Source organism: Rana temporaria, chromosome 11 (assembly GCF_905171775.1).
Source record: "Rana temporaria chromosome 11, aRanTem1.1, whole genome shotgun sequence".
Taxonomy (NCBI): domain Eukaryota; kingdom Metazoa; phylum Chordata; class Amphibia; order Anura; family Ranidae; genus Rana; species Rana temporaria.
In genome coordinates this window covers 101,515,160-101,587,248 of record NC_053499.1, presented here as the reverse complement: position 1 = coordinate 101,587,248, position 72,089 = coordinate 101,515,160, and the positions used below count along the sequence as shown (strand labels likewise).

Sequence of the window (72,089 nt, the reverse complement as noted above, 5' to 3'; positions counted from 1 at the left end):
CCTTGCCTGGTGGCTGTGGGGGTCTGTGGGCGGGGGGCTTAAAGAAATCTGGAAGCCTCTTTAACAAAGGGGACCCCCAGATTCCGGCCCCCAATGTGAATTGGTAGCGTAATTTTACGTTATTGTAATTGGTACCCCTACCATTTTACAAAGAAAGTGTAAAAAAAAAAAAAGAAAAAAAACCACACAGACACACAGTTGGGAAAGTCCTTTATTAAAAAAAACATTCCAGCGATGTAATCCAGTCTGACCAGCATTGTTCCCTATGTCCCGCGGTGATCCCATGTCCAGCGCTGCAGTCTCCTCCAGTCTCCACTCCACACGAAACTCCCATGATGTACGAGGGGGAGGGGTCACCATCACATCATAGGGTAAGCCCCAGCTTTCTCCGCTTGCCAGGGAATAGCCAATGACGTAGGCAGGACCCCGCCTACGTCATTGGCTATTCCTTGGCAAGCGAGGAAAGCCGGGGCTTACCCTATAATCTGACCATGACCCCGCCCCCTCGTACATTAGACCCCGCCTACGTCATTGGCTATTCCCCGGCAAGCGGGGAAACCCGGGCTTTCCCAGTGACGTAAGGGTGACCCCGCTCCCCTCTGATGTAATGCAGGTTTTCCGTTGCATCAGAGGGGGGGAGGGTCACCCGCACGTCACTGGGAATGCCTGGGTTTCCCCGCTTGCGGGGGAATAGCCAATGACGTAGACGTTGGTCTGACGTACAAGGGGGTGGGGTCACCTGTCAGATCAAAGGGTAAGCCCGGCTTTCCCCGCTTGCCGGGGAATAGCCAAGGATGTAGGCGGTCTCCTGCCTACGTCATTGGCTATTCCCCGGCAAGTGGGGAAAGCTAGGGCTTACCCTATGATGTGATGGGTGACCCCGCCCCCTCATACTTAATGGGGGTTTCGTGTGGAGTGGAGACTGGAGGAGACTGCAGACTACATCGGATCACCGCGGGACATAGAGAACAACGCTGGACAGACTGGATTACATCGCTGGAATGTTTTTTTTTAAATAAAGGACTTTCCCAACTGTGTCTGTGTGTTTTTTTTACAATTCTTACACTTTCTTTGGGAAATGGTAGGGGTACAATGTACCGGTTACCAATTCACATGGGGGGGCAGAATCTGGGGGTCCCGTTTGTTAAAGGGGGCTTCCAGATTCCAATAAGCCCCCCTGCCCGCAGACCCCCACAACCACAGGGCAAGGGTTGTGGGGATGAGGCCCTTGTCCCATTAGCATGGGGACATTCTCCCCATGTTGAGGGCATGTGGCCTGGTACGGTTCAGGAGGGGGGAGGCGCTCTCTCTTCCCCCCTCTTTTACTGTGGCCTGCCAGGTTGCATGCTCGGATAAGGGTCTGGTATGGATATATGGGGGGGAACCCACGGCATTTTTTTTATTTTGATGCGGGGTTCCCCTTAATATCCATACCAGACCTGAAGGGCCTGATATGGAATTTGGGGGTAATTTAAAGTAATTTAAATTTAAAACGACTGCATCTATTAATGAATTGTCGGTCCGGCAATACAGATAAAAGTAATTTCAAAAAACGGCCGTTGACTTTTTTTCCTTCAGAAATGACAGGGACATTGTGCAGGGACAATTCTAAACACGGGACACATGCACTGTTTTACAGGAATACTACACACACACACCCCAGGTACGAAATTTAAAGGAATATTTCACTTTTATTGTTACACTTTAAGCATTATTAAAATCACTGTTCCCGAAAAAACAGCAGTTTTTAAAACTTTTTTTTGCATTGATACATGTCCCCTGGGTCAAGACCCAGGTCCCCAAACACTTGTTAGGACAATAACTTGCATATAAGCCTTTAAAATTAGCACTTTAGATTTCTCCCATGAACTTTTACAGGGTGTTCCGCGGCTTTTTCGAATTTGCTGCGAACAACTCAAATTGTTCGCTGTTCGGCGAACAGGCAATGTTCGAGTCGAACATGAGTTCCACTTGAACTCGAAGCTCATCCTTATTTAATACCTTTGTTTAATATGTCCCTAAAGCATTCCCATTTCTTTTCTGTGTTCAATGATTCCAGAATTTGGTCCCAATTAATGTCATGTAGCAATGATCATAGCTCAGGCATATTGACTCATTTGAAATTTTGTGTTTTTGTACTACCCATATGTAACGGTCACCACCGTTTACGACATTCCCATTCCATCGCCCACGTCAGCTTATCCGACACTCCACAATCCGACAGGCATTGATCCATCCCATTTCCCAGAATAACCGAGACAACACAAGCTCTGGTCTCTGGTTTCAAAATGTATGAACTCCTTTAATGGTATCTTAGCTGTCTTATATACAGTACAAGCATGTTTCAGTTAATCACAGGGACAAAGGAACTCTCCACCCACACATCACACATTGGGGCTTCAATCACATTCTTGGGCTAATTACTAATCATCCCTCAGACGTCCCGTCTCCGCATTAGAGGGGTTAATTACTACAGCATGACAAGTTCCCCTCGCCTGTTACACAAAACGAATTCCTTTACTAAACATAATTGACATGCTAATTCCCTACCCCTGAAAGAAGACATCTGACCTTTCCAACTTAGTTTATTATCTTACAATGGAATGTCTAGGAGCAGCCCCAATTAACATCTCAAAAGCATGTGTACTCACATTGAATGAAATCACTCCACTGACCTGGTGGGGTCAGAATAACCACTTGTAATATCTCAAGATATCCTGCAATATGAATTATCAGTTATCAGTCCCATCTCATGTAATTTATAATTAATATTTCTCAGTCACCCTATGCCCAAAAGGGGTACAGGATGACCCTAGACCCAAGAGTCATTAGTAACGCTGGCACAGGAGTACCCCTCATCCTTCAAAAGTCTTAGGGTGTCATGGGTCATTCTGTTACACCATATGCCTCCTTTTCCTGTGAGCTGTCCTATGATCGCTAGTTCCCAAGTTGTTGCGTATTTCCACATCTGAGCTCAGACTTGGATCATTCATAATTAATAGATCTAACAGGGCATTCTTTCTAGTTGGGGAATCCACCATTTGGGACATGAAGTTATCCTGTAAAACATGAAGTTATGAACCTTTAGTGAGTGAGCTGTTCCCTCTGCCCAGTCAATATCTGGATAATTGAAGTCCCCGGTGTAATATTGGGGGTGTTTAGCTCAAGTGGGATATGCGATTTTAAGCGATTCACGCCAGTCTGGAACTATGTTTAAGGGCTTGTTGGCCCACTTTTATTGAAAAGGCAAAAATAAACAAAATCCAAACATAGGTTTCCCACGCAGGGGGTTTTCACTGTCCACACAGAACTGTACCTTCAGCCTCCTGGCTTATACGTGCCAAAGAAAATACCGAGCCACCTTGCTCTTGTCAGCAGTAGCACAACTGCTCAGGCTCCAGCATGGAGCTCTCCTGACTCCTGTCAGCAACCTTAGACTCAGGTCTCTGGGGTTTCACAGTGCACACCTGCACTATCCAGCTCTCTAGCTACTTCACAGTGCACACCTGCACTCTCAGGGTTCTCCCTTGCAAGCCTGGACTCCTCGGGAGGGTGGAGCCCAGAATGCTGGTCCTGAGTCTCCTATCAGGCCCAAAAACACCTGCACAATCAGTGTGCTGATCAGCTCTAAAGCCTGAACCCAGGACTGGGGATTTTATTAACAATTGAGGAAACTGGAATGCCAGTTTCCTCTGTAAACTGCAAGCTCCCTGGAGCCCCTCAACCAGTCCAGTTGAAAACCCTGGGTCACCACACCCCTGGGGTACCACACTACTACATATCTCCCCCCTTGTTTTGACCCCGAAGGGGGCGGAACACCAGCACACGTCATCAGGGTTGGGACACCTCTGTGCCGGCTGTCAGCCGCGTAGGCCCAACCCTTTTTCCGGGTGCGCTTCCAAAAGTAATGCCTTTCTATTTCTCTTAGACCTACCCTAGCCACCTTATCAGTAAGGAGTTTACTACTCTTGGCACCTTTTTGCACCCCAGGCTGATTTCTGAGCTTTGAGGGTCCGATACCATTAAGATTACCAAGGGCTCCCTCAATTTCCGATAGACCACCCCTTTTCCCTTTATTTAATTTGGAAGGGATCATATTTTTACACACTTGTTTAGTAATAAGCGGGGGCTCTTTTATTGGGGTGACACTGGTCCCTCTCTGAGCTCTATGTACGGGCACCCCCTTACTGTCCAAACTTGGCGTCACTTGTTTCCCCATGTACACTGCATGCTTCATTCTGTCAGTTCCATCACCAACACCCTCATAAGACTGCAGCCTCATCCTAGTCTCCCTCTGAAGGACATCCTGACTGTCTCGCCACTCTGAGGTTTCTAAGTCAGTTCCAACCATTGTTTACCAGGATCCTTCTCAGATCCTAGAAGTTCCTCAAACCTCAGGAAACCTTCCCCGGAATTACCCTCCTGAACCTGTAGGGAGCCTAATTCTGCTATACCTTTTTCCTCTTCTGTGTCAAACCTACCGTTCCCTGTCTCACTACAATTTTCAGGGTTTTCTACAACCAGATCAACTTGACCAAGACCATCAGGTCTACCATTATTTTTGTTGTCACCCATGGTGACCAAACCATCAAAAATCGCCAACATGCTGCATTTTTCATCATAGTCAGAAATATCAATGCATTTGTCATATTTAATTTCACCCATGTTTGGCAGGGCAGTGTCTGGAGAGGAACTGCACCCAGCGGAGTGGTTATCTATGGCAGCTTCAGTATACGCAAACTCCATTGGCATGAGATCCTCTGCCAGAAACTGTCCTGACCGATGAACATCATCGCATAACACATTTGGACCTTTAACTACAATCACTTCATTTATGGCTGTGCCACCTGGCACTTCCACCAACATCAGCTCATTTGGCACAGCATCATCCATTACCACATTTGAACCTTTGTAGATCACAGACATGACCTCTTCTGTGCGTTCGCCGTTACTTGGCGCTTCCATCTTGTAAGCAACATCATCTGCAGCAGCAAATGCACCATTGCATACAAGTTGCTGGGCAGGTCCTTCATCTGGCACTGCAGAAATCATGTCTGCTCCACTGTTACCAACAGAGACCTTTTCCCACAAAGCCAACACGCTTTTTGCCCAACTGTCCCAGTCTGTTATCTCTGTGCCAACTGAGGGACAGAGTGGCTCAGTAACCGACACACTGCACATGTCACTTTTGTTTAAACCAGACTGTGGCAATACATTTTTAACCAGAGCAGACTGCAATACCACACTCTCGCCTTCTGGTGGCGTTTCATTAAATGCATGAAGACCTTCACACCTGTCATTGCCAGACAGCATTAACACATTTCCATCATGAGTGTTTCCAAACATATTAGTTTTAGCATTTAACATTTCATTATTACTATGTTCAGGTACCGTCTTATCCTTCAGAGTGGCACCATAGCTGTCCCAGGCAACCTCCGGCTCCAAAACGCAGAGCCCCCTGGGGGTTTCTAGGGACACCTCTGTGGCATTCATCACGGTTGCTAGGGGAGATAACACATCTTTAACTGTATTCATAGCAACATTTATATCTCTAGTGAGCTGCACCAGCCCATTAGCAGCTGGGCCATCAACTTTAGCCAACACAATATTGTCAGCTTTACCCATCACATTGTCACATTCAAGTTTACCACTTGCCTCCCCACTGAACAGGGCACTGCAGCAAGGCAAGTCCTTTTCCACACAGACAGTGGATCTCCCATTTGGGGTCATTTCAACTGCAGTGTGCACATTCCCATAGTCATTTTCCATGCATTTACCAGCAACAGTCTTACCGATCACTGTAACAGGGGTTGTCATGTTCATTTGAGTACGTTGTCCATCCTTTATCGCACTTTCACTGGCCCACTCTCCCTGGTGGCCATGGGATGAAATTACAGCAGCCATTTCTGACTCCTTAGCACCCCCTGCAGGCACAACAGAAAACTCCTCCTTGTTGCCTGGGATGATGGCAAATATATTTTCACAGGAAACTGGCTCAGCCTCATTACCTCCAGGTGCACCCCAGAATCTAGGGCAAGACAATATTTCATGCCCCAGCTGGCCACATTCCAGGCATGGTACATTTTTACACATATCTTTAATGGGACGCCTCTCTAAATCTCCACAGTAGCTCCTCCTTCCGGTTGACATTTGATCTCTAGTTGCTAAGGGAGATGGCACTCTTCCAGCTGTACTTTGCTGACTCCCCCAAACGCAGCGACTTTGCGATCTTTGAAACATTGTTGCTTTCAACGTGCCATGATCCTTTGTCGGCAATACGTTTCTCACTTGGTTTGCAGACCCGATATCACCACCGTTGCTACGGGCAACCACATACCTCTCAAACTTCTGATCCACCTTTTGGACACTCCTGGCACTCAAATCAGGTTTTCCAAACATTGTCGCAGGTCTTTGTCGGGCGATGTCACCTTGTCTTGGCGACTGAGACAAAGGGCACTTGGAGACAACATGCCCCCACTCACTGGACCGCAAACAGGGCTCTTGCTTCATAGCCTTAGCAGGGCTTCCCCAACTGCATCCTCTTTCAAACTTAGGACTTTGCACATTAACAACTGGCCTGCTTGTACTAGCGTTACCAGGGGCAACCACATGCACTTCCCCTTTAACTGAAGTTAGTTTAGCAAAAAACTGTCTGCAATACTCTCCGGCAGGCTCAAACCCTTGCATCATCTTTGCAGTCACTCCACCAAACTTTTGCACCGTCCAGGAAAAAAAAATGAAGCACTGTCACTTTAAAGAAAGTTGCTTTTCACTTCTTGCAAGCTTTACTCAGCTGCACACAGATTGTGCGGTCTCAAGCACACAAACACAGTTCATAAAACAGATGAACTTACATTTCCAGGGATCTCCAGTTCTGCCAAGATTCTCCTTTCACAGGTACAGAACCTGCAACATGCAATGCCTTTCGCCTGGCTGCACTTCCGCACACAGCCAACAGTTCCTGACGTGAATTCACTGTGGAGCAAGGACCCGGATACCACCGTCTTGTGCCCGCTGAATCCACCACTTGTAATATTGGGGGTGTTTAGCTCAAGTGGGATATGCGATTTTAAGCGATTCACGCCAGTCCGGAACTATGTATAAGGGCTTGTTGGCCCACTTTTATTGAAAAGGCAAAAATAAACAAAATCCAAACATAGGTTTCCCACGCAGGGGGTTTTCACTGTCCACACAGAACTGTACCTTCAGCCTCCTGGCTTATACGTGCCAAAGAAAATACCGAGCCACCTTGCTCTTGTCAGCAGTAGCACAACTGCTCAGGCTCCAGCATGGAGCTCTCCTGACTCCTGTCAGCAACCTTAGACTCGGGTCTCTGGGGTTTCACAGTGCACACCTGCACTATCCAGCTCTCTAGCTACTTCACAGTGCACACCTGCACTCTCAGGGTTCTCCCTTGCAAGCCTGGACTCCTCGGGAGGGTGGAGCCCAGAATGCTGGTCCTGAGTCTCCTATCAGGCCCACACACACCTGCACAATCAGTGTGCTGATCAGCTCTAAAGCCTGAACCCAGGACTGGGGATTTTATTAACAATTGAGGAAACTGGAATGCCAGTTTCCTCTGTAAACTGCAAGCTCCCTGGAGCCCCTCAACCAGTCCAGTTGAAAACCCTGGGTCACCACACCCCTGGGGTACCACACTACTACACCGGTTATGATTACATTACCCGGTTTTCCTGCCATTTCTAACTGAGATAGTCATTCCAGCTCCTCCTCCTTCTTCATGTTGGGTGGCCTATAGCATCTCCAGATCCACTAGTTTGTTAGCTAGACTCCTAGCATGTGTGTATAATCCTCTTATTGTTGTATGAGTGCATAATGTTTTCCCCCTTTGTTTCTCCTGGCTTTGTTTTTGAATTTGAATTGCCCACTCACTTACTCCGTGATTAGTTGTTATTATTTTCTACAATAAAGATGCCTTTTTCGCGGTGTGAAGCCATCCAGGATATTTTTACTCATCAAACTTGTGCAGAGCCAGCACCTGTCAGCTGCCAGTAGGGCGGGACACTTTCCTGTAAAGGTTCGAAAGCTTTGAGAGCGGCAATCCTTTTCTCTATAGATGGGTTAGACTGTGTGTCAATTTTAAACTGATATTTGATTTGATTTGTAAGTAATGAAATAATTCCTTGTTTGAAATAAGGTATGTGGATTGGAGGGACAGAAAAAAGAAAAACTCTGCGTTCTTTACTAGTCTATGTAGAAAAATAACTTCTTAATCTGTCCACCAGGCAAAATCAGAGAGACCAGCAAAGCTTGGAGGGAAATCTGGCTCCCCTAAAAAGGCTGCTTGTGGAGGAGCTTGGGATGATATTTGTTGTCTTAACTTTTCCATAGCTGTAATGGATACAGGGAGCTGTGACCCAACTCGGGTGCCCCATTGGAAGCTGCCTGCTGTGGGGGCACTGAACAGGAGGGAGGGGCCAGGATCACAGAAGAGGGACCCGAGAAGAAGAGGATCCAGGTTGCTCTGTGCAAATCCACTGCAACAGAGCAGGTAAGTATAACAAAGTTTGTTATTTTTATAGAAGAAAAAAATTGACTTTACAATCACTTTAAAATGTAGCTGTGTAGCTTTCATTTAGCTTGTTCATATGGGTTCATTAGCTGTGCCACTAAACAATTTATTGAACTCTAACTCTTGGCAAATAAACAATGTATTCATTTGTTTACAGTCTGTGTTTAGGCTTTTTGATGAAGATGGTGATGGTCACATCTCGCAGGAAGAATTTCAAGCTGTTCGCAGTAATTTCCCTTACCTCTGTGCGTTCGATGAGATAGATCAAAATCAGTAAGTATAAGCTAATTTTGAGATCTTGAAAATGTCGCTTGTGTTTCATGCAGTTTGAATATGCCACATCTTTTATGTTAATAATATGTTATTCTTATTGTACTGTATACTCGTGGTATTCCGTCTTTAAAAATAAGATCCATAAATAAGGTTGGCATGCAATGAGAATATTTTTAAATGACTAATTTAAGAGGTCAGTGAAGTATAGAAGCCATGGTAAAATAAACTAGTTAACCTTGAAACTAAAATGAAATGAGGGATGAGCCGAACACCCCCCGGTTTGGTTCGCAGCAGAACATGTATTCGAACACATGAACACCGTTAAAGTCTATGGGACACAAACATGAAAAATCAAAAGTGCTAATTTTAAAGGCTAATATGCAAGTTATTGTCATAAAAAGTGTTTGGGAACCTGGGTCCTGCCCCAGGGGACATGTATCAATGCAAAAAAAGTTTTAAAAACTGCAGTTTTTTTGGGAGCAGTGATTTTAATAATGCTTAAAGTGAAACAATAAAAGTGAAATATTCCTTTAACAACTTAAGACCCGGACCAAAATGCAGCTAAAGGACCTTGCCCCTTTTTGCGATTCGGGCACTGCGTCGCTTTAACTGACAATTGCGCGGTCGTGCGACGTGGCTCCCAAACAAAATTGGCGTCCTTTTTTTCCCACAAATAGAGATTTCTTTTGGTGGTATTAGATCACCTCTGCGCTATAAACAAAAATAGAGCGAAAATTTTGAAAAAAATGCAATATTTTTTACTTTTAGCTATAATAAATATCCCCAAAAAATGTATAATTTTTTTTTTTTACACAGTTTAGGCCGATACGTATTCTTCTACCTATTTTTGGTAAAAAAAAAAAAACGCAATAAGCGTTTTATCGGTTGGTTTGCACAAAATTTATAGCGTTTACAAAATAGGGGATAGTTTTATTGCATTTTTATTATTTTTTTTTTTTTACTACTAATGGCGGCGATCAGCGATTTTATTTGTGACTGCGACATTATGGCGGACACTTCGGACAATTTTGACACATTTTTGGGACCATTGTCATTTTCACAGCAAAATTTTTTAAATGCATTGTTTATTGTGAAAATGACAGTTGCAGTTTGGGAGTTAACCACAAGGGGGCGCTGATGGGGTTATGTGTTCCCTGAAGTGTGTTTACAACTGTAGGGGGTGTGGCTGTAGGTGTGACATCATCGATTGTGTCCCCCTATAAAAGGGATGACACGATCGATGCAGCCGCCACAGTGAAGAACGGGGAAGCCGTGTTTACACACGGCTCTCCCCGTTCTTCAGCTCCGGGGACGGATTGCGGGTCTCCGGCGGCGATAGGGTCCGCTGGTCCCGCCCACGACCCAAGGCTTGGTACTAGTACAGGACGTACATGTGCCCAGCCGTGCCATTCTGCCGACGTATATGTGCAGGAGGCGGTCCTTAAGTGGGTAAATTTTGTACCTGGGGGTGCCTATAGTATTCCTGTAAAGTAGCGCATGTTTCCCATGTTTATAACAGTCCCTGCACAAGATGACATTTCTAAAGAAAAAAAGTCATTTAAAATTACTCGAGGCTATAATGAATTGTCGGATCCCGGCAATACAGATAAAAGTCATTGGAAACGCTAAAATTAGCAGCGCTTTACCGGCGTTTGTAGAGCCCTGAATAGTGGCTGAATAAAGGATTAAAAGCGTTGCTGCCAAGGCGTTTTGCAGGCGCTTCCAATTGATTTCAATGGGAAGGGGCACTTTAGGAGCCGTGTATTCACCGCTCCTAAAGCGCTGCAAAGAAGCTGCTTGCAGGACTTTTTTTTACACCCTGCCAGCGCAGCGCCCCAGTGTGAAAGCCCTCAGGCTTTCACATTAGGATTGCAGATGCGGCTTCTTTCAGGTGAAATTTTTAGCGCTAAAGCGCCTGAAAAATGCCCCAGTGTGAACGGGGTCTAACTTACTCTCTGTGATCCGGCTCAGGCCTAGGACATGCTTCCAATCTCAGCTCCATCAGGCCTAACAACTCCTGTTTGGTTGACTGCAGCCACTCCCGGAGCTCCCCATCACCGTCCTATCTCCCATGCATGCGCCTTTCTCCCAGTCAAAATTAACTGCCATCAGCAGGGTCTCGACAAGCCTGCCAGTTGGTCCTTCTGGAATAACTCCCATCGCTAGTGATGAACATTCTGTAGTATTCTGAGAGGAGGCAATTCCAGAGAGGTAGGTGGAAGGTTCTCTGCCACTGAACATTTGTCAATAGCAACAGAGTCTCCCACCTGACATCAGCCTGAGAGGAAGGGGCTTTTTAAAAAAAAATTACTGTGACAAAACAGGAATGCATTCATACAGACTGGGAGGTAGAATGTAAGCTCTGACCCTATCACTGCCTACCTGAGTCTCTGTCCCTCTCTGTCCTCCTCAGTTCAGGACCTCCAAGATTCTGCTTGAAAGTATGAAGGAGACCTGCCCCTGCCCCAGGAAAGGTGCCCTCCAAGCCAAGTTTCAGCCAGTCTATGGCTGGGTCAGTCATATCTGTGGGGGGATCTTTCTCTGGAGTCTGTACACAACATAACTTTGACGTACAGAGCAGCCTCAGCCGTGGAGTCATAAGCAGGCACATCTAGAGGGATCCTGTGATGCCACGCTCCATATAAACTGGGCAGTGTTGTCACGGGTTGTATCCCGTCCTGCTGCTCTGTGTGCAGGGTATGCCAGATCTTCTCTCACCGGGCTATTACTCCCTCTCATTCCTTCGATTTTAGCCTCCCTGCACACACAGCTCCCACAACTTTGCATTAACAGCCAGGACACACTGCAGACTGACAGTCTCCACTGCCAATCTGTGTGGAGCACGGTACATGCAGCCCCGCTCTCCTCCGGCTGTTACTTGTCAGAAGCATTCCTCCTCACATCTCAGCACCTGAATACAGGAGAAGGGTGGAGAATTACTCCGCCGGCCAGGACTAATTGAGGAGCGGGGAGGCATGATGTACATGCGCCCGAAAATTAAGAAAAAGTCCCTTCTTTATGCTCACCTCCTGGGCCCCTATGTTGACCTGATGGGGCCCAGGAAAATGTAATTCCATCCCCCAATAAGCAAGTAGGAAGGAGAGAAAAAACGTATATTGACAGCCGCACTCCAATAAGTCTAAAAAAGACATGCCCTTTATTGGGTAAAAAGAAATGCACTACAAAAAAACAGCTATGACTAAGCATTGAGGTCAGCTGTTTATTTCCCACTGTATGCTGTTTTTTTGTAGTGCATTTCTTTTTACCCAATAAAGGGCACGTCTTTTTTAGACTTTTTGGAGTGCGGCTGTCCATATACGTTTCTTCTTTTTGAATTCTCTGTGCATTGCTGGCACCTGTTGGTTCCTGAGTGGACATTGATTGCCTTAGGAAAGACTGCCGCTCCAGGTGAGTACACCTATCTAGGAAGGAGAGAAGTTTCAGAAAAAAAAAAAGAAAAAGTAATGCTGGTGTCCCTGCTCACTAGCGCCCCCTTATAATGCGCCCATGGCACTAGCCATATCTGCCATACCTTGCATATGCCACTGGATTGGAGGCAGGGGGTGTTAGTGGCAGGGGGTGATTGGAGGCAGGTTGGTGTTGGTGGCACCGCAGAGGGTGGAGGATGGACACAGGGGTTGTTGGTGGTACCGCAGAGGGGGGTGGAGGCAGGGGACAATGGAGGCAGGGTGTGATTGGAGGCGGGGGGCCTGGGGGAGATTGGAGGCAGAGGGAGATTGGAGGCAGGGGCAGATTGTGGCATCGCAGAGGGGGGTGAAGGCAGGGTGTGTTGGTAGCAGAGGGGGATGGGGGCAGGGGGTGATGTGACTAAATAATTTGCCCCTATTATATCGAAAATAACATAAATATGCTTTTTTACCTTAAAGTGGAGTTCCGGACAAAATTACACGTTTTAAATAAAAATACCCCTATAATGCACAAGCTTATTGTATTCTAGTAAAGTTAGTCTGTAAACTAAGGTCCGTTTTCTTAGGTTATTACAGCATTTTGAAAGTTTATAAACTAGCATTAGACCGTGGCCATCTTAAGTGTGGGCATCTGAAGCCAGACTGTATTACTTCCTGGATTTCAGCCTTGCAGATCTCGCACATGCTCAGTGTTGCACAAGGTTTCAGGTCAGGTTTGCATAGTAACGGGAGTGTCAGAGGAAGTTTCCGCCTCTTATCTATGCACAGGGCAGCCACCAGGAATCATGGGGCCCCTTACACAGCTTCAGGCATGGGCCCCCTGGAGCAGAGAACCAGGGGGGGTGCTGTCGCCTGAAACTGAGAAGCAGGGGGGGCTGCTCTGAATTGAGAAGTGGGGGGGGGGGCCTTTACAAGAAAAAAATAAGAAATAAAGAAGTATATATATAAAAATATATATAAAAAAAGGGGGGTAGCCATCCGGTGCCCTGGGGACCTCTGGGCCCTTTAATAAAAAATAAATAAATATATTTTTATAAAAAAAGATTTTACAAAAAAGGGGGATTGCCATCCGGGAACTCTATTTGGATGTTTTTGTTAATTTTTCTTTTTCTCCGGTTTTTCTCCCGGACACAAATGTTATTAAACCGGTTTAGGATAGCCTGTGATAGGATGAACACATGCCTGTCTTTTCCTCTATAACCTGATCTTTCTCTTCTCTTCTCGAATTCACTTCTCTGTTGGTGCATCCCCCTCTCGAGATGGGATACAACTACAATGCCCGGAGCGTTTCGGGCCTGAATCCTCGAAGCTTCAAAACCGTGAGTGCAGACTGCCGAATCACCATGGCTGACAGGCCGCCTGTCAAATACACCATTCTTACACATAATGTGCAGGGTATCAATTCCCCCACTAAGAGAGCGAAGGCCTTCCAGCAATATCACAAGATGGGGGTGGATATTTTGCTCCTACAGGAGACACACTTTTCTAAGATTTCCGCCCCTAGGTATTTAAATGCGAGATACACAACGGTGTATTCATCTAATGGCCCTGATAAGAAACGGGGGGTTGCTATTTGTTTTGCCAAGAAGGTCCCATTCACGCCTACCACTGTACTTAGAGATAAGGAGGGTAGATATGTCATGGTGGTGGGGAAAATTAACGAGAGCGAGGTCACCTTCCTGTCATACTATGCTCCTAATACGGGTCAACTAACTTTCTTTCGCACCATGCTGGAGATCATAATGCCCCATGTGGCGGGCCATGTGATCCTGGGGGGTGATAGCAACACGTCGCTAGATCGGGTTCTTGATAAATCGAACCCTGGGAAAGGGATTTTAAAACATGCCTCTAGACTGAGTGGGGCACTGGCGCGTCTTCTACATAGTTACGATCTGATAGATGTATGGAGGGATGCCCACCCAACTGATAGGGACTTTACACACTACTCTCATGTACACAGGACATATTCGCGCATAGACCATGTGTTTACGTTCTCTCCCCTGCTTTCGTTCATCTCGTCTGCAAAGATACTCCCAATGGCATGGTCGGATCATTCTTCGGTTCAAGTAGTGCTAACTGATCTTTGGGCTAAATCAAGCCCACCGTCGTGGCGTATGAACGAGTCACTGCTTAACGATCCGATCTTTGAGGGAGAAATTGAGCGGGCGATACAAAACTATTTTAGAGAAAATTTGTCTTCAGTCTCCTCCCCGGTGACGCTATGGGCTACGATTCGTGGCACGATTCGTGGCTACGATTCGTGGCACGTTTATACAGCTTGCCACTAAGGTTAAGAGGGAGCGTGAACGCATGATATGTCAACAGGATGAAGAGTTGCGGCGCATCTTGCGCGAGCAGAAATCTAACCCGCACCATTGATGAAGCGCGTACAGCTCTGAATTTGAGTCTTACTACAAAGGCGGAGAAATATCTAAGGTGGTCGCGCCATAGATTTTACTCCTTGGGGGACAAACCAAATAAATTGCTGGCAAGAAAACGAACACCTAGGCCGTTTAATCCCGCTCTCCCTAAATTACGTCTGGGGACTGGCCAAGTCACCCAGAACCCCCACAAAATACTTCAAGAGTTTTCGTCGTTTTTCTCCAAACTATATAAATCTTCGGGTGATTTCAAATCAGAATCAGGCAGAGGCATTTTTGCGAGATATACCCATCCCCAAGTTAACCAAAGACCATGTAGATTTAATGGAGGAAGAATTTACTATAGAGGAAACTGTGGCGGCCATTAAATCCCTGAACCCTTCTAAATCGCCTGGTCCGGATGGGTTTACTGGACACTATTACCGTAAATATACTGAAATCCTAGCGCCGCACCTTTGTGCCTTTTCAATGGGTTGCGAAAAGGGCTCCCTCTCCCGTCACAGGAGAATAGGGCGTTCATACATGTCATCCCTAAGCCTAATAAGGATCATAGTGATTGCACAAACTATCGCCCAATTTCACTGATCAATGTGGATCTTAAATTACTGACAAAAATACTGGCCACTCGTGTGAACTCGTTTCTCGCTCGATATATCCACCCGGACCAGGTGGGGTTTGTACCACACAGACAGGCCCCAGATCAGACTAGGAGAATTATTGACAACATATCCGCGATAAACTCGGGCTGGGATGGCGGTGGATGGAGGGGAGCTCTACTGCTCTCGTTAGACCTGCAAAAAGCGTTTGATTCCCTGTCTTGGGACTATCTTTTTTATATACTAGGAAGATACGGGTTTGGTGCAAGATTCCTGACAACACTCCAAACGATATACAGCGCCCCTATTGCAAACTTGCTGGTCAAGGGCTATAAGTCTCGGGACATTTCTATAAATAGGGGTACCCGACAAGGTTGCCCGTTATCTCCTTTGTTGTTCATCCTGGCTTTGGAGCCCTTGGCGACCAAGATTAGAATACATCCTGATATATTAGGGGTTAGTTGTGGAGGGCGGGAGCACAAATGTGCGCTGTTCGCGGATGACATGTTGATGCTCCTCTCCTCCCCGGTCACCTCATTGCCTACTCTAAACGCGGTACTGGGACATTTTGCGGCATTTACAGGTTTGCGGGTCAATCATTCCAAATCCCAGGCACTTGGCATTTCTCTACAACCCCATGTAGTTTGTGCTCTGCGCGGACAATATTCTTTTAGCTGGCAGGAAGAAGCACTCCCTTATCTGGGTATTTACTTAACTCCCACCCTTACTACGTTGTATCAGAAGAACTATCCCCCATTGTTTCGAAAGTTGCTGGAAGACCTTCAAAGGTGGTCAAACAAACCCCCGTTGTGGTTTGGCAGGCTGTATTCGGTCAAGATGTCCATTTTACCAAAGGTGTTATACCTTTTCAGGACCCTCCCAATAGCCATAGCTGGGGCGGACCTCAAGAGGTTTCAGGCTAAATTACTTGACTACATATGGGACCATAAGAGGCCTAGGGTGAACAGGAAGACACTATACTCTCCTAAATCGTGCGGCGGTTTAGGTATGCCGGACCTTCTAAAATATTTCCATTCAGCTCAACTGGCCCAGTTGATCTGATTTCATACAGGTCGGTCCAGGCCGCTCTGGATGGGGTTGGAGTCCTCTCTGAACCCAGACAGAGAGGTCAGCCACCTTATGTGGCTGAGGGGACGAGATAGACCATCTATGATGTGCCCGTCGTTGTCGTTCTTCCTGGGCCTCTGGGATCGCTTGTCAAAAACTTACAGATTCAAGTCGCCACACACTCACAATCCCTTATTATTTCACTTATTTCAATCCCTTATTTCACAATCCCCTGTTCACCCCGGGTCTCCGTCCCCAGGACTTCTCCTGGTGGACCAATCAGGGTTTATTGAGGATAGCAGATCTGTGCGATCATAAGGGGGCTTTGTCAAAAACGGTTCTGCAGGAGAAATACGGTCTTCCGAACTCTGAATACTTTAGATATGCTCAAATTGCGCATTTTCTAGAGTCTTTAAATCGCACTTCTGATCTTACTACATCTACGGCTATGGAACAACTCTGCAGAACCTTTGACAAACACTCCGGTCACATATCATTGATTTATGGACTGCTGTCTTCCGGTACCCAAAAAATGGCCTATATGACTAAGTGGGAACAGGATATTGGCATGGAACTGGACATGGCGTACTGGAGTAAGCTGGTACAGGGAGCCTCTAAGTCTTATATCAACACCTCTCTAATAGAGGCTAATTACAAAGTATTACTGCGTTGGTATATGGTACCTGCACGTATTGCTAGCTTTGTCCCGGGGGCGTCTCCGCGGTGCTTCAGGGGGTGCAGTGCGGATGGTGCTATGTATCACATTTGGTGGACGTGCCAAAGGGTGAGACGATTTTGGATACGCACTTATAACTTTATCTACTCTCTAACCCAGGTGAATCTTGTTAAGTCGCCTCTACATGCACTGCTGGGACGCCCGGTGGAGGGAACAACAAAACACTTGAGAAAACTGATAGCTTTTATCTTTGTGGCAGCTAGAATAACCATTGCCAAGTCTTGGAGGTCCCCCACTGTCCCATTTTGTCTACTAAAGTCCAAATTGTCTTGGATTATGGTGAACGAGAGGTTGTCAGCCATCCTGAACGACAGAGTAGCGGTTTTTGACAGGGTGCGGGACCCTTGGATCTCTTATCTCACGACGGTACATTGATCTGTGCCAATCAACGGGTTTATTCTATTCTGATACCTCCCTCTGATACCTCCCTCTTGCCGCCGGGGTAGGGATGCACCCCCTTTTTTTTTCTCCTTTCTTCTTCTCTTTTCTTCTTTTCCTTCCTTTTCCTCTTTATCTTTCTTACTTCTCTTTCCTCTCCTTCTTATACATTTATAAGGCTGTTTGCCATGGTTAATATATTGAATCAGCTTTAACTGACTGTTACTTGTTGACCCCATGGGTCTAGATAGTGCCTCAAATGACAGACCCGGGGCAGGGTCTAAGTTATCCGTCCTGATAGATAATTGCAGTAGAAGCACTAAAAGTTGAGTTAATGATCTGCTTTTAACCTGCAAAAATTTGTATCTATGCTAGTCCTCCGAATAGAGGCTATGAATGTTTCCCCCCTCCCCCTCTCCTTTTTTATTTCTGTACACCCTATTTTTTTTGTCTTGAAAAATTTAATAAAAAAACTATTGGAAACGAAATATTAAGTTGAGACTGGTTACATCTCTCTTCACCAACTTCTAAAATATCCCCATGAAACAGTTATTAGATAATATAACTGTAGACCATGACTGGAAAAGGATTCAGTAAACATTGGCCAGTATAGCTGTTAGGCCTCATTTCAAAGATTGCTCCTTGTTTTGTTAATCACATCACGATCTTGAATATTGTGCAAAAACGAGCTGATGTCACAGTCCATTCTGACTTCATCACATCTCTCACCATCTCACTGAAAGTAAAGCTTGGTATGTTTTGGGAGGTCCAATCCACATAAGTCCAGGATTCTCTCATCCCCAGGCTGAAAGTTTTCATTTTTTCTAAAGATGCTTTTACACAAACACCAGCAAATCCTGAAATTCTTCCATCTTCCATCTTTGTAGTAAGAAGAACCATTAATGTATCAGCAGTCCCTTTCAAGGTCAAAAAGGTTTGAATCCGGCAGTAAAAATTCTGTGCTGCAAACTATTTCCTTGCACTTGACACCTTCAATCATTAATCCACCAATCAGAACACTTGGTTCCTTTAACATCAAACCTTCAATATTCTGAATTTTTTGATTGTCAGCAACAATTTGCTTTCATAATGTGCTGTAGGCCGAAAAACCGCTTTGCCTTTAATAGAGCTGTTATTTGTATCATTCAGTCCATAATTCCACCAGAATGGTATACCAACATATATATATTCCCCCATACGATGGTTTAGACATTATCAGCTTGACATCAGTGTTTATCAGATCTTCTGTGCAGACAAATCGGCAGTGGAAATTCTTGCCACGATTTTTTATGAAAGGTAGAAAGGTCTTTTTCATCCATATATGTCACAGCCTTCAGCATATTATAAACAACTGATTCAACATGTTTCAAATCATGACTAGAGTGATGAATTTCACTCACCCCTCTTATAAATTTAGGAAAACCACCCAACCTACTATAATGTATGCTATGCCCAGCCACTGTGCAGCATCACCCCAGAGGTCAAATCTATTGATATCAAAATGCATTATGTCATATGTACAGATGTTATAAGATAATTTTAGGTTTAAATGCTTCGCTCTGGTTTTAAGATTAAGTTCAAGGAATAAAACATGAATAAAACATAATAAGAAAGCAAAATATACCAGGGAAAGGGAGAAAATGAAAAAAAAATAGGGCATTGGGTAAGTCCATTGAAAAAAAATAATAATACAAAAATGAAGAGAAAAAAAAAAGTGAATGTTCAAAAAAAAAGGTCCATTGCTTGATGAATATTGAGACAGTGTCCATGAATTCTTTATAATTTCTTGTATAGTGATATTGTCCATTCCGAGTTTCTCCCCCATTAGCCAGCAATTACCCCTGCTATTCACATGCAAACTCGTATCTCCAGCCATGTACTGTACCTGAAAGACAAAAACTCTCAGACAAAAACTCATTAGCAAGGACCTTAAACAAAGTACTATTTACATGTTTACACTTTAAAGCTAACTCTCCCCCACTGCTACAGAAGTGTAATTTTCATTCAAAAACAGATCTGTACCATTCAATTGTTCTGATAGTGTGTAATATTCTATTTTCATCTCATCATACTCAATCTTCAGATGGTCATATTTCTGTTTTAACTGAGGAAATGGTATCCAGGTCCTTTTCTTATTATGATTTTGGTCAGCTCTGTTTTTCATATTAATATCACCTATGTTTGACCCAGAGTTTCCCCTCTTGTTGTGATCATTAGATATTATCTTCTGATCTTTCTGTTCAGTGTTTGTTCTAAACAATGTGGCTACATCAATTCTGACAGCTTGCTCATTTGACTTTCTCCATAAATGATCTGCTCTCAATAATACGTCTTTTAAATCATGAGGATTCGGGGTAACTAATAAAATATTTTGTTTGATATCTTCATGCAAAGCATCTAAAAACATACTGATATGTATCGAGCCTCCACGCTCAAATGTAAGATTATTACCAACCAACAATTCCATAACAGTATATATCCTGTGCGACAATTCATAGGGAGATTCACTTAGCATCTGTTCGATCTTCCCATGAATCACAACATCGGAACGCACTCCGTACAGAACACATAATAATTCCATTAATATGTCCCTTGTCCTCAGAGGCTGAAGACAGATCTGTTTAATTCTCAGCCAAAGACTATTCCCTAAAGAATGTTGCAAAACTCTTTCTACGTCAGATGGGTTGATATTGTACAAATCTATGACATTCTGCAAGTCACAAAACCATTTTAAAAAACTGTTTAAATCATGGCAGGGAACCATTCCTATTTCTTTAAGATTAGCATCCAGTTCTTTTGGTTTCAAATGCTTCATTACAAGCTGAACTTCACCTGTATTGTTGTTATTATTGTTATAAACCGTGGTGGTCACAGTGGGTGCGCCTGGCAATGAATTATCAGATTTAATATGAGGTTCTGTTTCATTTGATAGAAAGTTTGTGTTTGTATTTTGCTGCAGATTGCTTAATCCAAGATTTGATGCACATCTGCACTCCTGAGATCTCTTCTCTAATTCCATAATTCTTAATTTTAATCTCTCATTTTCCTCTGATAATTCATCACAACGTTTAGATTTCTCAAGCAAAGCTCCACCAATGGTAACTGCATGCAATTTTAAATTTACTGTCTCAGTTTCTGATTGGTTTTGTAACCTCTGACAAACCTTATGGCTATTATCAACTGCACTCTGTAACTGCGCAATTTCCTCAACTTTATCATTCAAAGAACTCTCCATTGTTAACCGCTTCCCGACCGCCGCATGTAGATATACGTCGGCAGAATGGCACGTACAGGTACATTGGCGTACCTGTACGTCCCTGCCTTTCCGCGGGTCGGGGGTCCGATCGGGACATGCTACATGCGGCAGTCGAAATCCCACGGGGAGCGATCGGCGTGGCTATTCGTTTATAGCCGCTCCGTCGCGATCGCTCGCTGGAGCTGAAGAACGGGGAGAGCCTTATGTAAACACGGCTTCCCCGTGCTTCACTGTGGCGGTTGCATCGATCGAGTGATCCCTTTTATAGGGAGACTCGATCAATGATGTCACACCCCCCTACAGTTGTAAACACACACTCCTACACTCCTAACTCCTACAGCGCCCCCTGTGGTTAACTCCCAAACTGCAACTGTCATTTTCACAATAAACAATGCAATTTAAATGCATTTTTTGCTGTGAAAATGACAATTGTCCCAAAAATGTGTCAAAATTGTCCGAAGTGTCCGCCATAATGTCGCAGTCACTAAAAAAAACGCTGATCGCCGCCATTAGTAGTAAAAAAAAAAAATAATAAAAATGCAATAAAACTATCCCCTATTTTGTAAACGCTATAAATTTTACGCAAACCAACCGATAAACTATTATTGCGATTTTTTTTTTTACCAAAAATAGGTAGAAGAATACGTATCGGCCTAAACTGAGGAAAAAAAATGTTATGTATGTTTTTGGGGGATATTTATTATAGCAAAAAGTAAAAAATATTGAATTTTTTTCAAAATTGTCACTCTATATTTGTTTATAGCGCAAAAAATAAAAACCGCAGAGGTGATCAAATACCACCAAAAGAAAGCTCTATTTGTGGGGAAAAAAGGACGCCAATTTTGTTTGGGAGCCACGTCGCACGACCGCGCAATTGTCTGTTAAAGCGACGCAGTGCCGAATTATAAAAACCCCTTGGGTCATTTAGCTGCATATTGGTCCGGTCCTTAAGTGGTTAAACAGAAAGATAACAAGCCCTGCACAATACAATCTTTTCTTTTACTTTCTGAAATTTTGCTATCAAAAACACTTTTCTCTAAAAATTCCTTTATCATAGTCCACGTCTGCTTACATTTTTCTTGAATTTCATAAGGACCGCCATTACGCTTAATTCATTTTAATACCCATCTGTTAACTTTATCAGAGCTGACACTAGCTTCACACTGAGTAAGCATTTTGACTATAGTACTAATAATTTAAAATAAAGGAAATATTTTACTCACCGCATTTGAAGCTCCACCCTGCCAGTTCCGGTCTTCTAGTACACGGCAGTCTTTCTTCAGTTTCCAGTCTCCAGAGAAAAATTCTGGGGTTCCAAACTTGTTTAGTCTTGTATAGACATTAGAGTCACAGCACAGCTCTTGGGTCTCCATCAGACTTCTGTCCAACTCACAGGATTTTTTGTCATCACCGACTTCTGTTACTAAGTCCTAAAAAAAATGCGCTTCTGGTCACTTGAACGGCACCAATGTAGTGATATATAGCCGGATTCATAGAGAGTTACGCCGGCGTATCAGTAGATACGCTGTCGTAACTCTGAATCTACGCCGGCGTTAATTTAAGCGTATTCTGGAAACCAGATACGCTTAAATTAGGCTAAGATACGAGCGGAGTAAGTCTCCTACGCTGTTGTATCTTAAAGTGTAATTTTTAGGCTGGCCGTTAGGTGGCGCTTCCGTTGAGTTTGGCGTAGAATATGTAAATGACTTGATACGTCGATTCACGAACGTACATGCGCCCATCGCAGTAAAGATATGCGGTTTCCGTAAAAGATACGCCGCGTAAAGATAAAGCTGCCCCCTAGGAGGCGTAGTCAATGTTAAGTATGGCCGTCGTTCCGGCGTCGAAATTTGAAAATTTTACGTCGTTTGCGTAAGTCGTCCGAGAATGGGGCTGGACGTAATTTATGTTCACGTCGAAACCAATACGTCCTTGCAGCGTACTTTGGAGCAATGCACACTGGGATATGTACACGGGATATGTAAAAAACGTCAATCACGTCGGGTCACGAGTAATTTACATAAAACACGCCCCCCCACCCTCATTTGAATTAGGTGCGCTTACGCCGGCCCTATTTACGCTATGCCACCGTAAGTTAGGAGGCAAGTGCTTTGTGAATACAGTACTTGCCTCTCTGAATTAAGGCGGCGTAGCGTAAATACGATACGCTGCGCCGCCTTAAAGATACGCGCCCCTACCTGAATCCGGCTAATAGACTAGACTTCCTATCTCTTTATCCATTGCCAAAGTCACTAATTAGTATTAGGGAGCTAACTAGTATCCATCCTTGCATACCAATAACCTCCAATGAGTAATTAGATTACCTGTGGCCTAAGTAATGGTTTGATATGTAAACTAGATTTCCTATCTCTTTATCCATTGACAAAGTCACTAATTAGTATTAGGGAGCTAACTAGTATCCATCCTTGCATACCAATAACCTCCAATAAGTAATTAGATTACCTGTGGCCTAAGTAATGGTTTGATGTGTAAAACAGATTCCTGCTGTCTCTTAGGCCCCGTACACACGACCGAACATGTCTGCTGAAACTGGTCCGCAGACCAGTTTCAGCGGACATGTTCGGTCATCTGTACGTCCGACCGGACAATTTTCCGGCGGATCAGACAGGTTTCCAGCGGACAAATGTTTCTTAGCATGCGTATCGTGTCCGCGCGGATTTCTGTTTGATAATGTGTACAACCATCAGACAGAAATCTCCGAGCGGACATGTCCGATGAAAACGGTCCGGCGCACCGTTTTCATCGGACAGTCCGTCCGTGTGTGTGTACACCTTAATCGACAAGCGTCTTTTGAAGTGTAACATGTAATTACAGGTTACTGAAATCTGGCCTGTATATGCTATACATATATAACTAATATATATATATATATATATATATATATATATATATAAACACCCACCATATTACCACCTATACTACAACAACATGCCTCTCTGCTATAAACAGAACAGCGTGTTTACTACATGCTGTTCTATTATTGTCGGCCGTAGCCGGACCAAGCTACATACAAACTACTGGCAATATCCCCTCAAATAAATAGCAGTGCAACCCAGATCCATGCTACCTCTAAGTCATCCACTACCTGCATCCACGCTGCCAACTTTACTGCTGTTGCTGGGGACACCCTAAGATATCTTCCACCAGGAGATCCTCCATGACAGAATCCTATTGCTGCCACAATACTCTGCTTACTGAAGTACTCTCATCCTCTGCAAACGGATAAGTACCATTACTACGTTACATTTATTGCTCTACAATTACCCGGTTCACATGAAGCTTTACCAAGTACTGTATTTGAATCTGGCTCTAGTTTATACTACCGTGCTGCTTGGGATTACTTATTGTGTCTTCATGTAACAGTTGTGGAATATCTTAAAGGGACATACACTCTTAAACCATTTAAGCTACAGTTGCCTCTCTGAAGTATAAGCTATCTGCATACAGTATTTTCATATGCTACGTGCTTGCCATTTGTTCTTTAAAAGTATACGCCCTCACGGCCTAAAATGCTGAACATGTTCGCTATACCTTTTTTAAAGCTAAGGATTGATGGTATATTATACCTCCTTCCTTAGTAGCTCAATGCATTCCTCTATGTGAGTGATATGATGTAGTGAACCCCCAAACTCTTTTTCTCTGATTGGAGTGACGCCTGGGGTCCGATACTGATAATCACTTTACATAGAGAAGTGCATTGAAATCTTTTCCTTAATATAGTGCTGCTTCACTCACGTTTACCGTATCCTTTTAAGGCTAGGGTTTGAAGGTATGTTGTAATACCTTCACTCTTAGTAGCTCAACGCATTCCTACATAAGACAGAGATGTTGTAGTGAACCCCCAAACTCTTTTTCTCTGATTAGAGCGACGCCTGGGGCCCAATACTGAAATTCACATTGCATAGAGAAGTGCATTGAAATCTTTCTTAAAACCGCAGTTGTGGTTCACTCTCGTTCACCGTAGTTTCTGACAGATGCCTGCAGTTCCAGCCCAGCTCATCTGATGTCTGCTGCTGATATAGATTGAGGGGTCTCAAGGATTCCCCACAAACCCTGAAACTCCAGTGAAAAAATGTGGGCAGGGAGGACTATACCGGTACTTGGTGTATAGGTTCAGAAACCTGAATACTTCATATTAAGTAAATTTAAGAAAATATTTATTTACATATACACATTAGGACAGAAAATAAAAATGACATTACATTAAAACATATACAAAAATACAAACTTGACCACAATCAGGTCACCGGATGTGCAATCCCCCATTTTATACAGACGGGGTAGGGTATCGGTGAACAAATTGGTATCATGAGACCAACAGTCTCTAATCTCAACTAGTTTTGCTTTCGCTTCGTCAGGAGACGGTCTAAAAACATAACATAAACAAACATCAGACATTAAAAACAGCACGTTATTATTTATGTCAGGGGCTTTTTGTGTGAAAAAACACCCCAAGAAAATAAAAAATAATACATAACAAGGGGAATTATGTCACATCATGTCTCCTACCTGCAGGCACAGAGTTCCTTGGCCCCAGAGAGAAAGGGGGGAGGGTTCCCAGTTGGACGGTGAGTGGGTAGGTCACTCGTGGACCAAGACCAAGTCTAATAGAACAGACCTGGATAATAGAGTATGGATAATAAATTGATTGCATATTGGGTGCCGTGAATCTAGTAGGTGCAGGAAACTACTAAAAAGTGCACTGTGCAAAAGGCAGTGATTTGGATCTGTTCAAGAAGGGTTTTCAGTGTCTACCTCATAGGAGAGGCTGGATTGTGATAATATAGAGAGGACCAGATCCACACGGGACCCTGGAAGAAAGACCAAGTGCCAATGCCAAGAAAGAAAAGCAGTTATTGTAATAAACGCCTTAGTGAGGAGGAGAGGAGGGGAAATGGAACAAGAGAGGAAAGAAGGGAAGGAGAAAGGGAGGGAAGGACAGGAAAATGAGCAGGGGAGAAAAGGGAAGGGAAAAAGGGGGGCGGGGAAAAGAAGACAGAATCTAAAGTTGTGTGGAAAGAATAATATCAGGCCCAGCCATTACAACGGGCCAGGTCCGGGTAAGGTCCTCGGAGGAGGAGTGAATGTGTAGACACTGAGGACAGTGAATAGTAAAATGTAGATGAGCAGCACCCAAGAACACACGAAGGAAAAAGGGGGAAGTGAAAAACGTGAATAAAGTCATGAAAATATATATAAATATATAAAGCCAGGGCCAGTAAATATTGATATCCATAGTAAAAGACTATAAGAGCCCACAGTGAGAAAGTGATGAGAAAGAAATGAAAAGTGTATCAAAGTGAAGGGAGTCATTTATCCCAAGTCCCACTAAAAAGGGGGGGGGGGGGCTATAAGACCCCCGACAAATTATTAGTACCTGTGTGCCCAGACGGGCATAAGTTGCTAAAGAGGGTAATGGGTCCCAGGACATAGGAATCCTGTATGCAGCGTATGTGGATGCTTGCAGAGATGGCCACAGAATGAGTGGCCAATGCAGAGGACTGGTAATCAATCAGTCACCAGTCCGAGGGGGTAACCAAAAGACAAGCCTAATGAAAAACAATGATAGGGAGTCAGGCAGTTAACATGAATCCCCAAAGTATGCCATCAGAGTGTAAAGCGCTACTGAGTCCACACCCCATGTACTTACTTTCTATATTTGATAGTAGACTTATGTCCTGGGACCTGGCTCCGGTGCAAATTGCATCGCTGGAGCAGGGTTTAAATAGCTCCTAGTGTGCGTCTCTATCAGGGAGACGCCACGGACGTCTGGACATACCGACGTCAGTGGGGCGGGGCCACTGAGCTGCGTGACCGCCTCCCAGATGTGGATAGGTCTAGGTCTTCTTGATCCAGCCGTCCAATCGGAGGCATGGATTGCGAGTGGCAGAGGGAGGGGCCGGAGGCGGTGTTTCTCGATCAGGCACCGCGCGTCACTATACAGACGCCGAGGGCGAAGAGCGCAGCGTCATTGCTGCTGTCATGGTGACCGTAGGTGGACGTCACATGGAGGGCGTGTAGGTATACACAGCCTCTGCTCACTGATCTGCCTGTCAGGACTCCAGATACAGGAACATGTGTAGTTGCATCCTGTTGAACACAGTACATAACAGAGTGTGACGGAAGAAGGCATTAATAATAAGTACAAGGATGTATATCCCATTGAGGTCATTCCAGTCATTTGGTTAATGAGTGTGCTGTAGTGAGGTTGAAAAAGGAGGAAGAAAAAAAGAGAGGGGGGGGGGGAAATGGATTCTTACTCACGGGGGGGTGTCTAAGGAACAATTAAGGACAGGAAACATGATTGACAATGTACTATCAAATAATCAACTACATTGGTAATTTTAAATATAAATAATAATATATACACATTGCAATTGAACAGTTTAAACAGCAATACAGCCACGTTTAGTATATAAGCAATGTATAAAACCACCTACTGTATAACAGGAGGTTGGTTGCAAGACATTACAAACACAATGGGGCTGATTTACCAAGCCTTTACTCCATGACTCATGGAGTAAAAGCAGGAGTAGCAGCCGTTTGGTCATTTACTAAAGAAATACGCTGCTAGTGCAGTGTATTTCCCTAGTTACTAATGTGCTCCGTGCGCCCAGGAGAGGGTGCATTGTGCACCAGTACAGACCTGGCGCACGGCACATTGAAATGTAAATTGTCGGGGGTTTGGGCGGGAGTTTATTAGGGGGGGAGGTGGGGGGATGCAGGGGAAGTGAAGTGACATGTGTTTGAATGTGTTTTGCGGGCCGAATTGAAAGGGAAAGTGTTTTTTGAAAACAGATCCCCGTACGCTTGCACAGTGCGCCTGAACCTCGGGAGGTTTATTTGCATACTGGGCATGCGCAGAGAGAAATTTCGGCGCTTCCCGTGCGCCTTGTCAGTACGCCGTGAAAATCTTGGTAAATACCAAGCGGCGTACCCGTGAATGCGCTGCGTGACGCGGCGCACGGGAATCTCCGAGCTGTTTTCAGCCATGAAGGGGAACTCCGCGCCAAATTTCAAACTTGAAATCGGCGCGGGTCCCCCTTCAGGGCTACATTAGGCTCTTAGGCTTGGTCCGGAACGTGAGGGGTTAAACCCGCGCCGATTCGGCGCGGGGGTCCCCCCCAGATCAAAACCAAGCCCTCATCCCAAGCACGCAGTCGGGCCCGGACAGGAATGGGGGTGGGGACGAGCGAGCGCCCCCCCCCTCCTGAGCCGTACCAGACCGCATGCCCTCAACATGGGGGAGTATGTGCTGTGGGGGAGGGGGGCACTGCCCCCCCACCCCACAGCACTCTTGTCCCCATGTCGATAGGGACAAGAGCCTCTTCCCGACAACCCTTGCCATTGGTTGTCGGGGTATGCGGGCGGGGCTAATCGGAATCTGCGAGCTCCCTTTAATAAGGGGGCCCCCAGATACCGGCCCCCCACCCTATGTGAATGAGTATGGGGTACATCGTACCTCTACCCATTCACATGGGGGAAAGTGTAAAGTAAAATAAAACACCACACAATAAAATATTTTATTAATCAGCTCCGGAGCCCCCCCTTTCTTCTTTAGCTCTCTTACAAGGGGGGGTTTCTTCTCTCCCGATCTTCTGCTGGGACCCTGGACTTTGGGGTCTTCTGCCGGGGGATGGCGCCTATCCCCCGGTCTTTCCGGTGCCTTCCGCCAGGGTTCCGGTCTTCCTGGTCTTCTGCCGGGGGTGCGCCAACTCCCCGGTCTTTTCTCTTCTGTCTTCTCTGCTCCCTCTTCTGCCTGGCTCCCCCGCGGAGCCAGGGCTTTCTTCCGTCTTCTTTCTTCTCTCTTCCTTCTTCTGCCTGTCTCCTCCGGGAGCCCAGGGCTTGTCTGCGCTGTCCTCTCCCTTCTCTTCCATTGGATGTTGACACGACGAGGTTCCGCGCTGACATGCCGTGTCAGCGGCGGGCATGGACTTATATAGGGCAATGCCACCATGTGACCTCAACCCATGTGACATCACATTCCCTGGGCATGATGGGAATGTGATGTCAATGGGAATGTGTGGTTTGAACGATGTTTATATATGTGGGCGGGACTTGCGTAAGTCCCGCCCACATATGTAAACATCGTTCAAACCACACATGTGAGGTATTGACGCGTGCGTTAGAGCGAGAGCAATACTTTTACCACTAGACCTTCTTTGTAACTATAAACTGGTAACCTGAAAAAAAAGAAAAAGGTCGCCTATGGGGATATTCACGGAATGAATTTTGGCCCCATTGCAGGAGTGTTTCCAATAGTAAAGCGTGACATGTAAGGTATCTATTTACTCGGTGTAACATCATCTTTCACATTATCACCAAAAATTGGGCTAACTTTAGTGTTTTGTTAATTTTTAACCACTTGAGCCCCGGACCATATTGCTGGTCAATGACCGGGCCAGGCTGGAAAGCATGAGATCAGGGAAAAAAAAAAAAAAAAACTCTCATGCCATTGCAGATTTGTTCCTACATGTGTGATGAACTGAGTCTGCTCAAACACTTAGAAAAAATCCTTTCTTTTTAAAAGGTGAAAATCACTTGGATGGTCATAGAGCGTGGGTTGGGTTAATTAACCAGGTGTAAGCTCACCCACACTAGAGACTGCAATTTGTTCATGTGATTTCAATTGCTTCATTACTAGCACATGTTATAAAAACCGTGCATCGATCAGTCCTCAGCTGCCCTCATAGGGGCAGGCAGAAATGCTGTTGCGGAACACAAATGTGGTTTGTTGCATGGGTTTTTATTTTGCCAATGGTTTTTGTTTATTTTTAAATGATGTTCACTTTGATGTATTTGTCTCTGTGGCCTTATTTTATGACAAAATTGTGAAGATGTTGCGACTTTAAATCTGTTTATTTTGAGTTTTGAAATGTATTTTTGTTTGTGTGTGTTTTTTTTTTTTTTCTTTCCTTGTTTTGTCAATTACTTTAAAATTTTGAAGTTTGTTTTTTGTTACTTTTTCATGCAACATATTTTGACAGCTGCAGCTGAACTAGGTTAGGGCCTAACAAATTAGGTGTGATTTTTGTCTAAGCTTCTTTCCTGGTGTGTAATCATGAAATGTGGGGGGGGGGGGGGGGGGCTATTGGTGGACAGGCTTGAAGTGCTGATTTACAGCACTGTGCTTAAATCTAGGGCAAGGCAATCATATTCTAATTGTGGGTGTTGAGGGAAGCCAAGTGAGTGTTAGAACCCCTGCTTGTGTTTTTTTTTTTTTGGGTTGAGCTTTGTGTCCCTTTTCTTAAAATTGGCTTCACTTCCTGTCACACAGCTGAACAGGAAGTGAGGTTAAAACCCTACCAGTGTCTTTTCTTGGGGACACAGGTCAATCTAACTAGTGTCCCCATTAAGCAAATTGCACTCCAGCACTGCTGTGTACACCCCAAATCATGGGTCTTCAAACTATGGCCCTCCAGTTGTTCAGGAACTACAATTCCCATCATGCCTAGTCATGTCTGTGAATGTCAGTGCATTACAAGGCCTCATGGGATGTGTAGTTCTACAACAGCTGGAGGGCCGTAGTTTTAGGATCCCTGCCCCAAATGATTATTTAGTTTGGGGTTTAGTAAAGGCAAAGCCACTCTGCAGTACAAGCATAGTTGCTGAAAATCAGAGAGGAAGCACTGATGGTTTTAACATCCAATCCTGTAGAAGCAAAGTTGTTTTGTTTTCTTCCTTGCTTTGCACTTGTAGTGCAAAGTGGATTTGCCTTTAGTAAATGGACCCCAAAGTCCAAGATCCCTAATAATTTGGGGTGTACACAGCAAAATGCTAGAGTGCAATTTACATAATGGGAAACTATTTAGATTGATCTCTGTGTCCCCAAGAAAAGATATTAGTAAGGTTTTACCCTCACTTCCTGTTTGGCTATGTGACAGGAAGTGAATGAATTTGAATTAGAAAGGGTGAAGACACCTCACAAATGTTCTCACTATCAGGGGTGCAGACATCCCCAAAAAATGAGCAGATAATACTTATTTTGCAAATTAATAATTTTTTAGTTAACATTGGGTGGGGTGCTCTAACACACACATTCATACATATTAGCCACGCTGTATCCTGGCCTATTGGCATGGTTATATTTTCTTAGGCCTCTCAATAAAACTCTATGAAATTTGTGCTTAAACTAGAATAATCAACACGTTTTATTTTCTTTAATTTTGGATAGAGTGAGGGAGGGTTATAGGCCCTGTCAGTTTATTTTGTATTATCTGTGTCCAATTGGGGAGATTTGCCTTCACTTCCTGCCCCATAGCCAAACAGGAAGTGAGAGAAAAACTATGCAAATTAACCACTTCCCGCCCAGCCTATGGCCGATTTACGTCCGGGAAGTGGTTACACAATCCTGACAGGACGTCCTGCAGGATTTCATGCTGCGCGCGCCTGTGGGGGCACGCAGCGCGGCGATCGGTGATGCGGGGTGTCAGTCTGACACCCTGCATCTCCGATCTCGGTAAAGAGTCTCTCACGGAGACGGAGACTCTTTACCACGTGATCAGCCGTGTCCAATCACGGCTGATAACGATGTAAACAGGAAGAGCCATCGATGGCTCTTCCTCACTCGCGTCTGACAGATGCGAGTATAGGAGAGCCGATCGGCGGCTCTCCTGACAGGGGGCGTTCGCGCTGATTGTTTATCAGTGCAGCCCCCCCTCGGATCACCACACTGGACCACCAGGGATGCCCACCCTGGACCACCAGGGTGGGCAAAAAAAAAAATATGGAAAAAAAAAACAAAAAGCATTAAAAAAAAAGAAAAAAGATGCCAATCAGTGCCCACAAATGGGCACTGACTGGCAACCTGGGAAAATCAGTGCCACCCCACAGTGCCCATCCATGCACAGTGCCCACCTATCAGTGCCCACCTGTGCCACCCATAAGTATCCATCAGTGCCACCCATAAGTGCTGCCCATGAGTGACCATCTGTGCCGCCCATGAGTGCCCATCAGTGCCGCCTATGAGTGCCCATCAGTGCCGCATACCAGCGCCGCCAATCAATGCCACCTCATCTGTGCCCGTCAGTACTACCTCATCGATGTCCATCAGTGCCATCTCATCGGTGCCCATCAGTGCCGCCATATCAGTGCCCGTAATTGAAAGAGAAAAACTTATTTACAAAAAAATTAACAGAAAAAAATAAAAACGTTTTTTTTTTCAAAATGTGCAGTCTTTTTTTAGTTGTTGCGCAAAAAAAAAAAATCGCAGAGGTGATCAAATACCAACAAAAGAAAGCTCTATTTGTGGGGGAAAAAGGACGCCAATTTTGTTTGGGTACAGTGTTGTATGACCGCGCAATTGCCATTCAAAGTGCGACAGTGCTGAAAGCTGAAAATTGGCTTGGGCGGGAAGGTGCGTAAGTGCCTGGTATGGAAGTGGTTAAGGGAATCCAGTGCCCCCCTCCCCCCCAGAACTAGTGTGTGGGTCCCCTGAAAATTCCTGGGCGGGTCATACAAAAACAGGGTGTGACCTTGACAGGAAGGGGTGGGTCATTTTTCTATTAGGAGGTGCAGATATGTAGTCAGGCCTAGGGCAGAACAAAACCTAAATATACTACTGCATATTAGGGCTTATTTAGACCGGATCCGATTTACAGCGTGTTTTTATATTGTGGGAGGAAACCCACACAGGCACAGGGAGAACATGCAAACTCCATGCAGATGGTGTCACGGGCTGGATTCGAACCAGCGACCCTTTTGCTGCTAGGTCAAAGTGCTATACACTACACCACTGTGCTGAACGAACATGATTGCAGCTGAAAGCATGAGAAATTTTTTTTTTTTTTTTCAATACCATGCTTTCCAGCCTTATTGACCCCGCCTCTCTCCATAAAGAGGACCTGTCACACACTAGTCCTATTACAAGGGATGTTTACATTCCTTGTAATAGGAAGAAAAGTGATCCAAAATCAAAAAAAGTGTCAAAAAAGTGCAAGAAGAAAAATATGAGGTAAAAAAATAAAAAAAATAAAAAAAATAACGCCCCTGTCCCTAGAAGCTCGCACTCAGAAGCGAATATGCATGTAAGTCCCGCCCACATGTGTAAACACCATTCAAACCACACATGTGAGGTATTGACGCGTGCGTTAGAGCGAGAGCAATAATTATAGCCCTAGAACTCTGAACTGGTCACCTGTAAAAAAAAAAAAACAAGCATCGCCTATGGATATTTTTATGTCCCGAAGTTTGGCGCCATTCCATGAGTGTGTACAATATTAAAGCGTGACAAGTTAGGTATCTATTTACTCGGTGTAACATCATCTTTAACATTATCCATAAAAAATGGGCTAACTTTACTGTTTTTTTTTTTTTAATTCATGAAACCAAAAAAAAAAGGCGTTAGAAAAATTATTGCGCAAATACCGTTGGAAATCAAATAAAAAATGACCGCCACTTTATTCCCTAGGGTGTCTGCTAAAAATTATATATAATGTTTGGGGGTCCTGATGGACCTCTGCTGGAACATCGCCCCAACTAGTAGGGCAAGGTCCCAGCCAAGGTCCATTCATCAGAGGAAAGGTTTGAAAGAGTTCATTTCATTTAGACCGGGGGATATGGTTGCCCCCAGTCATTCAATCCAGAGACACTCTCGCTGGAGTAGCGTTTTGTCTCTGTCGCCTCCTCGTAAATCCGAGGGTACTACCTCCAGAACAAAGAACTTAATGACATTGGTATTAAATTTGTGGTACAGCCCTATATGACGACCGATAGTCGTCAATTTGCCATTCGTTGAATGGTATAGATGGTCACCTATTCGTTGACGTAGTTCCCTTATGGTTTTGCCCACATAAAATGCATGGCACTCACATATCATGATGTAGATGACCCCAGTGGTACCACAGTCCACTGAGAAATGTGGGGCAAATAACTCGCCATTGGGCAGGGTGTATTTATGACCAGGAAGGATCCAGGGACATCGAGAACAAGAACCACATCTCGATGTGCCCCTGGGTCCGCCTGTTCTCAATTTAGGTGGTTTGTACTGGCTGCTGGTCAGGCGACTTTTAAGGGCATTGGCTCTGCGGAACACTAGCTCCGGGGTTGCACGCACGTGTTTATGGAGTATGGGATGATCACTTAGCAAATGCCAGTGTTTTCCCAAGATTGATCGTAATTGGTCATGGTGTGCGGAAAATTTCGTGATCACCTTTGCAGTGTAGGGTCTGGCTATCCGAGGTGGTTGGAATAACAGAGAAGATCTCGTTCGGGCCTTGGCCCTATTGAAGGCCCTTCTGAGGGTGGATCGGGTATATCCTCTCAAAAGTAGACGTTCCCGTAGTGCATTTGCCTGTATACAAAAGTCTGTTTCTAGAGTGCACTTTCTCCGCAAGTGCAGATATTGCGCATAGGGTATACTTTGTATAAGGGAGTGTGGATGGGCACTGGAGGCGTGGAGGAGGGTATTCCCCGCCGTCGGTTTACGAAAGAGATCCGTAACTATCGTCCCATCCTCGTTCTTGATGATTGTCAGGTCCAGGTAGGGGATCCGCGAACCGTCAGATGTGTATGTGAAAAACAGATTCTCAGTGTTTTGATTAAGCATGTTAATAAAATCCCGCAAAAGTTGACTGGTGCCTGTCCAAATAACGAATACATCATCTATAAAACGATACCAACATGTAACATGTTGGAGGTAAGTATCATATTCCTCTCTAGAAAAAATCTTACGTTCCCAGGCGCCCAAAATAAGTTAGCATAAGAGGGTGCACAGGAAGTGCCCATAGCCACTCCCTGGCTTTGTAAAAAATGCTGGTTTTCAAATAAAAAATAATTTCTAGTGAGGATAAATCTTAGAAGTTTAAGGATGAATTCGTTACGGGGCCACAGTGTCCGTTCCTCCTCCATGAGGAAGGATCTGGCTGTCCGTACTCCCTGCTCGTGGGGGATGCTGGAGTACAAGGCCTCCACATCAATAGCCACGAGCAGGGAGTCCGGAGGAACCTGGATCCCCTCCAAATGGCACAAGAGATCTGAGGTATCGCGGATGTATGATGGAAGACTTTGCACATGAGAAATTAAGAAGTAATCCACAAATTTACTTGCGTGGTCTGTCAAGGACCCAATTCCAGAAACGATTGGACGACCAGGAGGTCGCACCAACCGTTTATGTGTTTTGGGCAGTGTGTAAAACGTGGGAGTTCGAGGGTGTTTTGGAATCAGATAGTTCAGAGTATCTTTATCTATAAAGCCATCCCAGAAGGCTTCAGTACAAATGTCAATGAATTCATTAACATATACCTGAATATTGCCGACTGGGATAGGCTGATACCACGTTGTATTGTCCAGTACATCATGACACATGGAGAGATACTGGTCATGTGTCATAATGACAATGTTACCGCCTTTGTCGGCCGGCTTTACGACAATGTCCCTACGTTTTTGCAATAAAGACAGAGCTTTTTGTTGATTTACGGTTAGATTGGGGTGGAAAGATTGCCATCGGCTACGTTTGAGATCCTTGATGGTTTGTTGTAAAAACGACCAAATGGCCGGGCAGGTCATCAGGTCGGGAAATTTGCGTGAACTGGGTTTGAACTTCCTCGACCTATTAAGGCCAGAGGAAGCTAGTGTAGTAGATGCATCCGGGGGTGCAACGGTGGTCCCAGCGACATCACCAGCCGGGGACGTCGGGGGGCCATCGGTGCATCCCTCATCATAAAGCAGCATCAGGTCTCGCAATGCCCTGAATTCTTTCATCGTGAAGTCCTTGGTGCGTTCAGTCAATTCGCGCTCCAAGGATAGATTCTGACGATCTTGGTCAAAGATAAATTTAAACGTTAAGTTCCGGGCAAAAAGGTACAAATCCTTGATTGTTTCCGTCACGTGTATAGGATCGGTGGGACAGAATCCTAAACCTAAATGTAACACTGATATCTCATCGGTAGATAAGACAGTCGGTGTCAAATTGATGATATTTAAATTGGTTGGGATGGGTGTTGGTTGGGAAGGGGTGTGTCCGGCATTGGGGTGGTTAGAGACCCTTTGCGTACAAATGTGTCTATCTTCAGTTGTTTGGTCAAATCTAAAAAATCTAGGTCCAATATGGCTTTTTTGGGATTAGCTGCAGTGGAGCTTAGTACCTTGGGAATTACATGGTGTAGTGTCGTCACTGGAGTAGTCGTCCCTGCAGTCGTGTTGGCCTCAGGTGAGGGTTCACCTGGTGTATGGGCAGACTGGTGTGATGTGGACGTTCCTTTACCTTTTCTAAATACAGTTGGTGGAGTACCGCCTGTTTTTCTTGGGCGTTTGCGGATGACATTAGTCGTTGCTGATCCCTGTAGTCGTGTACCTAGATTGAAGGATCGGGACGAAGAAATAGAGGAGTCAGATTCGGAATTGGTAGTCAAGTGTCTGGGCAGGGGTTGCCCTTTTGGGGGTCCTCTGCGGCCTGATGGACGATCTGTCCATTTATAGGCATAGCCTTCCGAGAAGGCCAGCTTATCTTTCACAAATTTTGCTTGTTTTTTAATAATAATGTCCTTGTTCAACTCCTCTAATCGTGTCCTGACCTCCTTCCATTTGTCAGGAAAAGAGGTAATTTCCATTATGTGCTGGTACTGGGCGCTGAGACGTTCAATCTCACCGTCCAGTAGCACCATATCAAGTACATATTGATTGATTAAAGTTTTCATGAGATCTAAGCTACATTGAGTCAGAACTTTTTCCCATGTTGTTTTAAAAGTTGAAGATGGGTTTTTGGTGGTTGGAAATAGTTGGACTCTCAGGGGCCGTACACACGACAGAGTTTCTTGGCAGAATTCACCGAGAAACTCGGTCAAACCCGGATTCTGCCGAGAAACTCTGTCGTCTGTACACTTTTGGCCCGATGGAGCCGCCGAGGAACTCGTCGAGAAAATAGAGAACATGTTCTCTATTTTCTCGTTGTTCTATGGGAGAAGGCGTCCCGCCGAGCTCCTCGGCGGCTTCATCCCTGAACTCACCAAGGAACTCGACGTGTTTGGCACGTCGAGTTCCTCGGCCGTGTGTACGGGGCCTCAGTCCCATTGGACACACCTCTTCCCGAATATACTGTCTGAAATATTCGGTATGCCAGTGCTGTGAAGGATATGTCAGTGTAATTCTCCCTGCTTGGTTAAATTGTGGGTTAGAGGTAAAATGGATTCATGTGTTACAAGCTATTGACATGTTAATGACCCGTCTGCAGCTAGCTCCTTATTTCAAAGGGATGTTAAACCTGTTTACTGTGATTAGAGGTGACTCATGTTATGTATTCTGATTGCTTCATTATGCGGTGCCAGGCTGCCCAGCTAATGTGTTCTGTACACCTTGTAATTAACTTCCCTGATGTCATTATTTAAAGAAAATGTGTCTCAGGTCGGCTCCGAATTGTCTGGCTATATTCTGTATGAGAAACTCCAGAGTGGGTGAAAAGGGGGTGGAGCTCCCATTGTTCCTTGATTAAGGATTTAGCTTGTAAAACTGTATTTATAACCAGCAGCAAGCTGCCAATAAATCAGTCTTGGTTCCAGCATTCAGTCTTGACTCATGTGTGGATGATCCTGTGATGTTCTTGTATGGAGAGGAGGGAATGCTTGACGGGGATATCATACCGATACCGTCACAATTGGTTGGCAGCAGCGGGATCTTCCCTTCTACTCTCCCTTACACCAGGACTCCAAGCAGACACTGGGAACAGTGAATGGAAGGCTGATACACCCTGCTTAAAAGAAATACACTGAAAGAACTACTGGAAGTTCGTGGAAGGATTGCTAGCAACAAAACCAAGCGGGTCATCATAGCAGAATTAATGGAGCTAGACCAGGAGAACGTGATTGCAGCAACGCCAGCAGTACAAGAGATGGAGACACCAGTGATTCAGGAGGAGTCACCAACCAACAAGCTAATGAGAGAGAAGCTAGCGTGGTTCGGCCCGAACCCAACGCCGGATGTGGTGCTGAAAGTGATGGACCTGTTAGTAAACGCAGAACTACAGGAGGCTAAACAAATAAGAGACGCAGAACTACAGAAGGATAAACAAATAAGAGACGCAGAGCTACAGTTAAAACTGGCAGGAGTCCGACAAGTAGCCGCCCATTCTCCAAACAGTGAGTACAGCACAGCAGACGCAAGGAAGATTCCGTTTAGCGCTTTTAAAGCTTTTGATGAAAAGGACTGTGAAATTGATAACTACCTGGCAGACTTTGAGCGACAATGTAACCTGCACCGAATAGCTAGAGGAGACTGGGTTGCAATATTGTCAGGCAAACTGTCAGGCAAAGCTTCTGATGCTTTCCGGACCGTGCCAGATCAGGATATCCATAGCTACGCCAGGGTTAAAGAAGTGCTCCTGGCTCGTTATGCAGTAACCCCAGAGTCCCACCGACAGAAGTTCAGGGACTCACGCAAAACCACAAAAGACTCTTACGCGGAATGGGCATGCCAGTTGTCCCTGTCGGCCTCTAACTGGGTTAACAGCAGCCAGGCCACCACCGCAGAGGACATTTTGCAACTAATGCTCCTGGAGCAATTTTACAATCACATCCAGACGGACGTCTAAGATTGGGTGAGAGATCGCAGACCCATGACTCTACCAGAGACCGCGAAGTTGGCGGATGAATATGCGGATACTCGCAAGACAAACCAGGTCACACCACGGGTACAACCTCCACGACCAACGGCGCCCTCACACCCACCAGCCGCTAGATACCAACCGCCTAACAGACCGATGACATCGAGCCCTCGCTATCCACGCCAGGAGGACAACGAACAACGCTGCTTCCGGTGCAAACAGTTGGGTCACTTCAAGCAGAATTGCCCCCTGAATGACAACACCAGATCAAATTGGTCTCAACCTGGGTACCGCCCACCAGCAGCAGCCCATTGTGTAGACTCGGCTTGGGATCCCCAGGAGCTGGGTCAGGAAGAACCATTGGGCACCCCTTACGAAGCCCTCATGGTACAATCTGTTATTACGGACAACAGGGAACACCATTGTCAGCTGGTCATGGGCGACAGCCATGAGCCGGAGGGGCCCTGGAGGGAGCTGGGCAGAAAGAGGCACCGCCAGCTACCCTCCAAGAAGAAGAGGTCCTGGAAGTCATATAACCAGCGGACCTGGGAGGAGAAGAAGCGACTGGAGGAGATGGAATCGCAGCGGGCGCCCCAGATGCGGGCCGAGATGTTCGCCAAGGGCCCACCGGTGGCCCCTTACACCACCACCCAGTTCCTGATGATGAAGGACCACGTGGAAAGCCTGCAGGACATGAGCAAGCAGGAGCTGATCCGTGAGTACATAGAGCTGGAGGAGTGCATAAGCCGCATGGAGGAGGAGAACAACCACCCGAGGTCACAGCAGGCTGACCCCCCCAGGCTCCATGAACTGGAGATGGAGCTGGAGAAGCTCCAAGAGGAGAACCGGCGGCTGCGGAGGGAGCAGGGGGTGGCTGACCTTATGGGGCTCTGATTCCCCTCCCCCCCCGGACTCTGAGCACCAGTGCTACAGCATTTCAACAAATATAACTTTTCCTTTTTATTAATCTCCAGTGATTGTCACTTCAGAGCCATAACCTGCCCCTCCCATAGCGGGACACCTAGACGGCGGCGCACAGACCCATTCGCCGTCTTCACACTGACTTCTGGTGACTCTGCAGATCGCACAAAGACTTGGGGACTGACCGGCGTGTGATCTGACGACCCGGTGGCATACCTGAGTCGGAAGCAGTTACCAATGGAGGTCAGTCACGCCAAACGGAGTTAACCTCGGACTAAAAGCTCTGAACCCGTCAACCCTACTGGACCAGGGAAGGTCCAACCGGGTTTGCCGGAGCAGGGAGAAAAAGGGGGGCCATTGTGAAGGATATGTCAGTGTAATTCTCCCTGCTTGGTTAAATTGTGGGTTAGAGGTAAAATGGATTCATGTGTTACAAGCTATTGACATGTTAATGACCCGTCTGCAGCTAGCTCCTTATTTCAAAGGGATGTTAAACCTGTTTACTGTGATTAGAGGTGACTCATGTTATGTATTCTGATTGCTTCATTATGCGGTGCCAGGCTGCCCAGCTAATGTGTTCTGTACACCTTGTAATTAACTTCCCTGATGTCATTATTTAAAGAAAATGTGTCTCAGGTCGGCTCCGAATTGTCTGGCTTTATTCTGTATGAGAAACTCCAGAGTGGGTGAAAAGGGGGTGGAGCTCCCATTGTTCCTTGATTAAGGATTTAGCTTGTAAAACTGTATTTATAACCAGCAGCAAGCTGCCAATAAATCAGTCTTGGTTCCAGCATTCAGTCTTGACTCATGTGTGGATGATCCTGTGATGTTCTTGTATGGAGAGGAGGGAATGCTTGACGGGGATATCATACCGATACCGTCACAAGTGCAAATGCAATTTTCATTTGAGGAGATTGAACATCCTGTCCAGGAAAATCCCAATCTCCTCATCAGTTTTCACATTACTTGTTAAACAGTTGGTATGGATGGAACTCATAAAGCCTGTCCATGCTGTCCCCAAAAGATCCATCTTTTGAAAATATACACTGTTAGTCTTGACTATACAATAAAGAAAAAAACGTAATATAGAATACAAAAAAAGGTAGTGCATCCAAAAGGAAATTTTGGATTGCACAAAATGGTGTGTGGAGGGGTATCCCAAGGTTTATGCGTAAGCGGCTGGTGCCACAAGCCGCCGCAAAATTCCCTGTGGATAAATCCCGTCCAGACACCGTGCCCAGGTGTGTTATCCACCTACTGAATCAGAATATGATTTAACCTTTTATCTTTAAGACCATACAATATAATAGGGGGCGTACCATCATCCTAATTTAATGATATAGATTGAGGGGTCTCAAGGATTCCCCACAAACCCTGAAACTCCAGTGAAAAAATGTGGGCAGGGAGGACTATACCGGTACTTGGTGTATAGGTTCAGAAACCTGAATACTTCATATTGAGTAAATTTAAGAAAATATTTATTTACATATACACATTAGGACAGAAAATAAAAATGACATTACATTAAAACATATACAAAAATACAAACTTGACCACAATCAGGTCACCGGATGTGCAATCCCCCATTTTATACAGACGGGGTAGGGTATCGGTGAACAAATTGGTATCATGAGACCAACAGTCTCTAATCTCGACTAGTTTCGCTTTCGCTTTGATGTCTGCTGCTGCAGTCCAACATGATTCTATGCCTACCACTCCAGCCCAGCCTGATCCAGTGCCTACAACACCAACCTAGTTCTTATGATCTTGTGCCTGCTGTCCAGCCTGCCTCTGCTGATTCTATGCCTGACGCCTGGCATGCCTCTGCAGTTCCGGTGCCTGCTGCTCAGCCAATCTCTGGTACTAGGGTTAAGACCTCATCAGCTTTTGCGTCTAATGCCCCTGTGTCTCCACAATTGTTGCGTGCCTGGCACGCCCTTTGCTTTTATTGTGTCAAAGCCTGGTGGTCCAGACATTTTGTCTGAACTTGATAACTACATTCACTATTACAGCCCAGTAGTAGGGATGAGCTTTATGTTCGGGTCAAACATGAGTTCGACACAAACATTGGGTGTTCGCCCGTTCGTCGACAACCAAAAATGATGGGGCGTTTGTGCCAAATTTTGCTGTCTGGCGATTGGCCAAGCCTGCACTATGACCCGCATAAAGGGTAAAAAGACTGCACCAATAAAAAAAATGTACAATCAAATTAAGTGGAGGAACCAGTCCAAAAGCAGCAATTAAACGTGAGATACAGCACAGATAAAATGAAAAGGAAAAAATGGTGCTAATTGCAGTCTAAATATATGATATATGTAATGGATCCAATGTTTGCACAGATGGAAGTAGATTCAATATACACCAGGTGGCTACATCACAGAAAAGTGCACCATCACCTTTTGGAAGGCATGCTTACCAGATAGTAAGACAAATGAGCTGGTGGCTATAAACCAGCACAGGTCTTTTAATCTTACAGGAGGACACAAACTGCGAAACTTCCTATCTCTGGTTTAGCATTGACTCCACAGGCGGTGATTATTATAGAACCAAAAGTAAAGATGCATACCATAGCGTAATATTGTCAAATTATTCCAACATACAGTATATACAATTTCACTTACAGTGTAAGGGACAAAAAAGCGTGAACAAATATCACCCAGTGGATTAATCACATCAAGTAATCCGCCACCACACAGAGAGCCTCCTTACCAGATGGCAAAAGAAAAATGCGGGTGTCTCTAGGTCAATAGATCCAGTATACAAGATGGATTATTTGCCACTTTTCCTACTGTATATCTATATCAAACACTGCCTTTAGCTCTCCCACTGCCTTTTTTTCGATCCTTAAGATCCAGTTTACTTTGCTATCTCTGGTGGAATTCATCGGCAAGATTGCAATATGATATCTTGGTAAAGCGGAAGACAGAGGGGGAGCAAGATTACCGCAGATGGAACTATATTATATAGCCGCAGTACTGGCTAGAATACTTGATTGGTTCCACTGTGGGAGTACAAAACTATGGGTAGCCATAGAACAGTAAATAATAGAGCTCCCACTGGTCTCTCTTCCGTGGATTTTACCAAAACTACATCTTTTGGAACACATACTTCCTCCTCTGACCCAGTCTCTATTGAAAGTCTGGGATAGGATGGTAAGAAGGTGGGGTGTTTATTCAATACCAGGTCCATTAACCTCAATAATGGGTAACCCAGATTTTCCACCTGCTCTGTTACCAGATAGGTTTCTAAAATAGATAAGGCAGACTCCCTCTCCGATCATACAAGCTCCTTAACATGATAATGAATAATGAACACAGATATGCTGGTCAGTGGTTTCATTATCTTTAGCTTCAACATTATTACAGTCATCTAACTAAAATTACTCTATTACACAGGGACTTAACACTGTTTGAGTCCCTGTGAAATGGGCCGACAGGTTGTTCTAGCATCATCTCCACGATATATGATATACTTCTGTCATATGCTACCCCAACTAGCCCATATTACATTAGAGATTGGGAGAGAGAATTGGGCCATCTAATTCCTGTAGAAGAATGGAAGAAAGCTTATGTGTTAACTTTTAAATCTAGCTCTGCGACTTTTATACAAGAAAATAATTATAAAATATTAACTAGATGGTATAGATGTCCGGCGAGGTTACATAGGATTTCCCAGATTTATCCTAGGGAATGCTGGCGATGTGGAGGAGATGTGGGTACAATGATCCATATTTGGTGGACATTCCCCCAGATTAAAGAACTTTGGGATTCTGTATTCCAAATCTGCTCCTGTGTCACCAGTGTATCTTATCATAAATCTCCAGAAATAGCCTTACTATCCATATATCCAGGGGCCTTGCGAGAGGTTACAAAGGGATTGTTTCCTAATCGAATCTCTGCCGCACGAATAATTATACCCAGATATTGGAATACAAGAGTTGCCCCCCTATCCAAGAGTGGGTAGCCAAAATTAACCAAATAAAAAGAATGGAGGAAATAACAGCAAGTAATCAGGGACACTATCATAAGTTTATGGAAATGTGGTCACCTTGGATTGAGCTCTTAAACTCGGACACACTGAGATTCTATTTGTGAAAATTAGTATGATTTGGATTTGACTGGGCTAGGTAGGCTTGGCACGGTGTGGTAGAGAGTCGAGAGGGGGCTTCCCAGAGGAATGTGTAGGTATGTCTAGGTCTATATCTGTTTGTAGTTGTTTATGTGACTGTTTTTGGTTTTGTGTTCTTGGGCAGATATGTTTCAGGACCACTTAATAGCACTAAGAAATTACTATGGAGGATTGGATAAAAATCTTTAATTATTTAGGATCTTGTTATTCCTAGTTGTTTTTGTTTCTCTCTGTTTTGTATCTTTGCTTTTCTCTCTATTTAGCGGTCATGCAATAGAAAGTACAATCCTGGGTTATGTTTTATGAATAATCCAATTTTAAAATGGCTATATATATTGTGACAGGAAGTCAGGTAAATTTGTGGGTGTTGTCACAGACGGGAGATACATTTCTGCCTTGTTTAGACAATATACCAATTATTATCAGGTGTCGGCTGCAGAAGCAGCCAAAAAGATTTAAGGGCGTTGAAAAACTTCAGCTGTTCAGAATTAAAGGGTCACTAAAGGAAAAAAAAAATGTTGCTGAAATTACTGTTTACAGGGTATAGAGACATAATAGTTAACTGATTCCTTTTAAAATGATTAAAAATAGATAAAAAACAATCATATAATGTACCTACAGTTTAGTTTCGTTTTTGCTGTTGTTTCCTGGTTCTCTGATGTACAGAGACAAAGAGCCAATAGAGGGCAGTGAAGGTTTTGCAAAACGAAACTGGATTGGTGCTGAGAGGTTATAGACACACCTCCTTGATTAGTCACCACAGTGAGAAATCTCCCAGTACTGTAGTGATCAGGAAACAGACAACCAGGAATTGTCCAGAACAGAGAGGAATTACAGCAACATCAAAGCAAAAACGAACAATGAGGACGTGAAACCAGGACTGCAGTAAGGTAAAGGAAGCTATTTAGCCAAAAAAAAAAAATTCCTTTAGTGACCCTTTAAGGCAGGGGTGTCCAAACTTTTTTCAAAGAGGGCCAGATTTGATGAAGTGAACATGTGTGAGGGCCGACCATTTTGCCTGACATTCTTTGAACCATTAAAATTCGGACTAATTGTGTTCATCCAAGCACTAATACACTGCCCAGCAAGAATTCTCTTGCCTTTGGGGTTGTGTGTGGTGTAGAGATGAGCTTGGGCGTGTAATTTGGATATACCGTATAACATGCACCTTCACTTTAAGAGGGAAATTTCAGGAAAAAACTAACATTTTAAATAAAGAACTGTGAAGCAAAATAAGGGTCAATGCCCATGAATGCAGCCTAATCAGTGCCCATCTGCAGCCTCACCATTACCATGAATGCAGCCTCACCATTGCCATGAATGCAGCCAAACCATTGCCAAAGAGTTATTTCAGGTTTTCAGCCGTGTGGGTCTTCCTAAGGAAGTCCTAACTGACCAGGGCCCCCCGTTTATGTCTAGGGTGACCAAAGAACTTTGTAAACTCCTGAAAGTGACCCAAATACGTACATCAGTATATCACCCTCAAACAGACGGGTTAGTGGAAAGGTTTAATAAAACCTTAAAACAAATGTTGAGGAAGGTGGTGGATAAAGACAGAAAGAATTGGGATTATCTGCTCCCTTATCTGATGTTTTCCATAAGAGAGGTTCCCCAATCATCCACAGGGTTCTCTCCGTTTGAGCTACTGTATGGGAGGCGCCCCCGGGGGCCTACTGGACATTGCCAGGGAAACATGGGAGAGTGAGAGTTCCCCTCATCGAAGTGTGATTGAACATGTGGCCCAAATGCAAGATAGAATTGCCCAAGTGATGCCGATTGTGAAAGAACATTTAGGCCAAGCCCAATAGGCTCAACAAAGGATTTACAATTGTGGGGCCCAGGTCTGTTCCTTTGCACCTGGTGATAGGGTGTTGGTGTTGGTCCCCACGGTCGAAAGTAAATTCCTAGCCAAATGGCAGGGTCCCTATGAAGTGTTGGAGAAAATGGGGGTGGTGAATTATAAAATTAGCCAACCGGGAAGACGAAAACCTGAGCAGCTCTATCACGTGAACTTGCTGAAACCATGGAAGGATAGAGAGTCCTTGGTCGCTAAGACTACCCGATTTTCTGCTCCATTTAACCTGGCTGTCCCTGAAGTTGGGATAGCGGAGACTCTATCCAAAACTCAGCAACAGGAGGTTAAAGAATTTGTGCTCCGTAATAAGGAGAAGTTTTCAGACCTGCCAGGTTGGGTCTCCTGAGTTGAACATGACATTATCACCACACCAGGGGATAAGGTCAAGTTGAAGCCTAATAGAATTCCAGAAGCCAGGCGAGAGGCAATTCGCCAGGAAGTAAAAAAAATGCTTGCAGCTGGGACACACCCACTAAGGTGGATCCCAATTGGCAGGGTGATGCTACTAAAATTAAACACTCCACTTGATATGAATACAACAATCCGAGAATCTCTATCTGGAATGATAAAGATATCCCAGGTGTACACAAATAAGTCCAAAGTATAAAGTCTGTGAAAAAAATTGTAAATATAAAAATGCAGAAAAAAGTGTGGAAAAAGTGTTTCTTGAATAGCACAATTCATAAGAAAACCCCCATCACAGGATTCTTCAATTAGTGTTCATGCAAGTAATCCAGGTGATAATGCAGCCTCCACCATCTATTAGACTTCACCCGAAGTGCTCTTAATAGGGAATGCGCTTACCAGACTAAATGGACCACTTTAATGAAAAAGTAGGTCTGCTACGCTGAACAGGTTAGAGTGTCTGTACACTATTCATCAGACGCTGGAACTGGCACGATGCTTTCAATCAGTGGTATCCCAGAGATCCAACCACAAAAAACAAAAAGGGGTCTAATAGTATAATACCGCTTTAATAAAACATAGATAAAAACAGGCTGAATGGCCTCTTACTTGTGTAAGTGCCTACCCGGCACTAGGACTGCGTGCGTATCACTAAGGAGATGGGACTTTGCTCTGCCATGCTGGATGCCGAGTGGTTAGATGTCTAAGGTGTAGCTGCAGTAGCTAGTAGCGGGATCAGCTGGGGACGAGATGTCAGACCTTAGCTGCCGACATATGTTTTGTGGAATCCACGTCATCAGGGGGGCGTGGCTTCCACGAAACATATGTCGGCGGCTAAGGTCTGACATCTCGTCCCCAGCTGTTTTTATCATTCCAGATAGAGATTTGCGGTTTATTGTATTCATATCAAGTGGAGTGTTTAATTTTAGTAGCATCATCCTGCCAATTGGGATCCACCTTAGTGGGTGTGTCCCAGCTGTCAGGATTTATATATATTCACACTAGGTGATTTATCTCACTAGCAACCTCTTCCACACCTTTATCACATTGCACAGTATATTTATTCATATTTATATTTGTTATCAGAGGAGCTGCTTGTTTATGTAAGTAGTGTATTTTTATTTCACTCAGCGACTTATCAATTTTGCTTACCACGTTGGCGCGGAAATACACCTCACTACCAAAAAAAATGCTTGAACTGGGGGTGATAGAAGAGTCAAATAGTGATTGGTCCAGTCCCATTGTCTTAGTGCCCAAACCAGATGGAAGTTGGCGGTTTTGTAATGACTTTCACCGCCTGAATAAAATCACTAAGTTTGACACCTATTCTATGCCCCGCATAGATGAACTAATTGATCGCCTAGGCACTGCCCGGTACATGACGGCGTTAGACCTGACCAAGGGTTATTGGCAAATTCCTCTCTCGGAGTCGGCCAGGGAAAAAACAGCATTTGTAACTCCAGACGGATCTTTCCAATATCGGAGGATGCCTTTTGGGTTACAGAATGCTCCCGCCACATTTCAACGCACCATGGATAAGACCCTTCGGCCTCATCGAGCCTATGCTGCTGCATACCTCAATGACGTTGTCATCCACAGTGAGGATTGGGAATCACACTTGCCAAAAGTTCAGGCTGTGTTGGATTCCATCTGGAAAGCCGGGTTTACAGCCAATCCCAAAAAAATTTACCCTTGGGCTAGAAGAGGCAAAGTATCTGGGGTATACCATTGGAAGAGGTCTAATCAAGCCCCAAATAAACAAAGTTGAGGCTATTCAGGATTGGTCACGTCCCACCACAACAAGAAACAGGTTTGTGCATTTTTGGGGATCGCGGGGTATTATCGCCACTTTATCCCCCATTTTGCCTCACAGGCTACTCCCCTGACCAATTTGACCAAAGGGAAGGAGTCTGTCATGACCAAATGGACTCCCGAAGCAGAAACAGCTTTTCAGGCTTTAAAACAGGCTTTATGTAGTCAGCCAGTTTTAAATTCACCTGATTTTTCACGGGACTTTGTGGTTCAGACAGATGCATCAAATGTGGGGTTAGGAGCTGTACTGTCCCAGATTATCAAGGGGGAGGAACACCCTGTTATGTACCGTAGCCGAAAGTTGAAGGCCCATGAGGAGAATTATGCCACCATTGAGAGAGAGTGTTTGGCGGTGAAATGGGCTTTGGATTCTCTCCGGTACTATCTCGTGGGTAGACAGTTTGAACTGGTGACAGATCATGCCCCATTGAAGTGGATGGCACAGAACAAAGAGACCAATAGGAGAATAAATAGGTGGTTCCTGGCCCTCCAGGAATTTAGTTTTGTGGCAACGCATCGCCCCGGTGCTAAAATGGGGAATGCAGATGGGTTGTCCCAAGTACATGCCTGCCTGGCAACCTGTGTCCCAACCCTAGGGTTGAAAAAAGAGGGGGGGGGTATGTGACAGGAAGTCAGGTAAATCTGTGGGTGTTGTCACAGACGGGAGATACATTTCTGCCTTGTTTAGACAATTTACCAATTATTATCAGGTGTCGGATGCAGAAGCAGCCAGAAAGATTTAAGGGCGTTGAAAAACTTCAGCTGTTCAGAATGAGGCAATTAAGGCCTCTATAAGTAATCCAGAGGATTACTACTGTTTGCTGCATCCTGAGGCTTTCTGAGTGAATGAGAGCAGTGAGCCAAATACTTCTGAAGAGGTGAGGTGCTGTTGATTTTTCTGTGTGATAAAAATCAAAAAGACTATTTGTTTTTCTGCTGTAGGACCAGCAGTGTCGGCCCAGCAGTAGGCTGTGCCAGACTCCATAGATAGGTTCTTGTGTGGTGAAGGTAGACGCCCCAAGTGGCCAGGGTTTATTTTATGTTTGATTTTGTTTATGCTGTTTGGATGCTTGCACTTGTTTCCAGCAAGATGGAAGAATAAACCAAATTCTTTGTTTTCAACTGTCTTCGGCTGTTTCTCTGTATTGTTCCGTGTGTAGTAAACCCATCCAGGAGGTCACACCCCCCCGCTACCGAGCTAACCCCTTACAATATATATATATATATATATATATATATATATATATATATATATATATATTGTACAGGACACCGGGGGTGGGTCCTGGACGGGTGCAATACGGCACCACTGTTTGGACTATGGTCCATTTAAATAGAGGTAGAAGGTTCAGGGGGTCACCCAAAAGTGGGTGAAAAGTTCCAGGCAGGCGCTAATTCAGAGAGGACTGGCTTGCAGTCTTCTCTATCTTAATAAAGTAGTTTGGGGCCTGGAATTTTGGAGGCTCCAAAGTGTTATTTGGGTGGGATGGAGCCTCCACTCCTAAACCCTGGAAGCCAGCGCACAAGGGGTTAAAATCTCTCAGACAACCACCCATTAAAGCAGGAAGTGATGCTGGAGGGAGTGAGTGAGTTGGGAGAGTGCACCTGTGAGGACAAGATGGAAGTCTGCTAGCTGCTCAGAGAGGACTTTTGAGTAGTTTGGAAGTGAAGCTGTGTCTGCAGGGAAGGTCTGGAGGACTTCTTACTAAAAACGTATGTGCCTTTCTTTTGGTTGTTTTTCTGAAGAAAGACTTTTTTTCATTTATGCTGGAAACAAGCAGGACTTTTGTTGTGACGTTTTGGATGCTGAAGAAAAGCTTTATTTTGTTTTGTTTGGTCACCAATAAAGACCCTTTGCTTTACTGACACGGTTTTACGCACTTGTCTCGCGGAGCTTAAAAGACCCCCAAAGTTCACAACTGGTGTCGAATGCGGGCAAAGTGCATTTGCAGGCGCAAAAACCGTTTAAAACTGACATTTAAAGAGACAGTATACTTATGGCATGTCTTGGGTGAAGTCTGCCCAGGCGTTACAAACAGCAGACAAAGGCATGGAGGAGGTCGTTAAGGCTTTGGCACAAGCCACTGTGACCCAGCAGCAAGCCACTGTGGCCCAACAGCAAGCGTCAGCAGAGTCAAACCGTCGCCATGAGGAAGCGATGGCTCAGCAGCAGCAGGCCCTGGCACAGGCTATAGCTGCGCAGCAGGAAAATACACGGCTGCTATCCGCCCAGTTTACGGCCCAGCAGGAGTCCACTCAAGCACAGGTGGCTGCCTTGCAGGAGGCCGTACAGCAGCTGGCTCAGGGACAAGTGCAAGCGGTCATTGCCACTAGCAACCCAGTGTCTGTGAGGGCCAGCCATTTTTTGCAAAAACTAACGCCCAGCGATGACGTGGAAGCCTTTCTCACCACCTTTGAAAGGATAGCAGAGAGAGAGGGGTGGCCCCGGGACCAATGGGCTGGCATTATCTCCCCTTTCCTCACTGGTGACCCGCAAAAAGCCTATTTTGACCTCCCAGCTGAGCACATCAGGGACTATGAGCGTCTAAAAACCGAGATCCTGGCCCGCCTGGGAGTGACCACAGCCGTCCGGGCTCAAAGGGTGCATCGCTGGTGGTACAAACCTGACCAACCCCCCAGGTCCCAAATGCATGAACTAATTCAGTTGGTTAAAAAATGGCTGCAGCCAGAAAAGTTGTCAGGTCCACAAATGGTGGAACGAGTGGTGATGGACCGGTACCTACGGTCCCTACAAGATGACCTACAGAGCTGGGTAAGCCATGGAAACCCTACTAATGCTGACCAGCTGGTCGAGCTGGTTGAACGGTATACCGTGGTGGAGGACCTGCTTGGGCCTACCAAGCGTCGAGAACCCACGCCAAGGACACCCAGACCAGTCACCAACCTGAGGAGAGAAGCCTTGCCAGATGTTGGCGTCCGCAGGTTTACACCATCTGCCCTAGAACCACGGAGGTCGGTTCCTGTACCAAAGATGGGAGACATACAATGTTGGCGATGTCGGTCCTGGGGGCATACCCGGGCACAATGCCCACTGCAGGAGGAGCCTATGGAGTGCGGAACTGGTCGGAGAAGCTCCTTCTATGTGCGAAGTGTGTGTACCACTCATCTTGACCTGGCTGCAGGACGGTTTGAGTGCGAAGTGTGGGTGAACCACCTTCCTGCCAGGGCTCTACTGGACTCCGGCAGCATGGTCACACTCGTACATGCCAGGGTGCTTGGGAGGATAGGCCCAGTAACTAAGACTCTACGGGTAGTATGTATCCATGGGGACACCAAGGAGTACCCCTTGGTCCCGGTAACTGTGTCCTATGGCCATACCTCGGTTACCCAGGAGGTTGGGGTGGTAAAAAGCTTGATACATAACATCATAGTGGGGCGGGACTGTCCACTATTTTTGGAACTATGGGACCAGGTACAGACGGGTCTGCCAGGAGAACTGGGGACACTGAGCTTGGAAGGGACAGAGTCCGGGGGATCCGGGCCTGAAACCTCCACAACACACCCCTCTAATGTGGAAATACCTGTTGGTGATAATGACGTTGCAGAGAATCTTAGTTCTAATAATAGTGGTCCTGTGTCAGGTCTCAAAACCGGGTTGAACTCTGAGGGGGGGGAGTCTCCCCATTACAAGTCATGCTGGGGGAGGATGACGAGGAGCTCTCCCCGATTGAGGAGGGTGAGGGGGAAACATCCCCAAGGCCAGTGCATCCAGACCTGGATGTACCCAGGGGTGCGTTTGGCACCACCCAGTTACAGGATCCTACCTTAGTGAACGCTCGAGAGCAGGTTTCTGTCATTGATGGGGTTTCACAAATACCAGGTGCAGATCAGAGGTTTCTTCATTTTGCGTTGAAGGGGGACCTAGTCTATCGTGTGGCTGAGAGCCGAGGGGAACCCATAGAGCAGTTGCTGGTCCCTCAACCGTATAGGCGGATGCTCCTTGATCTAGCCCACAACGACGCACTGGGAGGACACCTGGGGGCGGAGAAAACGGAGGCCAGGATAACCGATCGGTTTTACTGGCCAGGGGTGAAGGCTGAGGTTAAAAGATATTGTGAGTCTTGTCCTGTTTGCCAGATAACTGCCCCAGTGCCCCGCTATAGAAACCCCCTAGTACCCTTGCCAATTATTGAGATCCCATTTGAGCGGATCGCTATGGATCTTGTGGGACCCCTGGTAAAGTCGGCAAGGGGGTACCAATACATATTGGTCATCCTAGACTACGCCACTAGATACCCAGAAGCAGTCCCATTGAGAAAAACGTCCTCTAAGGCCATTGCCCGGGAGTTATTTCAAATGTTCTCACGTACTGGGTTCCCCAAGGAAATACTAACGGATCAGGGCACCCCTTTTATGTCAAAGGTGATGGCGGACTTGTGCAGGCTGTTTCAGATTAAGCAGTTGCGGACGTCCGTCTATCACCCGCAGACCGATGGCCTAGTTGAGAGGTTTAACAAAACTCTAAAGTCCATGTTAAAAAGAGTGGTCCAGAAAGACGGGAAAGATTGGGACATGTTACTCCCTGCCCTGTTGTTCGCTATCCGGGAGGTATCACAGGCATCCACGGGTTTCTCGCCATTTGAGCTAGTGTACGGACGAAGGCCCCGGGGGTTGCTTGATCTGGTAAAGGAAACGTGGGAAAGTGAGTCCTCCCCGCACAAAACCGTGGTAGAGCATATTTCTCAAATGCGAGAAAGGGTGGCTAAAGTGATGCCGATGGTGAGAGAGCACATGCAGAAGGCTCAGGATGCCCAAAGAAGGGTATATAATCGGTCGGCTAAAGTGAGACAGTTACAAGTAGGAGACAGGGTAGCTGTCCTAATACCCACAGTGGAGAGCAAGTTCTTGGCCAAGTGGCAAGGTCCATTTGAAGTAGTAGAGAAAGTGGGTGAGGTAAACTATAAGGTACACCAACCAGGAAAAAGAAAACCCTACCAGATTTATCACATAAATTTGTTGAAGCTCTGGAGAGACAGAGAACCGGTGTCCGCGGTGGTGGCAGTACAGTCAGGGGACCATGTAGGGATCGACCTGGTGCAGGTTGCGGCTACCCTAACTAGGCCCCAAACCCAGCAAGTAAAAGAATTTCTGCAAATGAATAGGGACATGTTTTCAGGGTTGCCAGGGCTCACCAACGTCATTGAGCATGACATTGTGACTGAGCCCAAGGTGAAAATCCGGCTTAAACCCTACCGTATCCCAGAAGCTCATAGAGTGTCAGTGTCTGGAGAGGTTAAAAGGATGCTCGAACTTGGGGTCATCGAAGAGTCGCAGAGCGAGTGGTCCAGTCCGATCGTGTTGGTGCCCAAACCCAATGGTACTCTCCGCTTCTGCAACGATTTTAGAAAACTCAACGAGGTCTCCAAGTTCGATGTATACCCCATGCCACGGGTAGATGAGCTGATTGAGAGATTGGGTCCTGCCAGGTACATCACCACGCTGGACCTCACAAAAGGTTACTGGCAGATTCCCCTGACCAAGGAGGCCAGAGAGAAAACAGCTTTCTCTACCCCGGAAGGTCACTTCCAGTTTAAAAGAATGCCGTTTGGTCTTCACTCCGCCCCCGCCACATTCCAAAGGGCCATGGACAAAACTTTACGTCCACACCTACGGTATGCCTCCGTTTACCTGGATGACATAGTCATTTTCAGCACGGACTGGGATTCCCATCTTCCCCGAGTACAGGCAGTGGTAGACTCCTTGAGAAGAGCGGGGTTCACCATCAATCCGGAGAAGTGTGCGGTTGGGGTGGAGGAAGCCAAGTACCTAGGATACATTGTAGGTAGAGGGTTAGTGAAGCCCCAAATGATCAAGGTAGAGGCCATACAGGGCTGGCCCCGCCCCCTAACAAAGAAACAGGTCAGAGCGTTTTTAGGCCTAGTTGGGTACTATAGGAGGTTTGTCCCCAACTTCGCCACCATTGCGGCACCGCTAACTGACCTCACCAAAGGCCGAAAGTCGGTCATGATTAAATGGAATGCCGAGGCTGAAAAATCTTTTCAAATGCTTAAGACCGCACTCTGCCAGGATCCGGTGCTTGTGGCGCCAGATTTTTCTAAGGATTTTATAGTGCAGACAGATGCCTCAAGTGAAGGGCTAGGAGCAGTTCTGTCTCAAGAAATCAACGGAGAGGAGCATCCAATAGTTTTTCTTAGTAGGAAACTGACGCCAGCTGAGAAAAACTATGCGGTGGTGGAGCGCGAATGTCTTGCCATCAAGTGGGCTTTGGACTCCCTACGTTATTTTCTCCTAGGTAGGAAGTTTCGCCTTATATCAGACCATGCTCCTCTTACGTGGATGAGACAGAACAAACACACCAATGCCAGGGTAACAAGGTGGTTTCTGTCTCTGCAGGAGTTCAATTTCATGGTAGAGCACAGACCCGGGAGACAGCATCAGAATGCCGATGCCCTCTCCCGAGTCCATTGTATGGTGTCTACTGTTGCCTCCAACACCTCCGCGTTGAGGCAGAGGGGGGGGGATATGTACAGGACACCGGGGGTGGGTCCTGGACGGGTGCTATACGGCACCACTGTTTGGACTATGGTCCATTTAAATAGAGGTAGAAGGTTCAGGGGGTCACCCAAAAGTGGGTGAAAAGTTCCAGGCAGGCGCTAATTCAGAGAGGACTGGCTTGCAGTCTTCTCTATCTTAATAAAGTAGTTTGGGGCCTGGAATTTTGGAGGCTCCAAAGTGTTATTTGGGTGGGATGGAGCCTCCACTCCTAAACCCTGGAAGCCAGCGCACAAGGGGTTAAAATCTCTCAGACAACCACCCATTAAAGCAGGAAGTGATGCTGGAGGGAGTGAGTGAGTTGGGAGAGTGCACCTGTGAGGACAAGATGGAAGTCTGCTAGCTGCTCAGAGAGGACTTTTGAGTAGTTTGGAAGTGAAGCTGTGTCTGCAGGGAAGGTCTGGAGGACTTCTTACTAAAAACGTATGTGCCTTTCTTTTGGTTGTTTTTCTGAAGAAAGACTTTTTTTCATTTATGCTGGAAACAAGCAGGACTTTTGTTGTGACGTTTTGGATGCTGAAGAAAAGCTTTATTTTGTTTTGTTTGGTCACCAATAAAGACCCTTTGCTTTACTGACACGGTTTTACGCACTTGTCTCGCGGAGCTTAAAAGACCCCCAAAGTTCACAATATATATATATATATATATATACACATGATCATGTTATCTATGTGCTATGAGTGGAATTTGTATGTATGCAAATTTAAAAACCTTTAATAAAATATGATTAAACAAAAAATATTGGGAACAAGTACACCAGGAACGGCCTGCAGTCAGATCTAGCTAAACTGGATACAGTGTGATATATACACACACACACACAAACCTTGATGTATATATTTACTAAATACGCTGCAGCTCACTGGATAATCTGCCTGCCTAATCTAAATGACACTCTATCTCGTTTAACGCCAGCAACACTCTACACAGGCGGCCTTATATAGTGTGGGGAGTGGACTTAACCCCCTTGCCTTTGGCCTTTGGCCAATTATGGCTCTCTTTGCTGATGGCGCTGTGATTGGCCAAAGCATGTGGGTCATAGTGCATGCTTGGCCAATCATCAGACAGCAATGCAGTCGCAGTGTATTATAGGACGTGACGTGCCGGTGACAAACAAATGGTAACTTCAATTTTATGACCCCTATTCTGAGTTTTACAGTTAATGTCCAAACAGTATTCTTAGGAATGAAACTATAGAGACATGTCAAAAGTTAATTAATGATATATGTATTATTAATGATGTCTATAAAGGTAGAAATCATTGAAGGCCCAATATTTCAATTTTAACCACTTAAGCCCCAGACCATTTTGCAGCTAAAGGACCAGACCCCTTTTTGCAATTCGGCACTGCGTCGCTTTAACTGACAATTGCGTGGTCGTGTGACGTGGCTCCCAAACAAAATTGGTGTCCTTTTTTCCCCACAAATAGAGATTTCTTTTGGTGGAAAAATTAAAAATAAAGTGACAATTTTGAAAAAAAATCTATATTTTTTACTTTTTGCTATAATAAATATCCCCAAAAAATAAATAAATTTTTTTTTTCCTCAGTTTAGGCCGATACGTATTCTTCTACATATTTTTGGTAAAAAAAAAAATCGCAATAAGCGTTTATTGATTGGTTAGCACAAAAGTTATAGTATCTACAAAATAGGGGATAGTTTTATGGCATTTTTATTAATATTTTTTTTTTTACTAGAAATGGCGGCGATCAGTGATTTTTATCGTGACTGCGACATTATGGCGGACACTTTTGACACTATTTCGCGACAATTGTCATTTTTACAGCGATCAGTGCTATAAAAATGCACTGCTACTGTGAAAATGACACTGGCAGTGAAGAGGTTAACCTCTAGGGGGCGCTGTAAGGGTTAAGTGTGCCCTAGTGTGTGATTCTTACTGTAGGGGGGCGTGGCTGGGCACTTGACATCACTGATCGTCGTTCACTACGACAGGGAACAGACAATCAGTGACAGGCTCACTAGGAAGTAGGGGTGTTGAATATAATCGATGCATCGCGATTCGGGGCCCCCCGATTCGGCATCGATGCATGTGATCCCAATAATCGATGTCGGGTGACGTCATCCCGACTTGCCCCGCCCCTCCCAGGAGATCGCTCCGAGCAGGTCTTTTAAAATGTTTTTTTTGTAATAAATGCGCGTTGTAATCCATTAAGTGCCAATCGCTGTGTGTGCTTTTTTTATATTTATGCAGATTCATACCTCATAGCTCCGTGTGTAGTAACTGTACATGCGATCATGTGACTCCATGGTCCGGCCCACCTCTCTCTTCCTCTGTCCTCTCACATCCCTCGTCTCAAAGTCTCTTCTGATGTCAGCCCCGCCCGCCTCTCTTGTGATCTGTTACTTTAGCTATAGACGATGGGCGGAGCTGAGAACGGACATCAGGCTGAGAGGCAGGTCCGAGCATGGAGTCACATGAGGGAAATAGAATACAGTATACAGTTATATATACACACGGAGACATGAGGTATGATTCTGCATATGTTTTAAAAAGCACATTACAGCCGTGGCCACTTAATTAATTATAACTGCATTTATTATCACAGGTATTTTATCAGCAGTCTGACTCCTACACGTGCTCTAACTGTGCTGACATTTCTTTGCTTTTCACATTCCACTGTGTTAACTCCTAGTGTGCTGGAATGTGCAAAGAGTCAGAGAAATTTCAGCAGACAGACAGTGCAGTGAAACTCACAGGGCTGTCAGTTGTGGAATCTAATCCCTGAGTCCTGCCCCCCCCCCCCCCCAGCAGCCCTGTGTGTATTCCTGTGCACTTTTTAAAGGGGAGTTTCCCCCTATTTACACCCTTTAAAATGAACAGATGACAATGAGCCCTCAATAAAAAATATCAGTATAGTGTATTTAAAACTCAAGTCCTCGCTGTACTGATATTTTTATTGAGGGTTCATTGTCATCTGTGCATTTTTAAAGGGCGTATTGATGACAATGTCAACACATAAAAACACACTGAAAATGCACAGGCAAAATCATGTATTTTCCTCATTGTTCCCTCCAATCATCCTGTGTGCGCAGAACAGCATGTAAGTACAGAGGAGGAGGGGGGTGCTGTTATCTGGGGACACAGGGGGGGTACGGGCATGTAGTGGAATCTGATGTGTCACCTGTGATAAGTCATTGTCACTGCAGGGACTGGTCTGTATGGAGGAGAAATATAGACCATCTCCTGTAGCATGTCCCCAGTCTCTGATCATCTCCTGTACTATGTCCGCAGTCTCTGATCATCTCCTGTACTATGTCCGCAGTCTCTGATCATCTCCTGTAGCATGTCTGCAGTCTCTGATCATCTCCTTTAGTATTTTGGGGGGACAGCCATGCGCACTTGCGCTGCAATCGTGATGCATCGCCGAATCGAATCGTGGACTTGATAATCGTAATCGCATCGAATCGTGAGACCGGTGAAGATGCGCAGCCCTACTAGGAAGCACTGGGAGAGATTTGTTTATACTTACCTCTCCCCGTTCTTCAGCTCTGTGACCCGTTCGCGGGACATCGACGGTGATCGGGTCCCGCGGACGTGGTCACAAAGCTCAGGGCCGGCGGTGTGCGTGCGACCCACAGCTGGGCACTTAAAGGGCAACGTACCTGTACATGATTGTGCCCAGCCGTGCCATTCTGCCAAAGTATATCGGTGTGAGGCGGTCTTTAAGGGGTTAACATACTGTCACGTACCTGGTGAGTGAGCCTGACGTGTAGAGGAAGGCCTCTCGTACAGCTCCAGCTCGAGGGCCACTGATAGTGAGACAGTAGGCTCAGGAGCATGGCAGGGTAAGGGTGCCTATGATCAGTCCTGAAGTCTGTGCAACAAGTAGCCAGGAACTCGCGGTCAGAAGCTGGACTTGGCAGCTAGCAGACATGACTTGTGTAGTTTCAACCTTCCCAATATCACCCCCATTATACCTTTCCCCTTTTAACCCCCATTTTCCACCCCATGACCTTCTTGACCCAGTAACGAGACTGACACAGTAAATTGGAGTAAAATTGGCCACAACAGCCATTTTATTTTATAACCGATATTAAATATTTAACCAAATTTTTAATAGGAATTTCCAACAATTCCAACTTTATTAACAACATTTTTACCAAACACTTTTATTACAATACCACCAGTCCCAATTGGTCTTTGACATTCACCACCACACTGCGGTACCATTACTATACCAAGGCCTCCAGCCAACTCCAGCTCGGAGACACCCCTTTTTAACCCGCAGTGCACCGTAACCGTATTACAGCGGACACCGTTCCACTGCAATAACCCCATAAGGGGCCCATCCCACCGATGAGCCCCCCAACCATTTCCATTCCATCAGTTAACTGTCACCATCAAAGACCAAGGACACCGCCTCTGCTGTCGTGACAAACCTTCCACCGACCTGAAAGAGAAGAAAACAGACGCACAACACACAACAACAAACAAAACAAGGGAGGGTGGGTGGGAAAACCTGCCTCCCTGTGTCTCACTCGTCTGCCTGTGCACGTGGAGCTGCCCCTGTCCCCTATATATATCACTCCTACCCTCCACAGAATAAAGACTACAGCCACTCCCCTGAGAGCACTGCCTTTCTTTTAACCTCTTGTTGCCCTGATTCCACCCAGTCATGGCCAGCCCTCCGTTATCTCCTTTTTGTCCCTGTCTCTCCGGGCCTCATTTGACTAGTGTTGTTTCAATGTGCAACCTTCCCAATATCACCCCCATTATACCTTTCCCCTTTTAACCCCCCTTTTCCACCCTATGACCTTCTTGACCCAGAAACGAGACCGACACAGTAAATTGGAGTAAAATTGGCCACAACAACCATTTTATTTTATAACCAAAATTAAATATTTAACCAAATTTTAGATAATAGGAATTTCCAACAATTCCAACTTTATTATTAACAACATTTTTACCAAACACTTTTATTACATTAACACCAGTCCCAATTGGTCTTTGACAGTAACCCCCCATTAACCTTTTCCTTCACCACCACACTGCGGTACCATTAATAGGGATGAGCTTCGAGTTCGAATCGAACTCATGTTCGACTCGAACATTGCCTGTTCGGCGAACAACGAACAATTATGGGTGTTCACAGCAAATTCGAAAAGCCGCGGAACACCCTGTTAAAGTCAATGGGAGAAATCTAAAGTGTTAATTTTAAAGGCTAATATGCAAGTTATTGTCCTAAAAAGTGTTTGGGGACCTGGGTCCTGTCCCAGGAAACATGTATCAATGCAAAAAAAAGTTTTAAAAACGTCAGTTTTTTTCAGGAGCAGTGAATTTAATAATGCTAAAATTGAAACAATAAAAGTGTTATATTACTTTAAATTCCGTACTTGGGGGGGGGGGGTGTAAAGTCAGCATGTGAAAACGCGCATGTTTCCCGTACATAGAACTGTCCCTGCACAAAGTGTAATTTCTGAAAGAAAAAAAGGCATTTAAAACCGGCTTTGCGGCTCTAATGAATTGTCGGCTCTGGCAATTCAGAGATGATTCATTCATAAAAAAAAAAAAAAAAAGCCTGGGGGTCCCCCCAAATTCCATTAACAGGCCTTTCAGGTCTGATATGGATATTAAGGGGAACCCTGCCGTCAATTTTAAAAAAAATGACGTGGGGTTCCCCCAAAATATCCATACCAGACCCTTCAGGTCTGGTGTGGATTTTAAGGGGAACTCCATCCCAAATTAAAAAAAAAAAAAATGGCGTGGAGTTCCCCCAAAAATCCACACCAGACCCTTATCCGAGCAAGTTAACCTGGCCGGTCGCAGAAAAGAGGGGGGACAGAGTGCGGCCCCCCTCTCCTGAACCGCACCAGGCCACATGCCCTCAACATGGGGAGGATGACCCCATGTTGATGGGGACAAGGGCCTCATCCCCACAACCCTTGCCCGGTGGTTGTGGGGGTCTGCGGGCTGGGGGCTTATCAGAATCTGGAAGACCCCTTTAACAAAGGGGACCCCCAGATCCTGCCCCCCCTATGTGAATTGGTAATGGGGTGCACTGTACCTCTACCATTTTACGAAGGAAGTGTAAATAGTTAAAAAAAAATACACACAGCCACCGTAGAAAAAATTCATTTATTTATAAAAAAAAAACCCAGCGGTGGTAATCCACTGTTGATGCGGCTCCCTGCTCCAATGTTGTCTTCTATCCAGCGATGGATGATCTCTCCAGCGACGGGTGATCAGTGGTCCGGTCCAGCGATGAGAAGATCCATCCGTCCAGAGCGCAGCAGGCGAGCTCCACTCTCCGCTGGACACAGCCCAGCAGAATGACGCGCTGGAGCTTTGACATTACTTATATAGGTGAAGTGGCCACCCGTCACGTTACCCTGCCCCTCTGACGCACCCTCGTACGTCACTGGGAAAGACCGGTCTTTCCCAGTGACGTACGAGGGTGCGTCAGAGGGGGCGGGGTGGAGTTCCCCTTAAAATCCACACCAGACCTGAAGGGTCTGGTATGGATATTTGGGGGGAAGCCCACGTCATTTTTTTTAAATTGACGGCGGGGTTCCCCTTAATATCCATATCAGACCTGAAGGGCCTGTTAATGGAATTTGGGGGGACCCCCAGACTTTTATTTTTTATGAATGAATCATCTCTGAATTGCCAGAGCCGACAATTCATTAGAGCCGCAAAGCCGGTTTTAAATGCCTTTTTTTCTTTCAGAAATGACACTTTGTGCAGAGACAGTTCTATGTACGGGAAACATGCGCTTTTTCACATGCTGACTTTACACCCCCCCTAGGTACAAAATTTAAAGTAATATTACACTTTTATTGTTTCACTTTTAACATTATTAAATTCACTGCTCCTGAAAAAAGGCAGTTTTTAAAACGTTTTTTTGCATTGATACATGATTCCTGGGACAGGACCCAGGTCCCCAAACACTTTTTAGGACAATAACTTGCATATTAGCCTTTAAAATTAACACTTTAGATTTCATATGTTCGAGTCCCATAGACTTTAACAGGGTTCTAAAGTTCACACGAACATTTGGTGTGTTCACAAGTTCTGATGCGAACCGAACAGGGGGGTGTTCGGCTCATCCTTAACCCATTACTATACCAAGGCCTCCAGCCGACTCCAGCTAGGAGACACCCCTTTTTTACCCGCAGTGCACTGTAACCATATTACAGCGGACACCGTTCCACTGCAATAACCCCATAAGGGGCCCATCCCACCGATGAGCCCCCCAACCATTTCCATTCCATCAGTTAACTGTCACCATCAAAGACCAAGGACACCGCCACAGCCCGGAAGGGAAAACCCCTTTTCCTTACGGCCCCTCCACACCCGCAGGGCCCTCTGAATACTCTCCTGCACACCTAGCACCCACAAGTCTGTACCCACATCAGTTAGGTGAACACCATCCCTGAGCAGGTACAGCCCCACATTCAACTCCAACTCCTTGTGTCGAACCACTAACCCCCCGTGCTTAGCCACAAACCTCCCCAGAACCTTATTCACCTTCACCCTTCCCTTCCCTTATTGACCCGATCCACTGACCATGCCATGTGCCACGTGGTTCGCGTGACAATGTCAGACCAGACGATCAACATTCTTGGGAAAGATGCCCGTAACGTCAAGACATCCGCCTAGACCGCCGACATCAAGTCCCCTATATGCCGAATCCCCAGGTCGTTCACCCCGACGTGTAACAGCAACACATCTGGTGGTCGGTTGAGCCGAGCATAGCGCTGCCCTTCAGTCAGCACTCTGCCCCAACCCATCCCAGGGATACCTAACCACATAATCGTTGCCTCCCGCCTGGAAATCCCCAACTGCCTTCCTTCTGGCCTAGCATCTGCTCTCCTGGCCCCCCTACAAACATAAGAATGCCCCATGATCCACATGAGGCGCACCTGCCTTCCACCTGAAAAACAAAACAGTACAATGACTATCAAAACTCACCCCACACAATACATCCCGGCATTTCAGGCAAGCGTCCCATACCTTTTACTAATCCATCACCAAATGTGGGCGTACATAAGAACGGAATCTCCTCGATTCCCATCTCCCAATCCTTTTTACTGCCGCCTCATCCAACCAGCACCGGGCCGCCTCGGTCGCCGCCCCGATACGGAAGGAGTGCGAGGCAAACAGTCGCTCGTCCAACCCCACTTTCTTCAAAAAAATTAAAAAATCGATATGCATTGAAAACGCGATACGAAAGAACCATCAACATGCACCAAGAACGGCCCACCACCCCCAGGGCGTCCCCTTAAATATTCCCTTACCACCCTTACTGGACACACCTCCGAACCCGGCTACGAGTACAAAAACACGTCCACCCCTTTTCCCCTCTGATCCGTCTTCGACAGCCTCAGCCGAAAAACCACCCTGTCCTCCGACGCCTTACGTCCTCTGCCAAAAGGCCCCCGGCCACCCATTTATAGGGACTGACTAGCTCCCCTACCCGAAAAGCCCCAAAAAATGCCACGAAAAAGCCGTCCGAAACAACCGTACTTCGTAGTCCGACGAACAAATGTCCCCCAATACCCCAAAAATCCTGCGCAATATCGAAAACGGCACCGGCCTCCGCGCATCCTTGCTCTGGCGCCCCTTCTTGTAACCCTTGACCGCCTGCTTTACCCAAAATATTTTTGTGAGATCCTCCCGACCTTCCAACTTGAACAAAAATGCCAAGGCAGCTAATTTCTTCTCCAAGGACGACACGGACCCACCCTTCTCCATGTGTCTAGCCACAAAATAAACCACCAACCAGCCCATTTCCCCCTCCCCAGCTCGGCGTCCGCCAGCCGTCTGAAACCGGCCCAGTCCTCCCATACCTTCGAGTATGCGGCCCATGTCTGCCCACTCACCAACCTCCTGATCCAGTCTGCCGCGGCTCCAATGCAAGCCCCCACATCCACCCCGGGCAAGGGACCCCATCCGCATCTGCCCCTGGGGCCAGCTCCCTGAACCTGTCCCACTGAAACCAAGACAAGGCATCAGCGAGTCTGTTATCCACCCCCGGGATGTGCACCGCATACAGAAATATATTCCACTGCAAACAGCGCAACACGAGGTGGCGCAGCAATCGCACCACCGGTAACGATGAACCGAAAATCCGATTAATGACCTGCACCACCCACATGTTATCGCAATTCAACCTGATCTTTAAATTTCTGCATTCCGCCCCCCATAGCTCGATCGCCACTACCACCGGGTATAGCTCTAGCAGCACCAGTTTCCTTTCAAAGCCCGCCGCCACCCAGGACTCAGGCCACGCCTCCTCGCTCCATCGTCCCTTGAAAAAGGCCCCATAGCCCGTGGACCCGGCCGCATCCGTGACCAAGTCTAGATCAAAGTTGCTGACGGGCCCAGACATCCAAATTGCCCTACCATTGTACGTTTCCAGAAACGTGTGCCACACCTGCAAATCTGCCTTCAACTCCCCCGTTAATCGGATATAATGCGTTGGTGCCCTCACACCCGCTGTTGCCGCCAACAGCCGTCGGCAGAAAACCCTTCCCATAGGGATGATGCGGCAGGCAAAATTCAACTTGCCCAACAAGGACTGCAAAGCCCGCAACTGAACCTTGTCCCGCCCCAGCATCCCCCCGAATCTCCAGCCGCAGATTCGTAACCTTGTCTACCTGCACTCCATTGCCTCGGAATCAATCACGATTCCCAAAAAAACTCAACACCGTGGCCGGGCCCTCCATCTTGTCGGCTGCCAACGGCATCCCGAACCTGTCCGTCATGTGCTGCCAACAAAATCGCGCACACATTGGATGACGGAGGCCCCACGCACAGAAAGTCATCCAGGTAATGAATAACTGAGTCCGAGCTTGCCACATCCCTGACCACCCACTCCAAGAAGGAACTAAATGTCTCGAACAGTGCGCAGGAAATTGAGCAACCCATCGGCAAACACCGATCCACGTAGAACTCATCCCGCCACCGGCAACCCAACAGCCTAAAACTGTCCGGGTGTACCGGCAGCAAGCGGAACGCAGCCTCGATGTCCGATTTTGCCATCAGGGCCCCCTTCCATAACGCCGCACCCACCTCACTGCAGCGTCAAATGACATGTACGATACCGTGCATGCCTCGGGGTCTATCGTGTCATTCACCGACCCCCCCTTCGGAAAGGATAGGTGGTGAATGAGGCGAAACTCGTTTGGCTCTTTCTTGGGCACCACCCCCAAATCCGGCAATGGCATCTCTGTTAAACTGCCAACACACCCCCCATTTTTCCCCGGCCGGCGATCCCGAGGTAGCCGAACCCCCGCCCTGAAAAAACGGAGTATTAGTCCGGGGCGCGGAAATCATCCGCATCCACAAACTGATATCTTTGTGGTCCCATCGCAGCGTAGGGCGCACAGCCCGCCGTTGGCGAAACTGCTCGTCATACCTCAACCACCCTGTCCCCCCATATACCCGTTAAGCTTCCCCTATAGCGTCCATATAGCAGAAAAGCGCAGAACAGTGTTCCGGGCTCTTCTCCCCTATGACGCTGGCCATGATCGCAAATGCCTGCAACCAATTGCTGAACGTCCGAGGAATCAACCTATACCTCCTCTTCTCTTCGTCATCCTTTTTTGAACTGTCTGGCTTCACCCTATCCAAATTAAACTTCTCTAACGGCAACAGGGAAAAAATCTCCACATACTCACCTTTTTCGATTTTTTCCCTGACCTCTCCCTTCAGATGAGCCCCCAGCGGCCCCTCAAAGCATACATATACTTCACCTTTTGCCGCATCAGCCATCCGTACCACGTCCGTCCTGACCCCCACATCTTCTCACCCCGTGTCACTACCAGAGCTACTGTCCGGCACCTGCCCCGTACTCCCCCCCACCGGGGCAGGTGCCCCAACAGCCTCGGGAACCCCCCCCAGCCGATCCCCCAACCCAGGGTGCAGCCTGAGGGGGCATCCCCACCCCCCTTCTCTGGCAAAACGCTGTACCAGGTCCCTCAAACCCCCCAACAAATCCTGCAAGCCCCCAGGGGAACCCTGGGCAGCAGGCGAAACTCCCGCCACCCCGGGGCCCCCGGTTGGCGGCAACACATTACCCCCCACATTACCCGCAATCACAGGAGGACCCCTACCCCCCACCCCCAACAGTGTACACAATGCAGTAACAAAATCCCCAGAAGTATTGTTAGTGGACTTACGAGGCTGGCCGGGCACGTCCCTCACAGCCGACACCGGCAACTCCACCGCAGGCGACTCATCCACCCGAACATTTTCCTCCGATCCGGATGCCTCCCCTTCGGAACGATCTTCCGTGGCTGCCGTCCTCGGCGACGTCTGCCTCCCAGGCGCAGAAGGCCTGGCCCTAGATCCCAGCCTCCCGGCGGATCGTCCTCTCCCACTCGACCCGGCCGTGGATGTCTCTGCACTGCTGCTCCCCCCAATGGACCTCCGCTCGATCACCCTCTGCCGATCTGGGGACTCCGGCCTCCCCACTGCCCGGGAACCGGTGGTAGCGATCCTGGACGACCCCCCGGCTGTTGCCCCACGTTTTGAATGTTGAGATCCCCCCCTTCTGTCCCGGTGGTGTGGGGGGGGAACTGCTCCATCACTGCTGCTCCGACACGTGGGTGAGGATCGGGCGCCATTCCGGCCCGAAGCCCCGCCCACCGGGCCCAGACTAAGCGGCGGATTCCGACCGCCATCCCCCCGGCCGAAGCATGTGCTCGCTTGGCCGGAGGGGGCGACGGTGTCCTCCTGGGGGCTCCGAGTAGGCCGCTGGGCCCTGGCGGTGGGGGTAGGGGAATAACGCTCCGGCGGTCGCGATCGCCGAGCGCGTGGGGACACCTGCGATCCGGCCTGTGACCCCCACGCCTCCTCCGCTAATAAGCCCCCCACCTGGGATTCGAGCCATCCTGGCTCCCGACTGGCCGCCGCAGCCGCGCTAGCACTAAATCTATGTCCATGCTTGTGGCCTACCTTCAGAGAGCAGAGAGAAAAAAAACTGCCTCCCTGTGTCTCACTCGTCTGCCTGTCAAATGAAGGGTATGGAAGTCAGTGACTCTATCACTGAGCAATAAATCTATGTCCATGCTTGTGGCCTACCTTCAGGGAGCAGAGAGAAAAAAACCTGCCTCCCTGTGTCCCACTCGTCTGCCTGTGCATGTGGAGCTGCCCCTGCCCCTATATATATCACTCCTCCCCTTCACAGAATAAAGACTACAGCCACTCCCCTGAGAGCACCTCCTTTCTTTTAACCTCTTGTTGCCCTGATTCCACCCAGTCATGGCCAGCCCTCCGTTATCTCCTTTTTGTCCCTGTCTCTCCGGGCCTCACTGGAGAGGTGGCAAAGAATCTGGCAGACTTTGCAGAAGACAGGCAGGGATGCACTATTCTAAGCAGAAGCTGTAGCAAGCTGGATGAGCCAGAAGCAGCATCAGACGAGCCTGAATTTGCAACAGACAGGCAGATCAGGCATAGACAGCAGGCAGATGCGTAGTCGGGTCACAGGCAGGTGTTGACAACAGACAGGCAGATCAGGTATAAACAGCTGGCAAAAGTGTAGTCAGGTCACAGGCAGGTTTTGGCAACAGATGCTGGGTAAACAGGAACAGGGAAGGCAGAGACCAGACACACAGGAATTAGAATTCAGGTAAACGCTGTAGACCAAGCAGCAATCAGTCAGCTCTGATGTTTTGTTTAAATAGGCCGTCTGACGCCAGCCCTGGTGATAAATGCGCAAACGTGCACTCGTGTTCGCGCATGCGCGTTCTCAGAAGCGCCCATGGCTCTTCTGCACATTTGCTGGTGCCTGCACACAGATATGTGTCTGAAGATGGCAGCTGTACTCCGTAGACATCTCTTCTGACACATACACTCGGATCATGCCCCTCTCTGCTAAACCAAAACAGAACACCTCCTGCGCATGAGTATGATGATTTGGTGCCTGTTCTTCATATAAGCACCTATCTGCACCTTATGCCGCGTACACACGGTAGTTTTTTGTCTTGTAAAAAAACGTTGTTTTTTCTCATGAAAAAAAACAATGTTTTTCAAACATCATTTTAAAAAACAACGTTGCCTACACACCATCGTTTTTTTTAAATGCTCTAGCAAAGCACGGTTATGTTCAGCACGTACGGCGGCACTCTGTTCCATTCAAGCTTGTGTCATAACTTGCTTCTGAGCATGCGCAGGTTTAAAAACGTCGTTTTAGCCCACACACGATCATTTTAAATGACACATTTTGAAAAACGACATAAAAAATGAAAGCATGTTCGAAATTTTTTTTGGTCGTTTTTTAGAAGACATAAAACAAAGTTTTGCCCACACACGATCATTTTAAATGACGTTTTTTAAAACGTTGTTTTATTTCATCACAAAAAACGACCGTGTGTATGCGGCATAACATCTGCAGAATTCTGTCACGGTTATAGAGTTAGGCCCCATACACACGATAGAATCCATCCGCTGAAAAATCCCAGCGAATGGGTTTCAGCGGATAGATTCTATGGTGTGTACAATCCAGCGGATCTGTTTCCGTGGATTTTTCTCCCATGCGATGGATTTCCAGCAGATAAATATTTGAAGACATGTCTTCAAATCTATCCGCTGGAATCCATCCCAACGGATTGATCCGCTGGTCTGTACAGACTCACCGGATCAATCCGTCCAAAGGGATCCCCCGCATGCGTCGTAATGATTCGACGCATGCATGGAATTCCTTATATGACTGTGTTGCGCACGTCGCCGCGTCATCATCGCGGCGACGGCGCGACACGTCATCGCCAGAGGATTTCGGCGCGAATTTCGATTCGATGGTGAGTACACTCCATCGCATCAAAATCCGTGCAAATCCTCGAGAGGATTTATCCGTGGAAACGGTCCGCTGGACCGTATCCGCGGATAAATCCTCCCGTGTGTACGGGGCCTTAGGGATGCACCAAATGTTTTTTTTGTTCCTGAAACCGATACTGAAAATGAAAAATACACTAGGCCGAAAACTGATACTGAAACAGCACCAATACCGAAATAGGCTTTTTATATACATTAATTAAAAAAAAAATGTAATATATAAAATTGTGTTGTATTTGTTATATTATTTATATTCAACTTAATCATTAATTTTATGAATAAAAGAATAGCACAATCCAGTAATGTAAGTAAGTACTAATAAAAAGTAACCCACAAAATTTGGTGTAGCGCTCACCCCCGAAGGAGCCGCTGATTAGTTTGGGATCAGCTTACTGAGTTACCTTCTTGACTTGGTCTAGGGTTGATTTCTGTAAGTTTTAAAATAAGAGCAAGGGGCAGATCCACAAAGATCTGCACCGGCGCAGCGTATCTGAGATACGCTACGCCGCCGTAACTTACTTGGCTTTGGTTTGAATCCTGAAAGAATTTGCGCTGTAAGTTACGGCGGCATAGTGTATCTCTCGCTGCGTAAGGGCGTGGAATTCAAATGCGGCGAGTAGGGGGCGTGTTTCATTTAAATGAAGCGTGTCCCCGCCCCGAACGAACTGCGCATGCCCCGTCCGTCAAAACTCTCAGGATGCATTGCTCCAAATGATGTCGCAAGGACGCCATTGTTCTCGACGTGAACGTAAATGGCATCCAGCCCCATTCACGGACGACTTACGCAAACGACCTAAAATTTTCAAAATTATACGCGGGAACGACGGCCATACTTAACATTGAGTACGCCACCAGATAGCACCTTTAACTATATGCCGGAAAAAGCCGAACGGAAACTACGTAAAAGAATGCGACGGCCGCTCATACGTTTGTGGATCGTCGGAAATAGCTAATTTGCATACTCAACGCGGATTACGACGTGAACGCCACCCAGTGGCCGCCGGAAAATTGCATCTTAGATCCGACGGCGTACTAACACAGATGCCGTCGTATCTTGTTTGGTGGATACCAAAACAAAGATACGACACGCAAAATTTGAAATTACGCCGCGTATCAACAGATACGCCGGCGTAATTTCTTTGAGGATCTGCCCCCAAGTGTCCAGACATCAATTCAGTTTTCAATGCTTTATTCCAAGGCCCAACACGGCCAACATCAACATGGCACACAACAGAGAAGGTTGATGAGCGTAGAGAAACTTTAGTATCAGGCCTAGGATATGAAGAGAGAGCAAGCCTGCTCTCAGCAATGATATAGCATACTTGCCAATTGTCCCATTTTTAAAGGGACAGTCTCGTCAAATAGGACCTAGTCCCGGCTAACATGAAACCGCAACTAATTTTGGGCATGTATGTATGCTGCCTCTAACTACTACTAACTATGGGGTGGGGGGGGGGCGGACCGCACCAGGTGTCACACATTAGGGGGGTGTCAGGCGGCTCCCTCATCCTCCCCTGTATGAAACAGTGAGAGCAGGCTTGGTAGTGCAGCGGCGATGTTATATGCTGACAGCGCAAGGAGAGCTCAGGCAGACTGACACACTACTGTGCACCTCACTCTCTGTTAAATTCTTACAGCTCCGTGAGAACTCCCCCCCCCCCCACAGGAATGGAAGAGGCTGCATAGGCTCAGCCTCCTCCATCCCCTCTGTGTCCTGTCCATGCTCCGTGCAGCCCGTGCTCAGCAGTGTGTCTGAAAGGAACGTGTGGGCGGGAACATTCGAGCAAGTAGCTGATAGCTAAAGAGCCTGGCAACAGAACTAGTGTGAGACTGGGGGCATCCTGGAACATAAAGTGATTTATCAGCACTGTGTTCAGACTCTGCCCTCTCTCCCAAATCCTTCACCCCCCCCCCTCTTTCCTCTGTTGTCCTCCAGCAGAGCCTTTCATTAACCCTATACTGACAGTTGGCCCCATCATATTCCTTTAGCCAGGCTTTTCACTACTGTGTGATCATAGACATTGCATGTGATTTGCACCGCATTGCTGTGCAGATCACATGCAATGTCTGTTGCTGTGCGATGAGAATTCAGCCATACAAACTGTATGGCTGAAATTGCATTTGTACCAAAACCCTTTTTTGGTCTGCACTGGAATCGGATTGGATGGGTGTTTACACCTATGCAATCCGATTCCTGCACCATTTCACAGTTCTCACTGCGATCTGCCAACCGATCTGGGGGTGTCATTAATTTATATTGACACCCATAGCAGTTTGCAAAGGACAGCGTGAACAAGCAACATGCAATGCAGGAATCGCATTGATTCCTGCATCGCATATATGTAAACCAGCACTCAAGTGGATTTACACTGATGCGCTACGGTTCAGTTGCAGTGCTGGTGTATACGCAGTTTTCCTGCTTTTACCTAAATTTTCACTAGAGTCCCACAGACTTCTATTAGGTTACACATTTTTGCAACATTTTCTGAAAGCGCACCAACTGTCCTCCTTACTGCGTCTTTGGTGTGCTTTCAGAAAACACTGTAAAATTACACAAGCTAAGCGAAGTCTGTGGGGCTGCAGCTAAAAATGGGGATTAATGCAGAAAAACTGTGCATACCCCAGCACTGCGACAAACTCCAGGACACCAATGTGAACCCAAAGGCTTCAGGGTGCTGTGTAATGTAAAGGGGTCCAGATTTGCAGGGTGCTGTGTAATGTAAAGGGGTCCAGAGTGTTATACCTGAAGGGTTCCACATGTACTGGCACTTTAAGGCTGGCTCCACCCAGCAGTGATGACAAAGGTCAAGGGGCATAGTAGTCATCTTAGAGAGAGCACATGTAGGAAGCAGAGATATGTATTGTCCTGAGATGCATGTTGCAGTGTACAGCCTGTACTGAATAAACATCCATTGTTCCAGACCAGAGTCTTGTGTCCCTCACAACACAGAGGATATAACAGTGGCGACAAGGATGGGATTTACAAAGTGTCTATTAGTCTGAGAGAGAGAGAGAGAGAGAGAGAGAGAGAGAGAGAGACAAAGACATTGTGGATTGTCACCTGGATAAAAGCAATCACAGATCCCAGCAGGAAAATGTCATTAATCGGGACATTAAGTGAGTTTGATGGAGAACAGACATCCTGGAGTTCCTGGGTTGAGAGACTGGAACAGTATTTCAGTGCAAATGACATCCCAGACAACAGGCAAGTAGCAGTATTTCTGACAGTGGTTGGTGCCAAAACATATGACACTCTTAGGGATCTGCTTTCCCCTGTAAAACCAGCAGCTAAGACATTGGCAGAGCTGCTGACACTGCTAGAGGATCACTTTCAGCCTAAACCACTAGAAATTGCAGAAAGATTTTGCTTCTATCAGAGGCAGCAGCAGACAGGTGAAGAGATTAAAGCTTATGTGCTCGCCCTTCGCAGACTAGCCTCTACCTGTTCTTTTGGGGACTACCTACCTACTGCACTGAGAGATAAGTTTGTCATGGGACTGAATTGTGAGTCAACACAAAAGAGACTGTTAACAGAGAAAGACCTTACCCTTACAAAGGCAATTGAGATAGCTTCAGTGATGGAAATGGCTGTGGAAGATACAGAGGAATTGAACCCCCAGAGCAGAAGGGAAGAGGTGAAGCAGGAAGTTTTCAGAACAGCAGTCAAGCCAACTGCTGAAAACTGGAAATACAGACCCCCACCAAGCCGGGAGTCAGCTTGCTACCGTTGTGGGAATACAGACCATGATTACAAAGTCTGCCGGTTTAAGGATCAGACATGTCATAATTGCGGTAGGACCGGCCATCTGAAACGAGTTTGCCGTAGCAAGAAGGTGCAAGATAAACAACCTCTGAACCCCCGGACAAAGACATATATGGTGGGAAGATATACATCATCATCTGAGTCAGAGGATGAGGAAGTGCTCCACAGATTAGACATACATCATATGCATTCAGCACCCTCCGCAATGACTGTAGATGTAACCGTTGAGGGAAAGAGACTCAAGATGGATGTAGACACAGGAGCAGCAGTTTCAGTTATCACCCAGAAGCAATGGAGACAACTTCAGACCCGAAAAACTGTCCGCCCAACACCAATCAAACTGCAGACATACTCAAAGCAGATACTCCACCCACTGGGTTACGCAAAAGTAAAGGTTTTGTACAAGGGTCAGACAAAGAGACTGCCATTATATATCCTAGAAAATGGGGGACCCCCTCTATTTGGGAGAGACTGGATTGCTCACTTTGGTATGCCAGACATCGCCATAAGTCCCTGTAACATCGTTACAATTCCATTAGGAGATAATGAGGGATGGGTGGTGTCCCTGAAGCAGCGGTTCCCAAAGATTTTTGATGACCAGTTGGGAAAAATAAAGCATGACTGTGTGAGACTCAAGCTGAAACCCATTGCTCAGCCTAAGTTCTTCAAAG

General features: G+C 46.3%; 1 long non-coding RNA gene across 2 annotated transcripts; it reads right to left on the bottom strand.

Annotated features, from left to right (window-relative positions):
* Positions 1–18,610: 18,610 nt before the first annotated feature.
* LOC120916899 lies at positions 18,611–26,467 on the bottom strand. Of its 2 annotated transcripts, XR_005744121.1 has the most exons (5): positions 26,321–26,467; positions 26,048–26,219; positions 25,180–25,288; positions 21,873–22,079; positions 18,611–19,278 (listed from the first exon to the last, which is right to left on the bottom strand). It is a non-coding gene; the product is annotated as an uncharacterized LOC120916899 (long non-coding RNA). The 2 variants fall into 2 exon arrangements; XR_005744122.1 differs by lacking the exons at positions 18,611–19,278; positions 21,873–22,079 and adding an exon at positions 24,850–25,036 and having other exon boundaries at positions 26,321–26,463.
* Between the last annotated feature and the right edge of the window lie 45,622 nt (positions 26,468–72,089).